This window comes from Rutidosis leptorrhynchoides, chromosome 4, assembly GCF_046630445.1.
Source record: "Rutidosis leptorrhynchoides isolate AG116_Rl617_1_P2 chromosome 4, CSIRO_AGI_Rlap_v1, whole genome shotgun sequence".
In the NCBI taxonomy this organism is placed as follows: Eukaryota; Viridiplantae; Streptophyta; class Magnoliopsida; order Asterales; family Asteraceae; genus Rutidosis; species Rutidosis leptorrhynchoides.
This window is the reverse complement of record NC_092336.1, coordinates 472300442-472372530: the sequence shown is the minus strand read 5'-3', so window position 1 is coordinate 472372530 and position 72089 is coordinate 472300442. Positions and strand designations below refer to the sequence as shown.

Here is a 72089-nt window from a genome sequence, read left to right as displayed (position 1 = left end):
AACTTTCTAGTTATAACTTCAAACACTTATGTTGGATCTAAGTTCTTATAGCTTATGGTCTTCTAAATTGTTGTAAACAAGAGCTTATAAGCTTATATACATTTTACTAGTTGAAAATCTAAGTTTCATAACTTATGGTTTCATTAAAGTGAAGATCCAAGTTCTATAACTTAGGATCTAATTTAAGAACACTAGATCTAGACTTTCTAGTCTAGGATCTTTAAGATCTAACTTATATCTAAGTTCTACAACTTAAGATCTTGTTTATTTAGTTTACTTTCAAGTTTATAGCTTAATAATATTATTAGAACTCATGTATGTGTCGGATCTAAGATCTTGATGTAACTTTGGTTCATCAACCTTCATACAACCCTTAATTGAGTTGTGCTACATATCTTAGACTTACACTAGTGTTATGATGGTCAAAACTTGGTTAAGATGATGCAAACACATCAACGAGTTGTACTCTTGAAGCTATAAGCATCAAGGATGAGAACCGTGATGAGCATCAAGCACCAAGAACCCATCGGAGCACCTTACCTTCTGTTTTCTAGAACTTATCAATAACCTGAGCTACTGGAAAAGTTGATTTCCAGCTAGTTCGGTTTGAGTAGATGATTTTCCGTTTAGAACTCGTCTTAATCCGAATTACGGTTTAGGATTTATGGCCTTCCGAAAGTCACTTAACCCTTTTAACGTTGTGCTGAAATTTCTGACCTACTCGCACTTAAATCGTCGCCATGGTCAAACGAAGATGAGTTTGGTTCTGGAATTGGTCAGCCTCTAGGGGACTCTTATACGGAGCCATGGCCACTGGTCTCACCTCATTTCAGTTTGTATAGAGGTCGTGGCGACTGAACGAAGTCAGCCTTTATTTCAAACTCTATTCTTGATTGAAACTTACTTTACACTTTTTGATTAATGATGAATGATAATGATACTTAAGACCTAATTTACATACTTTTAAACCTTTGGGAATAATTTACTGACTTAGTAACTTTTGACTTAGGTTGAGGACCTTCCGGACCAACTACTTGCTTACTTTCCCGCGTATCGACTTTTACTACTTTCTACTGTGAGTTATAGCATCCCTTTTTACTTTAACTATTTTGGGAACTGAGAATACATGTGCATTTTACGTTTTTCATACTAGGCACGAGTACTTAAACTTTATATATGTGTGGGTTATACAATGGCATAAACTTTCCCCTTAGCTCGGTAACGTTTAGTCATTGGTCTTTGAACCGGTGAACACGAATCTTAGATATGGATCCATAAGGTTTGACATCCCCACTCGGGCTAGTAGCGCTAGCATTTAACGGGTGTTTAATACTTCATAAACTTACGCACTCGCCAAGTGTACTTTTGGGGGTGTTATTTACGTTAAGTTAGTTACTAAGTGCCCACGGTTGAACATATACTTTTCATACTATTTTGAAATACTGAAATCTCGTGGCCTACCTTACATTACTGTTATACTTAAACTATAGCTCACCAACCTTTGTGTTGACGTTTTTAAGCATGTTTTTCTCAGGTGCTTAAGGTTTGATTGCTTCCGCTGTAGTTGCCATGCTTTGTAGACTCCCGCTGCGCTTATTAGAGATGTCTTCGCATGAAACACTTATTTTGCATTCAAACTTTATTACTTTTGAACAATGAATTTGTAACAACCTATGGGTCACGTACTATTATTATTGCCTTCTATTCGTAGAAGCACACTATCGTATGTTAAACTTTTAATGTTGGTTAAGACGTCTCACCGTTTAATGAATGCAAACTTATTTTAAAACAGCATATAGTGTTTGACCTTGTAATGATCCTGTTGTTGATGATCCGTACACATTGATTTTGTACGTGGCATCACATTTGGTATCAGAGCATTGGTTGTAGGGAATTAGGTTGCATTAGTGAGTCTAGACCGGACCGAGTAGGATTCACTAATAGGACTAATCTACAACTTGCTAGTTTACTTGTTTCTGCGGAACTTGCTGCATGTTGCTGCTTACTTTTACTGCTATATGTTGTATACTGTTACTTGCTTTCACTTCTGCATGCTATTGCCTACTTTCGATTGCATGATACTTGTCGTTATTGTCATGCTACTTACTGCTATAGATGATCTAGACTGTCGTAGTTACTTTGCCTAATACGTGCTTGCTTTATGACTTACTGACATGGAAAAAGTTATTTTTCCTTGTTTAGATGTCGGATATCCCGCCCGTTATCATTTTGGAGAGCGACTCAGACTCATCCGCCACCTTGCCCGCTACTGCTGTCGACACGCAGATCTCGTCGTCTTTACCCTCCAGCGACTCTGGCGCTTCGTCCTCTGGAGCCAGTAGCCACACACCCGACCCAGTGATCATCTCAGACAGACACGAGGATCCACCGGAGATTCCAGCTCCACTTATTCCAGGACCTTCGGAGCCACAACACCATTCCGGTGGTGCTGTGATTCCTGGTTATCATGGGGAGGGTCTGTTTCGTAATGAGCATAACCATTGGGTTAGACGCCTTCCTGATGGACGTGTCGTGCCGATTCCACCTGGTAGATACTGACTGATGACTACCGGCCGAGCACATCCACCTTCCGATGATTCCGACGAATCATCATCTGACGACTCAACATCCGATGATTCCAGCGACGAAGATTCCGACGAGAACCTTGAGGAGACACCCGTGCATCCACCCTCCATCCCGCCGAAGAAGCGGTATTGTTTTGATGGTACTGTTATTCCAGGGGTTAACGGAGGTAGATCGTTCATTAACGCACATGGACTGAAGGATAGAATTACCGCCCATAAGCGGCTTGGTCGTATCCTGCTGATCCATTCATACGTAAGGCTCCCTGTTACGCAGCATCTACTTCTGGTGCTGGACCGTCTGCACCACCAGCTCCACCATTATCATCTGCACCACCGGAACCACCTGCACCATCAGCACCGCCTGCTCCACCAGCCTCTCCCTCTGTCGAGGAACTGACGAGGGAGGTGGATACCCTCCGTGCTCGGGTAACTGAGCTCGAGGACCAGATGTCCCACATAATGGACATCCTTTACTCACCATCACCATAGGGCTTTTGTATTAGGTTTCTTTATGTAATCCCATTTGTAGTTTCATGTTTCACTCATGTATTGTACAAATCTTATGCGAATGTATGCAACTTTTATTAATGAATGGAACTTAGTGTTGTTTAATCTTTGTACGGTGTTCTATTTATGTTACTGTATGATGATTTTGTGGTATCTGAATCTATTTGCGTTACTTAATTAGCATGTGTTGTGTTAATTCCATGTTGTTTACCATATACTGTATTATTATTATTTGAATGCTGGATTTTGACTTGAGTCAAAATATTTGTTTAGAAGATCAATGGCCAACGGAAGATCAACGCCCACAGCAGCACAGATCAAATAAATGATAGCCGAACGGGTAGCTGCAGCTATAGCGGAAATGAACCCCCAAGCTCCACCGATTATCCAGTACAATCATAACGGGTGCACATACAAGGAATTCCAAAGCTGCAAGCCCCATAATTTTAGTGGTACTGAGGGGCCAGTTGGACTTACAAGGTGGTTTGAGAAATTAGAAGCTGTGTTCCGTGTAAGCAACTGTTCAGAAATGAACAAAACTAAGTATGCCTCCTGTACACTGTCGGACGGTGCCCTAACCTGGTGGAATACACTTGCTCAAGCTACGAGTATTGATGGGGCGTATGCTACCCTGTGGGAGGAATTTAAGGGGGCCATGATTGAAGAGTATTGCCCCAGGACAGAGATACAGAAAATGGAGGCTGAGTTCTGGGATTTGAAGGTTGTGGGAACCGATCTCGATGGTTATAACCGTAGGTATATGGAATTAGATCTGATGTGTCCCACTATGGTTACCCCGGAATTTAAGCGAATGGAACGATACTTGTGGGGACTTCCCAAGTCCATCCAAGGAAATGTCACCTCTCCAAAACTAGCTGATGTCCCGGAAGCGATGTGCATGGCGCATACTCCGATGAACCAAATCACCAGCAAAGAACCAGAAAAGGCTAAATCTGAATCGGGTAGTAGTGAGAAGCGTAAGTGGGACAACAACAAGGGGAGGGTCTTTGAACAAAACCCTGCTAAAAGGCACAACGACGGAAGGAACCCCAACCCGAACCCTAGCTCGAACTCTAACTACAAGGGTAGTCTGCCACAGTGCAAGAGATGCTACAAGCATCACACCGGGTACTGCAACGTGGTCTGCGAAAAATGTAAAAGGACTGGACATATTGGCAAAGACTGCAAGATCACCACCCGGAATGTGAAGACAAACCCTACTGGACCGAGAAAGTGCTATGAATGCGGACAGACGGGCCACTTTAGAAATGAGTGTCCCAACAAGCGAACGGACGGTGGACCAACGCGTGGCAGAGCTTTCAACGTAAACGCAAGGGATGCCCGTGAGAACCCCGACTTGGTCACAGGTATATTCACTATCAACAATCTATTAGCTTCTGTTCTATTTGATACTGGTGCCGATAGGAGTTATGTATGTAGACACTTTTGCTTTAAGATAAATTGGTCGTTAGTTCCTTTAAAGGAGAGTATGCTTGTAGAGGTAACCAATGTAAAACTTGAGAAAGTTGACCAAATTAGCCGAGGAGCTATTATCAATAAAGCTGGTGTGGATTTCGAGATTGACTTGATACCCATTAAATTGGGAAGCTTTGATGTTATTGTCGGTATGGACTGGTTGACCAAGATAAGGGCTGACATTATCTGTGTAGATAAAGTTCTTCGTATACCACACGGAGACGGTGAGCCACTAATTATTTATGGAGAGAGATGTAGCTCGAAGCTGAACCTCATTAGTTGCATGAAAGTGCAAAAGATCATGAAGAAAGGACGTCTTGCTGTTCTGGCACATGTGAAAACGTTGGAAACCGAAGTGAAGAGCGTGGATGATGTAAGAATTGTGAACGAATTTTCCGATGTCTTTCCAGAGGAATTGCCTGGATTACCACCACCGAGAGCAGTAGAGTTTCAGATCGATTTAGTTCCAGGAGCTGCACCTGTAGCTCGCGCACCTTATCGACTCACACCTTCCGAGATGCAAGAGATGCAGAGCCAATTACAAGAACTGCTAGACCGTGGATTTATCCAACCAAGTTTCTCGCCTTGGGGTGCGCCCGTTCTGTTTGTGAAGAAGAAGGATGGATCCTTCCGCATGTATATCGACTACCGTGAACTCAATAAATTGACAATCAAGAATCGGTATCCTCTTCCCCGAATTGACGATCTTTTTGATCAACTACAAGGATCGAGCGTTTACTCTAAGATCGATTTACGATCCAGTTATCACCAGTTGAGGATGAAAGAGAGCGACGTGATGAAGACTGCATTCAGAACTCGTTATGGTCATTATGAGTTTCTCGTGATGCCATTCGGTTTAACCAATGCACCTGCCGTGTTTATGGATCTCGTGAATCGTGTATGCAAGACATACATGGATAAGTTCGTTATCGTCTTCATAGATGATATCCTCATCTACTCCAAAAGCGAAGTAGAACATGAACAATATCTTCGTCTAGTGTTGGAACTCTTGAGACAAGAGCAACTTTATGCAAAATTCTCCAAGTGTGAGTTTTGGTTAAAGGAAGTCCAATTTCTGGGTCACATTGTGAGTGATCAAGGTATCAAATTTGATCTCGCAAAGATCGAAGCTATCAGCAAGTGGGAAACCCCCACTACTCCGACTCATATCCGCCAATTTTTAGGCCTCCCTGGTTACTACCGAAGATTTATTGAAGGTTTCTCTCTGATTGCGCGTCCTTTGACTTCGCTGACTCACAAAGGGAAGAAGTTCATTTGGGAACCCGAACATGAATCAACATTTCAAACCTTGAAAAAGAAGTTAACCACCGCACCTATCTTATCATTTTCTGAAGGCAGTGACGATTTCGTCATTTATTGCGATGCTTCGAAAAGTGGTTTTGGTTGTGTACTGATGTAACGGACAAAGGTTATCGCTTACGCCTCTCGTCAACTGAAGATTCATGAGCAAAATTACACAATGCACGATCTCGAGCTTGGAGCCGTTGTCTTTGCATTAAAACTGTGGAGACACTATCTTTATGGAACTAGGAGCACTATTTTCACCGATCATAAAAGCCTCCAACACATCTTTGATCAGAAGCAACTGAATATGAGACAGCGTCGATGGATCGAGACGCTGAACGACTACGATTGTGAACTTCGTTATCACCGTGGCAAGGCCAATGTTGTAGCTGACGCTTTAAGCTAAAAAGAGAGGATGGCACCTCTTCGTGTCTGAGCCCTGAACATCACCATTCATTCAAATCTCAATAGCCAGATCCGAGTAGCTCAAGATGAGGTTCTCAAGGAAGAGAATATTTCTCATGAACACTTGAACATTCTCATCTCTCGATTCGAGGTTAAGGAGACAGGACTCCGATACTTCGCAGGAAGAATTTGGGTGCCTAGTTATGGCGATTTGCGAAGCCTCATTCTAGACGAAGCCCACAAGTCAAGATATTCGATTCATCCAGGAGCCGGTAAAATGTACCACGATCTTAAGGAACAGTATTGGTGGCCTAATCTTAAGAAGGATGTTGCAACTTATGTTGGGAAGTGTTTGACTTTTTCAAAGGTTAAGGCCGAACATCAAAGGCCATCTGGGTTATTTCAGCAACTGGAGATCCCGCAATGGAAGTGGGAAAGGATAACAATGGATTTCATTACGAAGTTACCAAAGACGGTGGGCGGATACGATACCATCTGGGTTATCGTTAACCGTCTTACCAAATCTGCACACTTCTTAGCCATGAAAGAAACGGATACGATGGAGAGACTCGCTCAACTATACATAAAAGAGGTTGTATCTCGTCATGGTGTGCCCTTATCGATCATCTCAGATCGTGATCCCCGTTTTGCTTCCAGATTTTGGCGTTCTTTGCAAGAAGCCTTGGGGACTCGTCTCGACATGAGTACTGCGTATCACCCGCAGACCGACGGACAAAGAGAATGCATGATTCAGACTTTGGAAGACATGTTGCGTGCATGTGTCATTGATTTTGGAAAGGCTTGGGAAAGGCATTTGCCGCTAGCCGAATTCTCTTACAACAACAGTTATCATTCGAGTATTAATGCCGCACATTTTGAAGCTTTGTATGGCCGCAAATGCGGATCTCCTATTTGTTGGGCCGAAGTAGGCGAAAATCAAATCACCGGACCCGAGATAGTCCATGAAACAACTGAGAAGATTGTCCAAATTCAAGCGAGACTCAAGATGGCCCGTGATCTCCAAAAGAGTTATGCCGACCTTAAACGTAAAGACTTCGAATTCAACGTGGGTGACCGTGTAATGTTGAAAGTCGCACCTTGGAAAGGTGTAATTCGTTTTGGAAAATGTGGGAAGCTCAACCTGCGATACATTGGTCCTTTTGAAATCTTGGAGCGTGTTGGACCCGTTGCTTACCGTTTAGATCTTCCAACTCAATTGAGCTCAGTTCATACTACCTTTCATGTATCGAATTTAAAGAAGTGTCTTGCTGAACCGGAACATGTCATACCATTGGAGGAACTTACAATTGATGACAAACTCCACTTCGTGGAAGAGCCTGTCGAAATTATGGACCGTGAGGTTAAAACTTTGAAACACAACAGGATTCTGATCGTCCAAGTCCGATGGAATGCCAAACGAGGACCTGAGTTTACCTGGGAACGAGAGGATCAAATGATGCAGAAGTATCCTCACCTTTTCCCAACTCCTCCATCTCCCTCAGCTTAAAATTTCGGGACGAAATTTTCTTTAACAGGTGGGTAATGTAACGACCATGGATTTTCCAACATTTAATTATTAATAATTTATTATTAATGCTTGTGTTTTAATAAACGTGTTCTTATACGTGTTACTTGTTACCGTATTTAACTTTTCATGGCCCGACTTGTCTTTGTGACATACGTACTTTTCACGAATAATATTTTCGAATATTATTTACACTCATGAATAATTAATATTGATCATTTTTAATTAACTAATGTTACTAGTTAATTACTTGGGCTTTGTTTATTTAATTTGTTACTTACTTGGACTTGGACTTTTATTATTTGATATGGACTTGGAAGCCCACCCTACTCTCTTAATGGACTAGTTAGCCCACTTTTATGCAAGTATTACATTAAGATATAACTAGATTAATTAGTGTTATGTAAAGACTTGTTACATGTATACTTACACCATTTTCTCACACCATTTAACTTTAATACCACTTCAAGCTCACACCATTCTCCCACATATGAAAGTGCATTTGATTCCTTCCTCTTTGAGCTTGAAAACCGTCGGCCTTGTGAGAGGGTGGAGGGAGTTTTGTTTTCAATTTTTGGTTACTTATTCACTAGAATTACCTCACTTTTTCACACACTTCATTTTACACTTCTCATTTTTTCTCATTTTCTCTCTAACTTGTAAGTAACAAAGCTTGGTTTTCTCTCTTTTTTTTCCAACAAAACCGAACCATATCATCATCATTCTTACTTGTTTAATTACTTGTAGTTGTTTGTTGTTCTAAAAGATCAAGTTCTCTAACTTGTAGCTTCATGTAATCTTGGTTACTTCCATCTTTTCTTTGATGAAGAACCAAGAACAAGAATCTAAACTTTCTAGTTTATGTTTCTATACTTAAAAGTCTTAAATATTTAAAGTTCATGAGTTTTATAATCATACTTGTGTTCTTGTTAGTAAACTTGAAGTTTACTTTCTTAAAGATCCAAGCCTTGACATGAATCTTCCTAAGTATGAACAACCAGGAACTTTTACTTGTATATTTAGTTTATTTCTTTCTTTTATAAGTACTTTAAAGTTGTGATGTTGTTAATTTGGTCAAGTATTAGTAGTTAATCTTGATCTCATATTTCTTGAAACTAAAAGTTAACTTTGTAAGTTCAAGAACATGGAAGTATAACTTTCTAGTTATAACTTCAAACACTTATGTTGGATCTAAGTTCTTATAGCTTATGGTCTTCTAATTTGTTGTAAACAAGAGCTTATAAGCTTATATACATTTTACTAGTTGAAAATCTAAGTTTCATAACTTATGGTTTCATTAAAGTGAAGATCCAAGTTCTATAACTTAGGATCTAACTTAAGAACACTAGATCTAGACTTTCTAGTCTAGGATCTTTAAGATCTAACTAATATCTAAGTTCTACAACTTAAGATCTTTTTTATTTAGTTTACTTTCAAGTTTATAGCTTAATAATATTATTAGAACTCATGTATGTGTCGGATCTAAGATCTTGATGTAACTTTGGTTCATCAACCTTCATACAACCCTTAATTGAGTTGTGCTACATATCTTAGACTTATACTAGTGTTATGATGGTCAAAACTTGGTTAAGATGATGCAAACACATCAACGAGTTGTACACTTGAAGCTATAACCATCAAGAATGAGAACCGTGATGAGCATCAAGCACCAAGAACCCACTGGAGCACCTTACCTACTGTTTTCTGGAACTTATCAATAACCTGGGCTACTGGAAAATTTGATTTCCAGCTATTTCGGTTCGAGTAGATGATTTTCCATTTAGACCTCGTCTTAATCCGAGTTACGGTTTAGGATTTATGGCCTTCTGAAAGTCACTACACCCTTTTAACGTTGTGCTGAAATTTCTGACCTACTCGCACTTAAACCGTCGCCATGGTCAAACGAAGATGAGTTTGGTTCTGGAATTGGTCAGCCTCTAGGGGACTCATATACGGAGCCATGGCCACTGGTCTCACCTCATTTCAGTTTGTATAGAGGTCGTGGCGACTGAACGAAGTCAGCCTTTATTTCAAACTCTATTCTTGATTGAAACTTACTTTACACTTTTTGATTAATGATGAATGATGATGATACTTAAGACCTAATTTACATACTTTTAAACCTTTGGGAACGATTTACTGACTTAGTAACTTTTGACTTAGGTTGAGGACCTTCCGGACCAACTACTTGCTTACTTTCCCGCGATCGACTTTTACTACTTTCCACTGTGAGTTATAAAATCCCTTTTTACTTTAACTATTTTGGGAACTGAGAATACATGTGCATTTTACGTTTTGCATACTAGGCACGAGTACTTAAACTTTATATATGTGTGGGTTATACAACGGCATAAACTTTCCGCTTAGCTCGGTAACGTTTAGTCATTGGTCTTTGAACCGGTGAACGCGAATCTTAGATATGGATCCATAGGGTTTGACATCCCCACTCGGGCTAGTAGCACTAGCATTTAACGGGTGTTTAATACTTCGTAAACTTACGCACTCGCCAAGTGTACTTTTAGGGGGTGTTATTTACGTTAAGTTAGTTACCAAGTGCACACGGTTGAACATATACTTTTTATACTGTTTTGAAATACTGAAATCTCGTGGCCTACCTTACATTACTGTTATACTTAAAATATAGCTCACCAACCTTTGTGTTGACGTTTTTAAGTATGTTTTTCTCAGGTGCTTAAGGTTTTATTGCTTCCGCTGTAGTTGCCATGCTTTGTAGACTCCCGCTGCGCTTATTAGAGATGTCTTCGCATGAAACACTTATTTTGCATTCAAACTTTATTACTTTTGAACAATGAATTTGTAACGACCTATGGGTCACGTACTATTATTATTGCCTTCTATTCGTAGAAGCACACTATCGTATGTTAAACTTTTAATGTTGGTTAAGACGTCTCACCGTTTTATGAATGCAAACTTATTTTAAAACAACATATAGTGTTGACCTTGTAATGATCCTGTTGTTGATGATCCGTACACATTGATTTTGTACGGGGCGTCACATTCCCTGTAGTTTGGTTTCAAGGCGTTGTGATAACTGTCCGAGCTGCGTCTCTAGACTTTTGAGCAGAGCCAATTGATTTCTCATTAGTATCTCTGTCTAATCTTGTCTGGCTGCAGTTCTCTGATTTAGCTGTTGTTGTCCTTGAATGAACTGACTCAACTAATCATTAGCTCCGAGAGTGGGGTTAGTTACTTTTGTAATCTGGGTGGTAGGGGAATTTTCTTCGACTGGTGGACCAGTGAGTGGAATTGGTTGATCGTAGGACAATTGAGAGTGTTGGGATGGATAAGGTGGGTAGCGATAGTGAAAAGGCTGGTTGCTTCGTTGAAATTGATTAACCCTAGGTTGTTAATTGAATTCGGGATTTGGTGGACGAGCTGGGTATTGAACGTAACAGACTGAACCGTCAGGGTTTTCGTACTCAACTTGATATTCTTCAGTGGGTTGCGGGTTGGTACAATTAACACAAGCCTGAGCTTGGTTGACCTGCCGCGGCTGCGTCTTCAATTCTTCGAGTTGTTTAGCGAGAGATTCCATCTTATCTGCGAGGGATTTGATGGCCTCCATTTGATTGTTAAGTGCAGAGAGTGGGGCAGATGATGAAGTTGTTTCACCACTGTTCCAGTCATGATGATGCATTGTCATATTCTCGAGTAATTCCCATGCTTCGTCCGTGGTTTGGTTCATCAGATTTCCTTGAGCTGCTGCACCGACCGTCATCCTATGATTTACCGTACGACCATTATAGAATGTACAGATTTGAGCTGACCGTTTTAGCTGGTGATTAGGGCACTTCTTCAGCAGGGTTTTGAATCGCTCCCATGCAGTGTAAAGAGATTTATCATAACTTTGTTTGAAGTTAATGATGTCATTCTTTAGTTTGGTTTGTTTAGAAGGAGGGAAATATTTGGTTAGGAATTTAGCAGCCATCTCCGTCCATGACGTGATGGAATCTTTTTCCAGTCCTTCAAACCATGTTTGAGCATGATGAGTGAGAGAATAGGGAAACAAGTATAGCCGGGCTATATCTTGTCCTGTCACTGACTGTTTGTAGGTGTTCGAAAGAGATATGAATTTATCAAGGTGAGAATTAGGATCGTCATTCGGTAATCCATGAAACTGACAGCTATTTTGGATGAGTTGGATGATGTGATGTTTTAACTCAAACGAGTGTCCTTGAATCTCTGGAAATCTGATTGGTCCTCCTCGACCTTCAATTGAGGGTTTGGTATTTTCTGCTAAAGTAACGCGCAACGCCATTTGATTTCTGATTCGTGCTTTCTTGCGTGCTTTAGAGGTTATTGCATCTGGATCAGGTACGAATAACAGCGGCCCTGGTCTAGATCGGTTTTGGGTCATACACTGGGTATGCCCCCCTTTTTTTTTTAATTTTAAGCAGATAAACAAACTTCTTAGGTAATTCTAATGCCATCTAAGGTAATCTTAATCTAAGGTAGTTTAAAGTAATCTAATTTAGTCTAAGATAAGCTAACTATCCTAAGGATGAATATGTTTTTGGTTCTGGCTACTGATTCCCTGGTATTTCGATAACAGAGCTTCGCACGAACTATTCAATAAACCAAGTGGCCAGGCCGACTACGGAGAGGAAGGATCCTTTTGGTCCCAATATAATTGGAGACTGTTCGAAAAATCCAACAACCAAGTCCGTGTATAATTGTCTTTCTTAGACACCACTACATGCTTGTGAATAAGTTTGATAGAGAGCACTATTGTCTGATACCAGTTCCCCGGCAGCGGTGCCAAAAACTAGCTCCATCTTGATATGGCCAAAACGGACGGTTTCATTTGTGCGGTTTCGTTAGGTCGCAACACGTCAGAATCAACCACCAAGAGAGGGGGGGTACTGTTTTAAGTTTATATTTAGTGGGGCCTAAATCGTACTACTCCTTATTATGAGTAAAGGAAGTATGACCTAGAGTCGTATTTTTAAGATATAAGTAGATTCGAACCTATATTAAAGCTTAAGATAGTTATGAAGGAGTAGTGGTTACCTAATTTTGGGCTTTTCTAGTTTATGAGACAGATAAAGTAAATGCGATAAAATTCGTAATTCAGATAAAGTTAAAGCAAGTGCATACTATGATTTCATCAGTTATTCTGCCGAGATTATGGAATGCTGGGTCATGAATAGGCAGAGACCTTGTATTCATTACACTGGTCCTAAATGCCCCTGTCGTAAGACATGTCACTGGGTAATGCGATAGGCTTGAAGATTCTGAATAGACAGCAACGTCCCTTACCCCTGACGCCCGTGCAGTCTGACCACAGGCATACACGTTCAGATGGCTCATCCAATTGAGTGACTCGGTTGGGTGACGTATTAACATTCCACAAAGGTCTAAACTTTCTTAAGCATAATAGAATACAGGGTTTACCATATTCGAGAGACATAATGTGTTCAATGCTTTCGTTAATGATTGGTTTTAAAAGATAGTTGGGCCCTTAAAAAGAGTTCAACAATAAAGAACACCATGGCCAAGTCAGGTTGACTTCCATGAACACGTTCGGTTATCCTAACGGTCCAATCCTTTATGTGTTTAAACAAACAGTTCCATAATTAACTAAGAATCCCTCAAGCAGGGTGCAATGCTTGAGACTGCGTTATGGTGCAGTGTACTAATCAACACTGACCGTGTTCCATGGCCTTACTTAGCAGAGGTACAGCTTACAACAACCGCTGTGCTTCAGCATGCACGTACGAAGTTTATATGTTTGGTGACTACACTAGCATGGTCTGGGACCGACAATGTACTACGGGTTTAGTCAGATGTTTCACTACGAAAGAGTCCTCGGTCAGAATCCAAAGCTTGATAGACTTACTACAACTGGTGTGCCTCAGTCGATCTTACGTTGTATCCGATAGACTTCTCTTACCAAGGGGTGACACCGATAGTGTACTCTGAATCGGGGTTCACGACTTCCCAATAACAGAGCCAATAACTACGTTCTATTAGTTGGAAAATTCGATTGAGTTTAAAGCATAATCGGAAAGCATTTCAACAACATAAACAACCATAACATTATTTCGGCATTATAACTGCTTACATCATAGCATACTCTAAAGATAACTACTCGCTAATCATGGCAACAACATCACAGAACATAATGATAGAAGATATTATATAAAGATAAAGGATAGAAGTACCAGTAGATTAAACGAGTTCCGAATACAAAAGTGATAACTTCAAACTCCAGACCGCTCCTAATACAATCTTCGGCGTTCTTCTCCGGGTACTAGGTTTCTCGCACGGAGTCGAAGACCTTGAAAGTATGACTAATATTGTACAAGAGAGAGAAAGAAGTGAATTGAAGTGTGTTGGAATGATTGACAAAGACCCTTTAAATAAGCAAGAAATTTGCCTGCAAATGGCTGTCAGGCCGTTTGGAAAGCCGTTTGACAGGCCGTTTGCAGGGGCCGTTTGCCAGACCAAGCCGTTTGCTGGGGCCGTTTAACTTGGGCATGTGGCAGGCCATTTGTGAGCCAGGCAGGCCGTCTGGAAAGCCGTTTGGCTTGCTGATTCCCTAGATCGTAACTCGATTTCTTGTCTTTCACTATTTTCGCTCTAGAATCTTTGTTTTAGCTCCGATTCTCTTGATTCTTTTTTCACCGTCTTCGTAATTACTTGTTCATCAATTCTAACCGATGAAGTGGGTATTTTGCCGATAAAGTTCGAATCTTTTTTGTTTTTGGGCCTTAATACCGGGGTAAAAACGTGACTTTTTAGCCGATATCAATGATAAATCGGTTGAAACATCGTGAAATGATGAGAAACAAATATCAATATAAAATGATGTGGATCAGGAGGTATCCCACACCAAGTAATGCGACATTCGAGAGACTTGACTCCCTTTCATGGGTGGACTTGAGTCATCCAGAAGTGTTAAAGCTTTTAGCTTTAAACACTTAGTTTTGGTGAACAACATGGAAGACTTTAACTTCCATGCAAAAGTTTTAATTTTTCTTTTGATTTAATCATTTTAGCACAAAAATCAATTGAAAGTGGGAGACTTTACTCCCACTTGAAAATTACAATTACAACACAAAAGGAAGACTTAACTCCCTTGCAAAACTTTTTGATTTTATAAAAATTTGGACTTTAATCACATGCATCATTTTTGAAATTGAAAGACTTTACTTTCACTTGAACTTTTGCAAAAACAAAGGAAGACTTTACTTCCTTTAATTGATTCACCCTAAAAGGTAAGTTATGGCTAACTTTAACCAAAATTTCTCACTTAATTCAACAAGTTACTTGGGAAAATTTTAAAATTTAGTAATAATTTTATAAAAATAAGTCCACGAGAATTTATCTCTCCCCCCACACTTGAGATCATGTAATGCCCTCATTACATGAATTCGAAATAAAATAATAAATTTGAGAGGACAAAATGAAAATGGGGAAGAAATAGAGATACCCGAGAACAAAGGCCATTTCCACAAGTGATTATCAAATTGCATGAAGTTATCTTATCAAAACTGCATCACTAAACTTCCATTTTGCTTTGATTTTGATTAACGAGTCTTTATCTTGACTCATCCCCGTCTTCTTAACATTCCTTATCGGGGTGGTCCTCCCCCATACTTTATCGGACGGCATGTGAAATAGGTAGAAAAAGCTCCACGAATCAAGAGAGTGAGCCAATCATTAACCCCTCGGGTGGTGTATAAGAAGAGAATAATCTTCTTCATTTGCATGAAGAAGATTGAACCAACCCGAGAGTCAACAAAAGACTCTATTCCCAACACGATTTTGAACACGAGGTTTGCTTTTTTAATCGGCTCACACATACATGAATCATCAACCCTGGGTTGCAAAACCTCCTTAAAAATGTCAATATCATATCCGAGAGGATTGTTGTAAACTTTAAGGACCTTGGGTATGATATCTTCACCATCATCATCATTATCCTCATCACTATCATCATCACTAACATCTTCACCAACCCCGAGTGGATTATCATAGACTTTAAAAACATTGGGCGTTGATAAAGCTTCAATCAATTCGTTATCTTCCTCATCACTTTCATCATCCTCATCAAATTCATTATCCTTACAATCTTCATCCTCTTCGTCGTCTTCACTATCCTCACATTCATCGTTATCCTTCTCATCATCTTCATCATTGGTTATCAAAGATTCGGGTACTTGTGCAATCTTTACTACTTCGGTCTTGGCATAAAAGCTTACATCATCATCATCATCATAAAAGATCCAATTTCTTGACCGATAAGTAGAAACTACGGGTGAGGTGGGTGGTGAAATGGTAGTGGATACAAAATCTTCAACTAAAGGGAGCATGAAACTCACGGTTGTCTCTAAGATTTGAATTGAAGCTTGTTGAATTTCTGACATTTCCCTCAAATCTATTCTCTCTTGAATTAAAGTCTCCATACGGTTATGGTGAGTTCTCACAACGTTTGAGAATAACTCTAGTAAATTCGGATTGATCTCCTCTTGTTGTTGATTTTGAAATTGAAATTAAAATTGAGAAGATTCCAATGTCGAGTCATCTCTCTCATAATAATAGTCCATTGGTTGACTCATAAAGTCAAAATTGGATTTAGGACCATTATTACAAGGTTGATCAATGGGGGCGAAATCATTCATGTACAAAATCATCATAACCCCCGTCATCATAATAATCATCATAAGTACCAAAATAACCATTTGGCTCACCATTAGCTTGACCCAAATCCATATAACCGTTGTTGTTCATACCCATGTAACCATCATTCATATACCCATAACCATCATTCATGCCCAAATAATCATCATTGTTGCCCAAATAACCATTGTCATCATTCATGCCCAAATAACCATTATTCATAACCATGTAACTTGAGCATCCCATCAGTTGTTGATCATAATTCGCAATTTTTGACATCAAGTAGTCACACAAAGCATCATACTCTTCCATCTAGCTTAATCACACCACAAACAAACAAACGTTTTTCGAATACAAGCAAATATAAACAAAAAGTAACTTTTGCAAGAATTAAATTATTACAAAAGGATCAAACAATTAAAAGTTTAAACCAACTATCCAACTAAGCTAACCGCTCCCAGGCAGCAGCGCCAAGAAAGTGTTGATATGTGCGGAATAATACATCTTTTACCCTCTAAATTTATACATGATTCAAACACCACAAATAAGCACACACAACTAACGAGCACTTAGAACCAATTATTATAGTACTTTAATGTAAGTATTTGTTTCAAGTTCATTCCAAGAGAGCGGTGTAAGTCAGATAATTAAAACTATTAATTGTCCTAGGGTTTGTTTGATTAGGGGTTTTGATTGATTTTGATTAACAACTAAAACTTGCACAATTAAACAAACTTAAACTTAACAATTAAAACTAGCAACAAGTAACAAGTAACGAAGTATTCAAACTTAAACTTAACAATTAAAACTAGCAACAAGTAACGAAGTATTAAGACTTAAATCAAATTAACTAAGAAGTGTTCACTTATCTAATCCTCTCTATGCTTGGCTTGCCCCGTTTTGCCTATTTTGCTATCTCATTAGTTGTTGAACTATTAAATGTTTAGCATCACTACTAAACCTCAAATCAAATGACACTCCGCGAATTCACATAAGCATTGTATTCTAAGATCGAGTTAAGCATGATATGGTCATTGAGATTGAGCTTGGGTTAAAATCACTTAAAACCCCCAAATATCGAAATCACTTAAGATAATCGGCACTACTATGTTGACTAAATGCCAATTGAAAACCAACCTAGATCAAGAACACAATCACTTGCAATTCCTAAGCTAGTTGTCTAGATCACCTAAGGTGTTGAAGCACACATTGATTCACTTCTCAAATCACTAAGAGAGCTACTCAACATATGTAATCAAAGTCAAGCCTAAAACAAACCTATAGCAATGGATCTTTAGCTAACTCAACAACACATGATCATGTAATTCATTCAAACAACATTATTCAATTTATTTTGGGGCAAACACTAGCATTAGAGATTCATAGATATGCAAACACAAGAGATTTAGTCAATCATGGCTAAAATCAAACTAATAATAAGCATAGAAACACAAATAAACATCATCTTGAGTGATTACAAGTAATTAGTGCACAACTAGATAAAGAAAAGTAAAGATTACAACTAATTAGTGCAAAATAGATAAAGCAAAGTGGAGATTACAACCCAAAATGATAAAGAGAAGAAGATCTAAGCTATAATCATAAGATAAACAAGAACAATATCAATTAAGACTAAAGCATTCATCATTACAAGTAGAGAAAATAAGAACAAGTGCTAGAATGGAAAGGAAATTACAAAATGGAGAATATATGATGTAGATCTAGCATCTAGCTTCATTAATCTTCAACTTAGAACATGAAATTAGGCTTTGATCTTGATGGAATCATGATTGGAACCCTTTTAGGGCTCCAAAACGGCCTAAGGAAGCAGCTCCCTCACTCAAAAACCCAAATATGCTTTTATAGTCTGGATTTTCTAGCTGAATCAACGACAGGAGCGGCGCTTCTGGAATAGGAGCGGCGCTTTTGGGAGGACAGGAGCGGCGCTTTTGGGTAGGAGCGGTGCTTTTGGCACATAGGAGCGATGCTTTTGTGCTGGAGCGACGCTTTTGACCACTGATCTTTTTAACACACGTTTTAGCACATAGGAGCGTCGCTTTTGACCCTGAAACTTCATTTTCACCTCAAAACTTCACTTGGTTCATTCCTTTGGCCCAAGGGTTGATTCCTTAGCATAAATATGAACTTTTAGACCACTTTTATCTCAAAACAACTAAATACCACAAACCGCTCACTAATCATCAAAACCCGTATCGAAATGCCATGGAAGTAGGGAGATTTTACGAAGATAAATATGTATATTTTGAGCAATATCAGTAGGATATAAATTGTGCAGTAGAGGAGGTTTAAGGATCAAATTATTTAACTATCTGGTGGATTACGGTGAATAACCCGAGTGGAGATGCTGGAGATCTCGAGAAGGTAGTTAAATGTTGTGTCCACCATCACTTGAGCATGTCAGTTTGATAGCTAGGGTTTTATGATTGTGTAGAAAAAAGAAACGAGGGGGCGTACGTAATAGAGGCCCTTGATGTCGCGTTCGAGTCATTAGTAGGATTTTTCCCTTGATGGGATAGGCACATTATGAATAAACACATTTTCAAGTAAACTAACTTAAAAATATAAAAAAGATTCTAACTGTGAACAAATATAGCGAAAATAAATTACAGTGTTAATCATATAATTGATTAATTCGTGTTTGAATTACAGTGATGATACAATGTATTAACTTTTATCTATATGTACAGGTTGTATATAATTGATGAAGATAACATCACCAGTTGGAATGATGATGATTCTGCCAAAATTAGTTACATGTGTTAGGGAGAGGGAGACGTGATCACACACTTTGTGTGTGTAATTATGACAAAAACTTGACAAGAATGAGTGAGTGATGATATTTATACTTTCATACCATCAATCATACAATGTTCACTATGACTCAATGTACATCACATATCTTTGACTTAACATTCTCCCCGTTGATGTGCGTTAAGAAGATACGTCTTTGCGGTCTTAAACTCTAGGGATTTCTTTGATCACTCCCCATAAAATAGCCATATAAGGTAATTTGAACATATAGAAACCTCTTCTTGTGGAAGCTTCTTTATCTGCATGAATGACTCTCCAAGCAACGCTCATAACGAGTTCTTTTATTTGCAAGAATGATTCTTAAAGCAACGCTCATTGAAAGTTCTAGGTTTTGCCGACTCTAATAGATTCTTCTTGTTGAATGTTTTAGATCAACTTTATTCCCTAGACATTTGAGTCTTTGTTTCACTCCCCCTTCATCATCATTTCTCCCCCTCATGATGATTCCGTGAAACAATATCATCATGTAACATAGGTTGATATAGAAATTGATAAACTTGAAGTCCAGGGCATACACTGAAATGTGTATACGCCATATTGTAATTAAATCGGTTTAAAATCATTGTTGGCATACCATTGTAGGCATGCTCAATTTGATTGATTGATATTGTATTTCACCGAGGTTGAATATTGGTCTAAAAAAGTTTTGATTTAGCCAGACTTACGGGTCATGGCTTAAAGAAAAGTAACTCTTTGAATGAATATTTGAATGATTCTGAAAAGGTGGTTTTGAATGGTTTAGCTGACGGATTATTTGGTTTCTTTGAACTCAATTGCTTTAGTTTATGAGCAAACCAACCAACTGTATTGATTACGAAATACTGTGAGTTCCTATTTATTCCCATAAGTTGGTTATAAAAACGGTTAATTTTTTTTGGTTTGGTAAATAGGAGTAGTCTCGTTGTCTGTGGAAAAAAACTTTGTGAGGTTTAGAAACTCTGGGGATCTCGGGTGTAGGAGCTTGCTTCTCAACCTCAGAAGAAGAACATTTTGGTTTTCTAACTATCTGGATTTGTAAACTCGGGGATTTCGACTTGTGTTCCTATCCACACCATTGTTGGTTTGAAATGGTGTTTTGTTTCGGTTAGAAACTTTTGTTATAGGTTCTCTTCTTGTAAATCTCTTTTAGATAAGCTTAATTCCATCTCCGAGATTTGAGTTTTCAACAGTGAAATTTCAGACGTAATTTTTGCTTGCTCATATTTTAGTCCTTTGATGATAATTGTGACACATGCATTTTGTTCTTTGTGTCTTGTTCTGTCGTTGAAATTCATCTTGTAGTGTACAAACTTTATATTCCAACTGTTTTTCTCGTAATTTGCTTTATACAAGAGTAAACTTTAGTTCTTCAATCTGAGCTCGTAACTTGAAATTTTTGAAATCATGCTCAATCTTTTCTTCAGTGATAAGTTTTGTTGGAACTGGTGAAGATAAACTTTGTTTTGACGTCATCAAATTGAAGAACTTGAAATTCTTCAAAAATAAATAAATCCCAAAATGATCGTGCACTTTTGAATTTTTTTGTTGGAAATTTTAATGAGGATCATTAAACTTATTGACTTCGATAGTGTAGGGACCCGTCCTAATCCATCTGGATGAATACATTACATATGGTTACATCGCGAGGTACTTGACCTCTATATGATACATTTTTTAAACATTGCATTCATTTTTAAAAGACAAACTTTCATTTCATCGAAAGTTGATGGCATGCATACCATTTCATAATATATCCAACTATAATTGACTTAATAAAAATCTTGATGAACTCAACGACTCGAATGTAACGTCTTTTGAAATATGTCATGAATGACTCCAAGAAATCTCTCTAAAATGAGCAAATGCACAGCGGAAGATTTCTTTCATACCTGAGAATAAAAATGCTTTAAAGTGTCAACCAAAAGGTTGGTGAGTTCATTAGTTTAACATAAATAATCATTTCCATCATTTTAATAGACCACAAGATTTTCATTTTCATTTCTCATAAATATACGTCCCATGCATAGAGACAAAAATCATTCATATGGATTGAACACCTGGTAACCGACATTAACAAGATGCATATAAGAATATCCCCTATCATTCCGGGACATCCATCGGACATGATAAAACAACATCGAAGTACTAAAGCATCCGCTACAACGGATGGGGTTTGTTGGGCCCAATAGATCTGTCTTTAGGATTCGCGTCAATTAGTAGACTGGTTTACTAATTCTTAGGTTACCAAGTAAAAGGGGCATATTCGGTTTCGATCGTTCAACCATACAAAGTAGTTTTATGTACTTGTGTCTATTTTGTAAAACATTTATAAAGCTGCATGTATTCTCATCCCAAAAATATTAGATTTTAAAAGTGGGACTATAACTCACTATACTATATTTCGTAGTAAAAATACATATGACGTCATTGAACAAGTGCAGGGTTGGCCTCGGATTCACGAACCTATATCATTTATATATATATTAACACATATAATGGTAATCGAACAAATTTATATATTATTAGTGATTTAATTATTATTTTAATTATGTGTTTCATTGATAATTTAATTAACTATATTTATTTTATATACTTTAGAAAAAAAAATAAAAAAAATATTAATATAGTTATGTTATATGTAATAATTATATTTTACATAAATAATATTTGTTGTAATAGTAATATTAATATTAATGGTAATACTAGTAATACAAATAATGATAATAGTAATAATAATGTTAAAAATAATAATTTTAATGTTAAATGTAATAATGATGATAATGATAATAGTAATGATAATATTAGTAATAACAATAATATTTATAATACTTAGTAATAGTAATACTAATAATACTAATAATACTAATAATAAAAATGATAAAAATAATAATGATACTCATTTTATTAATTTATAAAATGATAATATTAATAATAATACTTATATTAATACTAATAATGATACGATAATAATGATAGTGATGGTAATAGAAATACTACCTCAAAGAAGTAGCCTTAAAAAAAAATATGCCCAAGTTCGGGTTTGAACCTGCGACGTCCCGCTAACCCAATAACATCCTAAACCGTCTGTCTGTCTGTTTCCTTTCTAATGTTAGCTCTCACACTAATTCAATTAACCCACATTGTCTGTTTTCCCCTTATCTTCACAAACTAAACCCAAAACTTATTCATCATCTCCATCGTAATGGAAAATAGAAACAGAACTAGAAACAGTAGCGTATAGTAGCAGAAAGATATCCTCTTGTTATCATTATCATAAACATAATCATAATTATAATCGTTTCATAATCATAATCATAATCATAAATCATAATCATCATCATAAATCATAACTCATAATTATAATCATAAACGCTAATCATAATTCATAATCATAATCATAAATCATAATTCATAATCATAAGTTCATAACCCGTTATCATAATCATTATTTGTGATCATAATTATCATATATTCATTACGATTAAAATCTTAATCATCCTATCATACTTGCCTTAAATCATCATCATCTAATCATCCTAAAATTACCATCATCATTTTCTTACAACCGTGACACCCATCATTTAATCATATCATCCTCGCCATACATAACATCATATTCACAGATTTATTATCGTTATCATCATAATCATTTATATCATTAACTATCATCATCACTTCCCATTATCTATATCTAGCGTGTACAACCAAACGTAAATAGAAGCTGAAGCTCGTGATCGCTGTATCACCAATTCCTCTATTTCAATCCACCCGTAAATCAGTTGGGTTTCGGCCCACAGCCAAAAAAAAAACTCCACGGCCCAAGTTGTTAATCAACTAGATTTAATTCATTTTAGTTTTAATAAATACCTCGTGAGATATTCAAATGATTGGATGTTATAACATGGTGGGGTTCGGTTTCCACCGGAAACATAAAGAAAACCACAAGGACCCTACACTTTGTTAATTAAATGTTTCATCCTTGCCCACTTATGCAATCGACAAAACCCAATCAATTAATTGGTATTGCTTCTCTCTTTGTCTATTCTATAAGTTCAACAAACGCAAAACAGTAAAAATATGAGATATGTCTGAGATTTTGTCCGTCAGGGAGAATAGAAACTTTAACAGCAGAAGGTTGTTTGTTTTGGGGTTTTTTTTAAATGGAACAAGATCGTGACTGTGGGGTGTGTTTGTAACAACGAAGGTGATGATTAGTAGGATGGTAGTGGTGGTGGTCGTATGATGATGGTGGTGGTTTTGTGGGTTGCAAACACAGAAGGCAAGCATAAAGTAGCAGGTGTTTGGGTGGTATTCGATGGTGAGGGTTTTGTTTATGGGTTTGCGTTGGTTCGAACAGTGGTGGTGATAGATGATGGTCTTGATTAAACAAGAAACGAAATTAGTAATCAAGCGTATGTACATGTGGTGTGTAATCGAGCAGGAAAATAACATATGGTATGTCAGCTGCAGTAGCTATAATAACAACGAAGGAGAAAATAGATACTTACGATTGTAACTAGGGCTGGTGATCGTGTTGTTGGTATCCAAAACGTTAAACATAAATAGTAGTAGCAGTGAAATTTTGTGGTGATGATGTATAGTGGGTTGGGTGATGGCTAGAGGTGGTGATTGTAGTGACCCGAACTTTTTCATGTTTATATATATATTAAATGAAATTGTTATTTACATGATTGAGTGTTTCCAACATGTTAAGCAATCAAACTTGTTAAGACTTGATTAATTGAAATAGGTTTCATATAGACAATTGACCACCCAAGTTGACCGGTGATTCACGAACGTTAAAACTTGTAAAAACTATACGATGCCATATATATGGTTATTTATATATTTAACATGATTTTATTATAAGTATGTATCTCATTAGGTATTTTAACAATGAGTTATATACATAAAAATGAGACTATTAAATTAAGAAACTCGAAAACGATATATATAACGATTATCGTTATAACAACGTCTTACTAGGTACATATGAATCATATTAAGATATTGATACACTTGGTTAATTATGTTAAATGATAAGTAAATATATTATTAAGTGTATTAACAATGAAATACATATGTAAAAATAAGACTACTAACTTAATGATTTCGAAACGAGACATATATGTAACGATTATCGTTGTAACGACATTTAACTAAATATATATCATACTAAGATATATTATATATCATAATATCATGATAATATAACAATTTAACATCTCATTTGTTATAATAAACAATGGGTTAATAACATTTAACAAGATCGTTAACCTAAAGGTTTCAAAACAACATTTATATGTAACGACTAACGATGACTTAACGACTCAGTTAAAATGTATATACATGTAGTGTTTTAATATGTATTCATACACTTTTGAAAGACTTCAAGACACTTATCAAAATACTTCTACTTAACAAAAATGCTTACAATTACATCCTCGTTCAGTTTCATCAACAATTCTACTCGTATGCACTCGTATTCGTACTCATACAATACACAGCTTTTAGATGTAAGTACTATTGGTATATACACTCCAATGATCAGCTCTTAGCAGCCCATGTGAGTCACCTAACACATGTGGGAACCATCATTTGGCAACTAGCATGAAATATCTCATAAAATTACAAAAATATGAGTAATCATTCATGACTTATTTACATGAAAACAAAATTACATATCCTTTATATCTAATCCATACACCAACGACCAAAAACACCTATAAACACTTTCATTCTTCAATTTTCTTCATCTAATTGATCTCTCTCAAGTTCTATCTTCAAGTTCTAAGTGTTCTTCATAAATTCCAAAAGTTCTAGTTTCATAAAATCAAGAATACTTCCAAGATTGCAAGTTTACTTCCAAGTTTTCTAAATCCATTCCAAGTAATCATCCAAGATCAAGAAACCTTTGTTACTTACAGTAGGTTATCTTTCTAATACAAGGTAATAATCATATTCAAACTTTAATTCAATTTCTATAACTATAACAATCTTATTTCGAGTGGAAATCTTACTTGAAATTGTTTTCGTGTCATGATTCTGCTTCAAGAACTTTCAAGCCATCCAAGGATCCTTTGAAGCTAGATCCATTTTCTCATTTCCAGTAGGTTTATCCAAGGAACTTGAGGTAGTAGTGATGTTCATAACATCATTCGATTCATACATATAAAGCTATCTTATTCGAAGGTTTAAACTTGTAATCACTAGAACATAGTTTAGTTAATTCTAAACTTGTTCGCAAATAAAAGTTAATCCTTCTAACTTGACTTTTAAAATCAACTAAACACATGTTCTATATCTATATGATATGCTAACTTAATGATTTAAAACCTGTAAACACGAAAAACACCGTAAAACCGGATTTACGCCGTCGTAGTAACACCGCGGGCTGTTTTGGGTTAGTTAATTAAAAACTATGATAAAATTTGATTTAAAATTTGTTATTATGGGAAAATAATTTTTATTATGAACATGAAACTATATCCAAAAATCATGGTTAAACTCAAAGTGGAAGTATGTTTTCTAAAATGGTCATCTAGACGTCGTTCTTTCGACTGAAATGACTACCTTTACAAAAATGACTTGTAACTTATTTTTCCGACTATAAACCTATACTTTTTCTGTTTAGATTCATAAAATAGAGTTCAATATGAAACCATAGCAATTTGATTCACTCAAAACGGATTTAAAATGAAGAAGTTATGGGTAAAACAAGATTGGATAATTTTTCTCATTTTAGCTACGTGAAAATTGGTAAAAAATCTATTCTAACCATAACTTAATCAACTTGTATTGTATATTATGTAATATTGAAATACCATAGACACGTATACAATGTTTCGACCTATCATGTCGACACATCTATATATATTTCAGAACAACCATAGACACTCTATATGTGAATGTTGGAGTTAGCTATACAGGGTTGAGGTTGATTCCAAAATATATATAGTTTGAGTTGTGATCAATACTGAGATACATATACACTGGGTCGTGGATTGATTCAAGATAATATTTATCGATTTATTTCTGTACATCTAACTGTAGACAACTAGTTGTAGGTTACTAACGAGGACAGCTGACTTAATAAACTTAAAACATCAAAATGTATTAAAAGTGTTTTAAATATATTTTGAACATACTTTGATATATATGTATATATTGTTATAGGTTCGTGAATCAACCAGTGGCCAAGTCTTACTTCCCGACGAAGTAAAAATCTGTGAAAGTGAGTTATAGTCCCACTTTTAAAATCTAATATTTTTAGGATGAGAATACATGCAGGTTTTATAAATGATTTACAAAATAGACACAAGTACGTGAAACTACATTCTAGGGTTGAATTATCGAAATCGAATATGACCCTTTTTATTAAGTCTGGTAATCTAAGAATTAGGGAACAGACACCCTAATTGACGCGAATCCTAAAGATAGATCTATTGGGCCTAACAAATCCCATCCAAAGTACCGGATGCTTTAGTACTTCGAAATTTATATCATATCCGAAGGGTGTCCCGGAATGATGGGGATATTCTTATATATGCATCTTGTTAATGTCGGTTACCAGGTGTTTACCATATGAATGATTTTTATCTCTATGTATGGGATGTGTATTGAAATATGAAATCTTGTGGTCTATTGTTACGATTTGATATATATAGGTTTAACCTATAACTCACCAATATTTTTGTTGACGTTTAAAGCATGTTTATTCTCAGATGAATACTAAGAGCTTCCGTTGTTGCATACTAAAATAAGGACAAGATTTGGAGTCCATGTTTGTATGATATTGTGTAAAAACTGCATTCAAGAAACTGATTTCGATGTAACATATTTGTATTGTAAACCATTATGTAATGGTCGTGTGTAAACAGTATATTTTAGATTATCATTATTTGATAATCTACGTAAAGCTTTTTAAACCTTTATTTATGAAATAAAGGTTATGGTTTGTTTTAAAAATGAATGCAGTCTTTGAAAAACGTCTCATATAGAGGTCAAAACCTCGCAACAAAATCAATTAATATGGAACGTTTTTAATCAATAAGAACGGGACATTTTAGTTGGTATCAGAGCGTTGGTCTTAGAGAACCAGAAAATTTGAATTAGTGTGTCTTATCGAGTTTGTTAGGATGCATTAGTGAGTCTGGACTTCGACCGTGTTTTCTTTAAAAATGATTGCTTAACATTTTTGTTGGAAACTATATATTATTAACATGTATATATTATGTGATATATTAATCTCTTAACATGTTTGATATTGTGTGATAGATGTCTACCTCTAGCACAAATTCCATTGACTCACCTAATAATAACGAAGAGTCGAATATATATTGGACTGATTCACAAGTTCCCGAAGAAGAACTGGAAGAAGAATCAGAACCGTAAGAAGAATCAGAACCGGAAGAAGAATCAGAACCGGAAGAGGAGGAACCGGAGGAGGAAATAGAACCGGTGGGGGAAATAATAAGATGGTTAAGTAAAAGAAAATCCTCAACCAACCGACCAAGGTTAATTATGGTCAATGGTGTTTCCGCCAAGGAAGCAAAATATTGGGAGGATTACCAATTCTCCGATGAATCGGATTCCGACAAGAATTCCGAAGATGTTATAGAAATTACCCCAACTGAATTTAAAAAGGCAAAAGAAAATAATAAGGGAAAGGGCATAAAAATAGAGAAATCTAATTCCAACCCCGATGAACTTTATATGTATCGTCAACCCCCGAAGCCCTTAAGTTGTAACAATGACCTGGGAACCTCTAAACCACCAGGTTTTTCTAAACCGTTGTGGAAAACGACAGCTCGTATTAGGGGAACATCATATATCCCTAGAAACTTGGCAAAACGAACCAAAACCGAAGAAGAAGAAACGAGCGAGTCGGAATAAGATAGTTGTATTCGTGTGGTGTAATATATGTAATATAGTGTGCTTATGCTTTATGATATATGTAAAAATTGCTTGTATTAATAAGTATTTTTTTTTATGAATCTAACTCTTGTCTATTTTACAGTATAAAAACACAAAATGGATAGACAACCCAATATTTTAAGAGACCTTCCCGGAGACATGATTGATGAAATCTTGTCTAGAGTCGGTCAGAATTCTTCGGCATAACTATTTACGGCGAAATCAGTTTGTAAGACATTCGAAGAACGTTCCAAGAATGCCTTAGTTTATAAGAGACTTTCGTTTGAAAGATGGGGGATATCACATTGGGAAACCCATAAGTTACGATGTGTTTACTTTGACGCATATATTGCGGGGAACCCAAATGCTATTTTACGCAACGGGTTAAGAAATTATTTTGACTCAATGTATCCGAATATAGGACTTCATGATTTAGAAAAAGCAGCTAACATGCAACATAAAGAAGCATGCTATGCTTACGGGTTAGTAATGTTCGCTTCTCACCAAAGTGAGAAAAAGAACATCGGGCTACAACTATTAAACAAAATGTTCCCACAAGTGACGGAGTCGGTAATTGGGGTAAGAAATGAGGTTTTTAGGTTATTACGAGACTGTTGGTCATTACGTAACCCTCGTCCCTTTGACGACGTTACAACACACTGTCTTATCAACGGCCATAACGGTTATGTTCCACAAGACCAAGGATGGGAAGTAGTCCTAGTAAAACCAGAATGCATGACTTGTTTCTGGACATATGAATTACGTGTCTTTATTGCCTTTGCTGAACGACTTGTGTACTAGCTAGAATTATCTTCACAACTATCTTGTATCAAAGTTATTGTGTGCTATATTTCATGCTTTATGTAAAATAAGCGGTATTGTAAGTTTGTAAAATATTGTATAAAAGTTTGAACGCGAAATATTATTATAATCAGTTTTTCATATAGAATTGTAGTAGTTGAATTGTATATTAGCTACTAAGTATGAACTTAACGGGTAGGTACTACCCGAATTTAAACTTATAAAACGCTAATATGAAGAAAAAGCTTTTATAAATGAGTTCATATTATGCTACGAAATACTATTAACTACTCTTAATATTCTGTATGATTAACTTGTTCCATTTGACTATTTTGAAGGAAATGGCACCGACTACTCGACACACCGTGAATATGAATGAAGAGGAATTCCGTACTTTTCTAGCTTCAAACATAGCCGCGGTACAGGCTGCGCTACATAACAACAATAACCTTGGATCTAGCAGTACAGGAAATCGTGTAGGATGCACCTACAAAGAATTTACTGCCTGCAAACCTTTTGAATTTGATGGAACCGAAGGACCGATCGGATTGAAACGGTGGACCGAGAAGGTCGAATCAGTGCTTGCCATAAGTAAGTGTACTGAAGAGGACAAAGTGAAGTACGCTACGCATACCTTCACAGGTTCTGCGTTAACATGGTGGAATACCTATCTAGAGCAAGTGGGACAAGATGATGTGTACGCACTACCGTGGTCAGCATTCAAGCACTTGATGAACGAGAAGTACCGTCCCAGAACCGAGGTCAATAAGCTCAAGACAGAACTTAGAGGGTTACGAACCCAAGGATTTGATATTACCATGTACGAAAGACGATTCACAGAATTGTGCCTATTGTGTCCGGGAGCGTTCGAAGATGAGGAAGAGAAGATCGACGCGTTTGTGAAAGGATTACCGGAAAGAATCCAAGAAGATATAAGTTCACACGAGCCCACCTCCATACAACAGGCATGTAGAATGGCTCACAAACTAGTGAACCAGATTGAGGAAAGAATTAAAGAACAGACGGCTGAAGAGGCCAATGTGAAGCAAGTCAAAAGAAAGTGGGAGGAAAACGGTGATAAGAATCACCAATACAACAACAACAACAGCAATTACAACAATAATCGCAACAATTATCCCAACAATCGCAACATCAATCGCAACTACAACAAACGGCCCAACAACAACAACAACAACAACAACAACAACAACAACAACAACAACAACAACAACAACAACAACAACAACAACAACAACAACAACAACAACAACAACAACAGCAACTACAAAAATCATCCCAACAACAATAACAACCGCAACAATAACAACCGCAACAACAACAACAATCAGAAGCAGCTATGCTAAAGGTGTGAAAAGTATCACTCGGGGTTCTGCACCAAATTTTGCAACAAGTGCAAAAGAAATGGTTATAGCACGGCGAAGTGTGAGGTCTACGGACCAGGGGTTAACAGAACGAAAGGAACAAATGGTGTCGGAACGAGTAATGGCGGAGCAAGTAGTGTCGGAGCAAGTTATGCCAATGTAGTTTGTTATAAATGTGGAAAACCGGGCTACATTATTAGAAATTGCCCGAACCAGGAGAACACGAATGGACAAGGCCGCGGAAGAGTTTTCAATATTAATGCGACAGAGGCACAGGAAGACCCGGAGCTTGTTACGGGTACGTTTCTTATTGACAATAAATCTGCTTACGTTTTATTTGATTCGGGTGCGGATAGAAGCTATATGAGTAGAGATTTTTGTGCTAAATTAAGTTGTCCATTGATGCCGTTGGATAGAAAATTTTTACTTGAATTAGCAAACGGTAAATTAATTTCAGCAGATAATATATGCCGGAATCGAGAAATTAAACTGGGTAGCGAAATATTTAAGATTGATTTGATACCAGTAGAGTTAGGGAGTTTTGATGTAATAGTTGGCATGGACTGGCTGAAGAAGGTGAAAGCAGAGATCGTATGTTATAAAAATACAATTCGCATTGTACGAGAAGAAGGAGAACCCTTAATGGTGTACGGAGAAAAGGGCAACACGAAGCTACATCTTATTAGTAATTTGAAGGCACAAAAACTAATAAGAAAAGGTTGCTATGATGTCCTAGCACACGTCGAGAAAGTACAAACTGAAGAAAAGAGCATCAATGATGTTCCCGCCGCAAAAGAATTTCCCGATGTATTTCCGAAAGAATTACCGGGACTACCTCCACATCGATCTGTTGAATTTCAAATAGATCTTGTACCAGGAGCTGCACCAATAGCTCGTGCTCCTTATAGACTCGCACCCAGCGAGATGAAACAACTGCAAAGCCAACTGCAAGAACTATTAGAACGTGGTTTCATTCGACCAAGCACATCACCATGGGGAGCTCCTATTTTGTTTGTCAAGAAGAAGGATGGTACATTTAGGTTGTGTATTTACTACAGAGAGTTGAAAAACTTACCATCAAAAACCGTTATCCACTGCCGAGAATTGACGACTTATTTGATCAACTACAAGGCTCGTCGGTTTATTCGAAGATCGATTTACGTTCTGGATATCATCAAATGCGAGTAAAGGAGGATGATATTCCAAAAACTGCTTTTAGGATGCGTTATGGTCATTACGAGTTTATGGTTATGCCGTTTGGATTGACTAACGCACCAGCTGTGTTCATGGACCTGATGAACCGAGTGTGTGGGCCATATCTTGACAAGTTTGTCATTGTTTTCATCGTTGACATACTTATTTACTCAAAGAATGATCAAGAGCACGAAGAACATTTGAGAAAAGTGCTAGAAGTATTGAGGAAAGAAAAACTGTACGCTAAGTTTTCAAAGTGTGCATTTTGGTTGGAAGAAGTTCAATTCCTCGGTCACATAGTAAACAAAGAAGGTATCCAGGTGGACCCGACAAAGATCGAAACCTTTGAAAAGTGGGAAACCCCAAAAACTCCGAAGCATATACGTCAATTTTTAGGATTGGCTGGTTACTACAGAAGATTCATCCAAGATTTCTCCAAAATAGCAAAACCCTTGACTGCATTAACGCATAAAGGGAAGAAATTTGAATGGAAGGATGAACAAGAGAAGGTGTTTCAATTATTGAAGAAAAAGCTAACTACGGCACCTATATTGTCATTGCCTGAAGGGAATGATGATTTTGTGAATTATTGTGACGCATCAAAGCAAGGTCTCGGTTGTGTATTAATGCAACGGACGAAGGTGATTGCTTATGCGTCTAGACAATTGAAGATTCACGAGCAAAATTATACGATGCATGATTTGGAATTAGGCGCGGTTGTTTTTGCATTAAAGACTTGGAGGCACTACTTATATGGGGTCAAAAGTATTATATATACCGACCACAAAAGTCTTCAACACATATTTAATCAGAAACAACTTAATATGAGGCAGCGTAGGTGGATTGAATTGTTGAATGATTACGACTTTGAGATTCGTTACCACCCGGGGAAGGCAAATGTGGTAGCCGACGCCTTGAGCAGAAAGGACAGAGAACCCATTCGAGTAAAATCTATGAATATAATGATTCACACTAACCTTACTACTCAAATAAAAGAGGCGCAACAAGGAGTTTTAAAACAGGGAAATTTAAAGGATGAAATACCCAAAGGATTGGAGAAGCATCTTAATATTCGGGAAGACGGAACCCGGTATAGGGCTGAAAGAATTTGGGTACCAAAATTTGGAGATATGAGAGAAATGGTACTTAGAGAAGCTCATAAAACCAGATACTCAATACATCCTGGAACGGGGAAGATGTACAAGGATCTTAAGAAACATTTTTGGTGGCCAGGTATGAAAGCCGATATTGCTAAATATGTAGGAGAATGTTTGATGTGTTCTAAGGTCAAAGCAGAACATCAGAAACCATCAGGTCTACTACAACAACCTGGAATCTCGGAATGGAAATGGGAAAACATTACCATGGATTTCATTACTAAATTGCCAAGGACTGCAAGTGGTTATGATACTATTTGGGTAATAGATGATCGTCTCACCAAGTCAGCACACTTCCTGCCAATAAGAGAAGATGACAAGATGGAGAAGTTAGCACGACTGTATTTGAAGGAAGTCGTCTCCAGACATGGAATACCAATCTCTATTATCTCTGATAGGGATGGTAGATTTATTTCAAGATTCTGGCAGACATTACAGCAAGCATTGGGAACTCGTCTAGACATGAGTACTGCCTATCATCCACAAACTGATGGCAGAGCGAAAGGACGATACAAAAGCTTGAAGACATGCTACGAGCTTGTGTTATTGATTTCGGAAACAGTTGGGATCGACATCTACCGTTAGCAGATTTTCCTACAACAACAGCTACCATTCAAGCATTGAGATGGCGCCGTTTGAAGCATTTTATGGTAGAAAGTGCAGGTCTTTGATTTGTTGGAGTGAAGTGGGGGATAGACAGATTACGGGTCCGGAGATAATACAAGAAACTACCGATAAAATCATCCAAATTCAACAAAGATTGAAAACCGCCCAGAGTTGACAAAAGAGCTACGCGGACAGTAAAAGAAAAGATATAGAGTTTGAAATTGGAGAAATGGTCATGCTTAAGGTTTCACCTTGGAAAGGCGTTGTTCGATTTGGTAAACGGGGGAAACTAAATCCAAGGTACATTGGACCATTCAAGATTATAGATCGTGTCGGACCAGTAGCTTACCAACTGGAGCTACCTCAACAACTCGCGGCTGTACATAACACTTTCCACGTCTTAAATTTGAAGAAATATTTTGCTAAAGAAGATCTCACTATTCCGTTAGACGAAATCCAAATCAATGAAAAACTTTAATTCATTGAAGAACCCGTCGAAATAATGGATCGTGAGGTTAAGAGACTTAAACAAAACAAGATACCGATTGTTAAGGTTCAATGGAATGTTTGTAGAGGACCCGAGTTCACCTGGGAGCGTGAAGATCAGATGAAGAAGAAATACCCGCATTTATTTCCAGAAGATACGTCAACACCTCCAACTGCTTAAAATTTCGGGACGAAATTTATTTAACGGGTAGGTACTGTAGTGACCCGAACTTTTCCATGTTTATATATATATTAAATGAAATTGTTATTTATATGATTAAGTGTTTCCAACATGTTAAGCAATCAAACTTGTTAAGACTTGATTAATTGAAATAGGTTTCATATAGACAATGGACCACCCAAGTTGACCGGTGATTCACGAACGTTAAAACTTGTAAAAACTATACGATGACATATATATGGTTATTTATATAGTTAACATGATTTTATTATAAGTATGTATCTCATTAGGTATTTTAACAATGAGTTATATACATAAAAATGAGACTATTAAATTAAGAAACTCGAAAACGATATATATAACGATTATCGTTATAACAACGTCTTACTAGGTACATATGAATCATATTAAGATATTGATACACTTGATTAATTATGTCAAATGATAAATAAATATATTATTAAGTGTATTAACAATGAAATACATATGTAAAAATAAGACTACTAACTTAATGATTTCGAAACGAGACATATATGTAACGATTATCGTTGTAACGACATTTAACTGTATATATATCATACTAAGATATATTATATATCATAATATCATGATAATATAATAATTTAACATCTCATTTGTTATAATAAACAATGGGTTAACAACATTTAACAAGATCGTTAACCTAAAGGTTTCAAAACAACATTTACATGTAACGACTAACGATGACTTAACGACTCAGTTAAAATGTATATACATGTAGTGTTTTAATATGTATTCATACACTTTTGAAAGACTTCAAGACACTTATTAAAATACTTCTACTTAACAAAAATGATTACAATTACATCCTCGTTCAGTTTCATCAACAATTCTACTCGTATGCACCCGTATTCGTACTCGTACAATACACAGCTTTTAGATGTATGTACTATTGGTATATACACTCCAATTATCAGCTCTTAGCATCCCATGTGAGTCACCTAACACATGTGGGAACCATAATTTGGCAACTAGCATGAAATATCTCATAAAATTACAAAAATATGAGTAATCATTCATGACTTATTTACATGAAAACAAAATTACATATCCTTTATATCTAATCCATACACCAACGACCAAAAATACCTACAAACACTTTCATTCTTCAATTTTATTCATCTAATTGATCTCTCTCAAGTTCTATCTTCAAGTTCTAAGTGTTCTTCATAAATTCCAAAAGTTCTAGTTTCATAAAATCAAGAATACTTCCAAGATTGCAAGTTTACTTCCAAGTTTTCTAAATCCATTCCAAGTAATCATCCAAGATCAAGAAACCTTTGTTACTTACAGTAGGTTATCTTTCTAATACAAGGTAATAATCATATTCAAACTTTAATTCAATTTCTATAACTATAACAATCTTATTTCGAGTGGAAATCTTACTTGAAATTGTTTTCGTGTCATGATTCTGCTTCAAGAACTTTCAAGCCATCCAAGGATCCTTTGAAGCTAGATCCATTTTTCTCATTTCTAGTAGGTTTATCCAAGGAACTTGAGGTAGTAATAATGTTCATAACATCATTCGATTCATACATATAAAGCTATCTTATTCGAAGGTTTAAACTTGTAATCACTAGAACATAGTTTAGTTAATTCTAAACTTGTTCGCAAATAAAAGTTAATCCTTCTAACTTGACTTTTAAAATCAACTAAACACATGTTCTATATCTATATGATATGCTAACTTAATGATTTAAAACCTGGAAACACGAAAAACACCGTAAAACCGGATTTACGCCGTCGTAGTAACACCGCGGGCTGTTTTGGGTTAGTTAATTAAAAACTATGATAAACTTTGATTTAAAAGTTTTTATTCTGGGAAAATGATTTTTATTATGAACATGAAACTATATCCAAAAATCATGGTTAAACTCAAAGTGGAAGTATGTTTTCTAAAATGGTCATCTAGACGTCGTTCTTTCGACTGAAATGACTACCTTTATAAAAATGACTTGTAACTTATTTTTCCAGATATAAACCTATACTTTTTCTGTTTAGATTCATAAAATAGAGTTCAATATGAAACCATATCAATTTGATTCACTCAAAACGGATTTAAAATGAAGAAGTTATGGGTAAAACAAGATTGGATAATTTTTCTCATTTTAGCTACGTGAAAATTGGTAACAAATCTATTCCAACCATAACTTAATCAACTTGTATTGTATATTATGTAATCTTGAGATACCATAGACACGTATACAATGTTTCGACCTATCATGTCGACACATCTATATATATTTCGGAACAACCATAGACACTCTATATGTGAATGTTGGAGTTAGCTATACATGGTTGAGGTTGATTCCAAAATATATATAGTTTGAGTTGTGATCAATACTGAGATACGTATACACTGGGTCGTGGATTGATGCAAGATAATATTTATCGATTTATTTCTGTACATCTAACTGTGGACAACTAGTTGTAGGTTACTAACGAGGACAGCTGACTTAATAAACTCAAAACATCAAAATGTATTAAAAGTGTTGTAAATATATTTTGAACATACTTTGATATATATGTATATATTGTTATAGGTTCGTGAATCAACCAGTGGCAAAGTCTTACTTCCCGACGAAGTAAAAATCTGTGAAAGTGAGTTATAGTCCCAGTTTTAAAATCTAATATTTTTGGGATGAGAATACATGCAGGTTTTATAAATGATTTACAAAATAGACACAAGTACGTGAAACTACATTCTATTGTTGAATTATCGAAATCGAATATGCCCCTTTTTATTAAGTCTGGTAATCTAAGAATTAGGGAACAGACACCCTAATTGACGCGAATCCTAAAGATAGATCTATTGGGCCTAACAAACCCCATCCAAAGTACCGGATGCTTTAGTACTTCGAAATTTATATCATATCCGAAGGGTGTCCCGGAATGATGGGGATATTCTTATATATGCATCTTGTTAATGTCGGTTACCAGGTGTTCACCATATGAATGATTTTTATCTCTATGTATGGGATGTGTATTGAAATATGAAATCTTGTGGTCTATTGTTATGATTTGATGTATATAGGTTAAACCTATAACTCACCAACATTTTTGTTGACGTTTAAAGCATGTTTATTCTCAGGTGAATACTAAGAGCTTCCGCCGTTGCATACTAAAATAAGGACAAGATTTGGAGTCCATGTTTGTATGATATTGTGTAAAAACTGCATTCAAGAAACTGATTTTGGTGTAACATATTTGTATTGTAAACCATTATGTAATGGTCGTGTGTAAACAGTATATTTTAGATTATCATTATTTGATAATCTACGTAAAGCTTTTTAAACCTTTATTTATGAAATAAAGTTTATGGTTTGTTTTAAAAATGAATGCAGTCTTTGAAAAACGTCTCATATAGAGGTCAAAACCTCGCAACGAAATCAATTAATATGGAACGTTTTTAATCAATAAGAACGGGACATTTTAGTGATGTTCGTTTGCTATCATTTTAGTGATTGAAGAACAGAAGTAAAACCCCAACATCTCAAAGGTAATCGGTGATGATAGTTTGTTTATGTTCATGTGGGTTTATTGATTATGATGAAGGTGATGAAGCGTTCACGGTAATGAAAACAGTAAAAATCAAAATGGTGGTGATAGGTAGAAGTGGTGATGGTTGTTCACGATGGTGAAGATGATGAAGTTTGTTGATGTTTACAAGATAGTGAAAAATGAAGGATAGTCGATGGTGGCTCCCGGTGAATGAAGATTGTGATGTGTGAGTTTATGTATGAAATTATATATCTATATCTATTCAATGTAAGTTATAATTGAGATAGTACATATGATATGATCCATTCTCATTGTTGTGTAGTGACTAGTGGAGTCGACAACATCTCAATCACAGAGAAAAAGAAAACTTACTATTTCTAGCGAATTTTGTTGGGTAATATGACTAATTGTGAGTGATTTTTACTGGATTAGGATCAGGAAATAAATTACCTACAGCTTGAAAGTGAATTATAACAGGATACGTAATTTTTACATTTTACACGTATATATTGTATTTATATATATATTTATATGTTTATATATACATGTGATAATATAAAATCTGTATATATCCATAACTTATATCTGCATATCTGTGTATCTGAATATTTAAATATCTAATTATATCTATATCAGTTGTATTATGGTGAAGTCAAAAAGAAGCACAGTTTACCATCCGTAAAACTTATTTGTTTGAATTGTATGTGTGTGATTCCCTTTTGTATATACATTATATATAAGTAAAGTAGATAGTTTGATAGATAAGTTTAACAGAAAGTAAATTTAAAGAAAATAATATTCCATTGATTGAATCAGAAAGTAGAAAAGTAATATTATAACTGTCTAGAGATTAATAGTGGTTGTGTGTGTGTTCGGTTAAGATGATATGGGTTGATCAAACTTATGATGTTATCTCTTGTATGCATGATATAATAAAAGATAGATGGATGTGTAATGTAGATGAATGCAGCCATAAATAAAATTTCAATTTTTCTAATTTAACTTCTATTCTATCAACAATTAATCACGGACATCAGGAAAGGTAATCAAGTAATTGATTGGGACCTTTAACAAATTGTAGATCAAAGCAAATTGAATAAAGCTTCGATGTGGATGTGTAACAAATTCGATTATGTATCTAGTTCTTTATATATTAATCTTAATATTACCTTAGTAGTTAACAATATATATATAAAAAAAATTAATAATACTGTTAATAAATTAGTGATAATAATAATAATAATAATAATAATAATAATAATAATAATAATAATAATAATAATAATAATAATAATAATAGAATTAATGATAAGGATATTAATAATCATAATGATATACTAATAATTATTAAATAACTAGAATCATAACTTTACTACTAATCATAATAATAATGATATTAATAATGATAATAATATTAATAAAGAATTTATATTTTGAATTAATATATATATATATATATATATATATATATATATTTATAATTTTAAATATATATATATATATATATATATATGTATATATATATATTTACAAATAGTTGTTCGTGAATCGTCGAGAACAGTCGAACGGTAAATGAATATATAAAATAATTCAAAATTTTCGAGACTCGGTTTAACAGACTTTGCTTATCGTGTCGTAATCATATAAAGATCAAGTTTAAATTTGGTCGAAAATTTCCGGGTCGTCACAGTACCTACCCGTTAAAGAAATTTCGTCCCGAAATTTGATCGAGGTCGTCATGGCTAACACAAAAAATGTTTTCACGACGAATATGAGTTGTTTAATAGAGTTTTATCACTATTGATTAATATAGATAAAACGACTCGATTATGTAAAGCGTACGAGTGAAGTTGTCACAAAAGATTGAGATAGAGATTTAACTTTTGACGTAGTCACGGTGGATTCTGGAATTCAAGGGATTTAAAAGATAATCTTGGAAATCTATAAGATCAGATTCTTCAGGATTTATGGAAATTAAGATCTCCTTAATTAAATACGATCATCTGTCTCGATTGCTTTGTCTGGTATTTCACTATAAATGAACTTCTTTCGTTCCATTATTTCCCACCACTCCCATTTTCCATACTTTAATTCATACTTCCAAATCATCAGTCAATATGCTTCATCCAGTTTTAATCCTGGATATATTCATGACTTTCATATCAATCATTCTCCTTTTTCATCTACCACCGGAGGAATCTGTTTACTTCTACTATGCTCTTGGGGTTATTGTGTTTATCCTACTCCCGTGTCTTTATATTGCTATTCATATTAATGTACACGGTTTGTGATTTCTGTGTTGTTGTCGAGTTTTATATCTTCCCTTATGTTTCGGAGCTCTTTGCCTTTTTATTCTCTTCTCGACCTCTAGTAAAACGAGTAACGGTCCTGAATTCGTAAGTATGGAGTTTCGAATGAACCTAATGTTCTAAACAAGAAAGAACGTAATAGCACAATTTGATTTGTCAAATTACCAGAATCACTGAGAATAGAATTATCAAGAATATATTTTCTTGATATGTTTGGAAGTTAAGCAGAATGAAAGAGTTATGTAACATGACACATGATGACATTATGATCTGGGAATAATCACGTTCCATTTAGAAACTCAGCATGACTTAATGTAATATAATCACACTGGCCGGGCGTCATTATATTATACTAACCCATGCTTCAATTCCCAACACTTCTCCACAATTCATTCATAATTTATACTTAGATTTTACAGAAGTTTCCAATATAATGGAATACAGAAAACACGAAGAGGTAGCTAATTTCGGACAAGAATATTTATGAAAATATCCTCAGAAATATCGAAGATATTTAGGATGATATTTTGGAATTTCTAAATTCGAAGGTTGATGAAGAAAAAATTTCCGCAAGATTTTAACATGACTTCGGAGCAAGATATTCTCTAAGGATTTCATCGGATCCAGAATTACCTGGATTCTTTGAATATAGGATTTGGTCCTTGTATTTATCCTTGGTCTCCTTCATGGTTAGCTCAATCCGTTTTTCAGTACCAAATTTTTTATCGAGCGTTCCCAACACTCCATTCTTTATCATCAAACTCTTGGCCATTCAGGCCATCTACAATTTTACTATTTCCTCTGCATTTAATGCAGCCATATCTGAATCGTCGGTTATCAATCCGAGGTGGTTTTAGGAGAATTGTGTTTTTAGATGATTAAACGCTGATTGTAATCCTCAAGATACAAAGGATATTTAAGATGAAATTAAGTTACAAAGGATGTTTAAGATTAAATCAAGTGGCAAACTTGAGAAATTATTTAATTATAATAGGTGTAACTTATTAACGATATTTTAAGTCAAAAATGTTTTAATTAATATTTCTTACTCTTTTAACACTTTTTAATTGTTCAAGGTTAGTACTCCAATGTTAGTAGTCTAATAGTTCAATATATAATCTTAGGATTTAAAATATTTAAGTTCTGAAGATGATGAAGAAATTTTTACGTAGTTAATTAACTGGTTACTAATCAATTTTATTTCGTCCATTATTTTCTTCATTATGCCACTTGTCAAATCTTGACTTGAATTCTGATCGGTCAAAATCCAAATATGAAATTGAATTTGAATGAAAATAGTTGTTCTTTGGTGAACGGATACGTATATGTGCAGATTTGAGCAGTATTGTTAATGACTGCTGAATCTGAATTGAAGAATGTACAGTGTAACTTATTAATGTGAAATCTAAATATTCCTCGAGTATTACCTACCCGTTAAAATATTTTCACCATTAACAGTTTGTACACATGAATCTTTGATGTAGAACGATACATAGAACGAATATATTCGATGTAGAATGAATATGTAGAATGAAGATAAATGGTGTAGAACATCATGTAGAACAAGATTATACTTGAGGTACATATTGTGAGGTTGAGGCTTGTGATGCAGATGTTGAGGCTTGTGTTGTTTGTGGTATTGGTGCTATTGGTGCTGATGCTGGTGGTGCTGTTGATGTTGCTGAAGTTGGTAATTTTTGCACCATAATTTCCAAAGCCACTACTCGAGCGCGAAGCTCGTTGACTTCTTCTACTAACCCTGGCTGGTTATCAGTGTGAGGTGGAGGTTGGATATCTTCTCTAGTTCTGTTATTGGTAGCCTCAAGAAGAAGAATTCTCGCAAAGAGAGTATAAACAGTGTTGCGAACAGGTTCGCTAGTGAGCGGGTCGAGTACTCCAATGTTAGGTGGTAGATTCGGCTCATGATATGGAGTACCTTCTTCCCTTCTCCATAACGTGAGTATGTCGCAAACCCACCCCCATTTTCTCCAGTAATCACGGTAGTTGATCGGTTGGTACACTCCCGTCACGCTGTCTTCGGAGCTGGAGGAACTTGGTCTATTCGAAGAGGCCATCTTACGCGATCACAGAAAAGATTTTTGGTATGAAACGTTTAGTGACAGCAAATGATAGTTGGATGGTATTCTCAATGCATAATATGCATAGATATATATAGTACCAGGATCCCTTAAATTAAGGAGAAATTTATGGAAGATATCAGGCAAAGTTTGCCGTAATAGATACGCTAAGATATAAATTAGCAGATACGCTAAGATACAAATTTTGTCTATACACTATTCAGGCAATCAATGCAGTAAGATGTGTCTAGACTAAGAATGATAAGCAGATAATTTCCTAAGGATGATAAGTAGGTAATTTTCGACACTAAATGATAAGCAAAATTTTTGACATGCAGACACGGTCGAAGTCCAGACTCACTAATGTGTCTAAACAACTATCAGTTAGACACACTAATGCAAGACCTGGTTCGCTAAGACCACCGCTCTGATACCACCTGTAGGGACCCGTCCTAATTCATCTGGACGAATACATTACATTTGGTTACATCACGAGGTACTTGACCTCTATATGATACATTTTACAAACATTGCATTCGTTTTTAAAAGACAAACTTTCATTTCATCGAAAGTTGACGGCATGCATACCATTTCATAATATATCCAACTATAATTGACTTAATAATAATCTTGATGAACTCAACGACTCGAATGCAACGTCTTTTGAAATATGTCATGAATCACTCCAAGTAATATCTCTAAAATGAGCAAATGCACAGCGAAAGATTTCTTTCATACCTGAGAATAAACATGCTTTAAAGTGTCAACCAAAAGGTTGGTGAGTTCATTAGTTTAACATAAATAATCATTTCCATCATTTTAATAGACCACAAGATTTTCATTTTCATTTCTCATAAATATACGTCCCATGCATAGAGACAAAAATCAATCATATGGATTGAACACCTGGTAACCGACATTAACAAGATGCATATAAGAATATCCCATATCATTCCGAGACATCCATCAAACATGATAACACAACATCGAAGTACTAAAGCATCCGCTACAATGGATGGGGTTTGTTGGGCTCAATAGATCTATCTTTAGGATTCGCGTCAATTAGTAGACTGGTTTACTAATTCTTAGGTTACCAAGTAAAAGGGGCATATTCGGCTTCGATCGTTCAACCATAGAAAGTAGTTTCATGTACGTGTGTCTATTTTGTAAAACGTTTATAAAGCTGCATGTATTCTCATCCCAAAAATATTAGATTTTAAAAGTGGGAAAATAACTCACTATACAGTATTTCGTAGTAAAAATACATATGACGTCATTGAACAAGTGCAGGGTTGGCCTCGGATTCACGAACCTATATAATTTATATATATTAACACATATAATGGTAATCGAACAAATTTATATATTATTAGTGATTTAATTATTATTTTAATTATGTGTTTCATTAATAATTTAATTAACTATATTTATTTTATATACTTTAGAAAAAAAATAAAAAAAAATATTAATATAGTTATGTTATATGTAATAATTATATTTTACATAAATAATATTTGTTGTAATAGTAATATTAATACTAATGGTAATACTAGTAATACAAATAATGATAATAGTTATAATAATGTTAAAAATAATAATTTTAATGTTAAATGTAATAATGATGATAATGATAATAGTAATGATAATATTAGTAATAACAATAATATTTATAATACTTAGTAATACTAATACTAATAATACTAATAATAAAAATGATAAAAATAATAATGATACTCATTTTATTAATTTATAAAATGATAATATTAATAATAATACTTATATTAATACTAATAATGATACGATAATAATGATAGTAATGGTAATAGAAATACTACCTCAAAGAAGTAGCCTTAAAAAAAAATATGCCCAAATCCGGCTTTGAACCTGCGACGTCCCGCTAACCCAATAACATCTTAAACCATCCGCCCGTCTGTTTCCTTTCTAATATTAGCTCTCACACTAATTCAATTGACCCGCATTGTCTGTTTTCCCCTTATCTTCACAAACTAAACCCAAAACTTATTCATCATCTCCATCGTAATGGAAAATAGAAACAGAACTAGAAACAGTAGCGTATAGTAGCAGAAAGATATCCTCTTATTATCATTATCATAAACATAATCATAATTATAATCGTTTCATAATCATAATCATTAATCATAACTCATAATTATAATCATAAACCCTAATCATAATTCATAATCATAATCATAAATCATAATCATAATTCATAATCATAAGTTCATAACCCGTGATCATAATCATAATTTGTGATCATAATTATCATATATTCATTACGATTATAATCTTAATCATCCTATCATACTTGCCTTAAATCATCATCATCTAATCATCCTAAAATTACCATCATCATTTTCTTAGAACCGTGACACCCATCATCTAATCATATCATCCTCACCATACATAACATCATATTCACAGATTTATTATCGTTATCATCATAATCATTTATATCATTAACTATCATCATCACTTCCCATCATCTATATCTAGCGTGTACAACCAAACGTAAATAGAAGCTGAAGCTCGTGATTGCTGTATCACCAATTCCTCTATTTCAATCCACCTGTAAATCAGTTGGGTTTCGGCCCACAGCAAAAAAAACTCCACGGCCTAAGTTGTTAATCAACTAGATTTAATTCGTTTTAGTTTTAATAAATACCTCGTGAGATATTCAAACGATTGGATGTTATAACATGGTGGGGTTCGGTTTCCACCAGAAACATAAAGAAAACCACAAGGACCCTACACTTTGTTAATTAAATGTTTCATCCTTGCCCACTTATGCAATCGACAAAACCCAATCAATTAATTGGTATTGCTTCTCTCTTCGTCTATTCTATAAGTTCAACAAACGCATAACAGTAAAAATATGAGATATGTCCGAGATTTTGTCCTTCCAGGAGAATAGAAACTTTAACAGCAGCAGGTTGTTTGTTTTGGGGTTTTTTTTAAAATGGAACAAGATCGTGACTGTGGGGTGTATTTGTAACAACGAAGGTGATGATTAGTAGGATGGTAGTGGTGGTGGTCGTATGATGATGGTGGTGGTTTTGTGGGTTGCAAACACAGAAGGCAAGCATAAAGTAGCAGGTGTTTTGGGTGGTATTCGATGGTGAGGGTTTTGTTTATGGGTTTGCGTTGGTTCGAACAGTGGTGATGATAGATGATGGTCTTGATTAAATAAGAAACGAAATTAGTAATCAAGCGTATGTACATGTGGTGTGTAATCGAGCAGGAAAATAACATATGGTATGTCAGCTGCAGTAGCTATAATAACAACGAAGGAGAAAATAGATACTTGCGATTGTAACTAAGGGTGGTGATCGTGTTGTTGGTATCTGAAACGTTAAACATAAATAGTAGTAGCAGTGAAATTTTGTGGTGACGATGTATAGTGGGTTGGGTGACGGCTAGAGGTGGTGATGTTCGTTTGCTATCATTTTAGTGATTGAAGAACAGAAGTAAAACCCCAACATCTCAAAGGTAATCGGTGATGATAGTTTGTTTATGTTCATGTGGGTTTATTGATGATGATGAAGGTGATGAAGCGTTCACGGTAATGAAAACAGTAAAAATCAAAATGGTGGTGATAGGTAGAAGTGGTGATGGTTGTTCACGATGGTGAAGATGATGAAGTTTGTTGATATTTACAAGATAGTGAAAAATGAAAGATAGTCGATGGTGGCTCTCGGTGAATGAAGATTGTGATGTGTGAGTTCATATATGAAATTATATATCTATATCTATTCAATGTAAGTTATAATTGAGATAGTACATATGATATGATCCATTCTCATTGTTGTGTAGTGACTAGTGGAGTCGACAACATCTCAATCACAGAGAAAAAGAAAACGTACTATTTCTAGCAAATTTTGTTGGGTAATATGACTAATTGTGAGTGATTTGTACTGGATTAGGATCAGGAAATAAATTACCTACAGCTTGAAAGTGAATTATAACAGGATACGTAATTTTTACATTTTACACGCATATATTGTATTTATATATATTTATATGTTTATATATACCTGTGATAATATAAAATCTGTATATATCCATAACTTATATCTGCATATCTGTGTATCTGAATATTTGAATATCTAATTATATCTATATCAGTTGTATTATGGTGAAGTCAAAAAGAAGCACAGTTTACCATCCGTGAAACTTATTTGTTTGAATTGTATGTGTGTGATTCCCTTTTGTATATACATTATATATAAGTAAAGTAGATAGTTTGATAGATAAGTTTAACAGAAAGTAAAATTAAAGAAAATAATATTGCTATGTACCGTTCATATTGAATATAAACGTTCCATATTAATTGATTTCGTCGCGAGGTTTTGACCTCTATATGAGACGTTTTTCAAAGACTGCATTCATTTTTAAAACAACCATAACCTTTATTTTATCGATAAAGGTTTAAAAAGCATTACGTAGATTATCAAATAATGATAATCTAAAATATACCGTTTACACACGACTATTACATAATGGTTTACAATAAGAATATATTACATCAAAAATAAGTTTCTTGAATGCAGTTTTTACATAATATCATACAAGAATGGACTCCAAATCTTGTCCTTATTTTAGTATGCAACAGCGGAAGCTCTTAATAACCACCTGAGAATAAACATGCTTAAAACGTCAACAATAAATGTTGGTGAGTTATAGGTTTAACCTATATATTATCAAATCATAAAAATAGACCACAAGATTTCATATTTCAATATACATCCCATACATAGAGATAAAATTCATTCATATGGTGAACACCTGGTAACCGACATTAACAAGATGCATATAAGAATATCCCCTATCATTCCGGGAAATCCTTCAGACATGATAAAAACGAATTCGAAGTACTAAAGCATCCGGTACTTTGGATGGGGTTCGTTAGGCCCAATAGATATATCTTTAGGATTCGCGTCAATTAGTAGATCGGTTTACTAATTCTTAGGTTACCAAGCAAAAAGGGGCATATTCGGCTTCGATCATTCACCCATATAATGTAGTTTCAATTACTTGTGTCTATTTCGTAAAACATTTATAAAACTGCACGTATTCTCATCCTAAAATATTAGATTTTAAAAGTGGAACTACAACTCACTTTCACATATTTTTACTTCGTCGGGAAGTAAGACTTGGCCACTGGTCGATTCACGAACCTATAACAAATATGTACATATATATCAAAGTATGTTCAAAATACATTTACAACATTTTTAATACGTTTTAATGTTTTAAGTTTATTAAGTCAGCTGTCCTCGTTAGTAACCTACAACTAGTTGTCCACAATTAGATGTACAGAAATAAATCGATATATATTATCTTGAATCAATCCACGACTCAGTGTATACACGTCTCAAGCTAGATCACAACTCAAAGTATATATATTTTTGGAATCAACCTCAACCCTGTATAGCTAACTCCAACATTAATGCATATAGAGTGTCTATGGTTGTTCCAAATAATATATATATATATATATATATATATATATATATATATATATATATATATATATATATATATATATATATATATATATATATGGGTCGATATGATATGTCAAAACATTTGCATACGTGTCTATGGTATCCCAAGATTACATAATATATTAGAATACATGTATAATACACTATAAGTTAGCTAGGATATGATTAATATAAATTTGTTACCAATTTTCACGTAGCTACAACAAGCAAAAATATCCAATCTTGTTTTACCCATAACTTCTTCGTTTTAAATCTGTTTTGAGTGTTTCAAGTTGCTATGGTTTCATATTGAACTTATGTTTATGAATCTAAACAGAAAAAGTATAAGTTTATAGTTGGAAATACATGTTACAAGTCATTTTTGTAAAGGTAGTCATTTCAGTCGAAAGAACGACGTCTAGATGACCATTTTGGAAAACATACTTTCACTTTGAGTTTAACCCTGATTTTTGGATATAGTTTCATGTTCATAAGAAAAATAATTTTCCCAGAAGAACAACTTTTAAATCAAATGTAACAACCCAACCCATATGCAATCGAAATATGCAAATTAAAAAAAAAATATTGTTGTACAGCACAGTGGCGCGGCGCGCCACTGAACTGCGCGGCGTGCCAAAACGGCCTGTCCAACTTTTCCTTTTTTGCGAAAAAGATCTCTTGCTTCCCAACACTTTTAGACCAAACGCTTTTCACAATATTTTATATTAGTTAAAACTAACACGTTCCAATAATAAAATGAGTTTTACGAGACCGGGCCTACGTCGGCTGTTTTACGACTTTCGTACAAAATACAAGTTTTCAACCACATGATTTTTAACACAAAATAAAGCCGAGCATGGCGATTGGGGATACGCTACCCAATCCTAATCAAATCCAAAAGCAAGCCTTCTAAAGCAACTACGCGAGCCACTAGTTCCCATGCTTACCCGAGCCACCTCATCCAAGCAAATCTACAAAAATGTAAATAACGAGAGGGTAAGCTAACGCTTAGTGAGTGAAAATATACTACATACATATATATGCATAAAATGGACACGCCACATAAATAAACAAATACCGCATACCGGAGCATCCAAGCATAAAGGCAAGCTAATCTAAGCATACCGTACGATCACTAAGCAACAAGCTAAATATGCATCAACAAACATAAGTTCACCAACGACGATGTGAACAGCGCCAAGAAGCTACACCCGAAGGGTTAGCTACATCACGACAATACAACAATATATATATAACAATATATAAACGAATAAGGTTAACCCCTTAACCCATTACCGAATACCAAACACCACAATGAAGATTGGCCGAACTACATGAGCCTTAGTAATCCGAAACCACACGAGATTACTATCTTCAACAAGACAACATCGAGGTTGGCCGAACTACACGAGCCTTAGTAATCCGAAACCACACGAGATTACTACCTCAATAAGATGACCGAACTACACGCGTCATCGTGAATCCGAACTACACGCGACTCACTTCTCAACATCAAAACCCTTCGCCATTGGGGTTATATCATCCACATCGCAACCACGTGTGATAAAGTACACACCAAATGTGTACTTCGCCAAAGGTGATCAGCCAAAACGCACAACCGTGCCAATTGGACCTATACAAAAGTCCATCAAAACCACCTATATGTGAAGTGAGCTCTATAGCCGAGAATCACTTCACCCGACCTGCACCCATCCTACACATACATATGCACATAGGATATTAACACTCACCTTGAAGTCTTGATGGATGCCAAACCAAAATCCGCAATCGCCGATGGAATGTACCTATTCCATTTATCACATAACAAGCAACACAATAAGGGTTGACTTACAAACCAACCCAATTGACACTTAGTGCAATTTCGACCCAAATGCACTTCCAAGTACAAACCGCGCCCAAAATTAACCAATAATCACTAACACAAGTGAGAATGGTCCTAATACGCCAATTAAACCCAATCATAGGTGTTAAACACCTATCTTGCCCAAAATGACACTTAAACCCTAATTTGACCCATAAGAAGTCAATATCGCGCCATTAGCAAGTTTTGACACCAAAACATATTTAACTCGGTTTTATACTTCAACTTAATCCATTTTAAGTTTATAAATCTTATTAAATCGACAATTGGGTCATAATCATCACCAAACCCTAATTTTGACTCTAGTCAAAATTAGTCAACCCAAATTCACCTAAAGTGGTTCCAACACTTCCATAATCACTAAACCTAGTGATTAAACTCAAGATTAAAGCCTAATCAAGGCCAAATCGTCAACCAACTCAAAACCCGCCAAGTGACAAGAATAACTAGTCACCATAAACCCATTTCATCATCTAAGAGGGTTTCACTACAAATCAAACTCAAACCCTAACTTGAATATCAAATCTAACAAATGTAATTCGGAGTTTGAACTTACCAATACCACCAAAATGATGCCGTTGACGAGTAGAACAACTTTAAAACCCGAGCCTTGATGAGAATCCAACTCCTTCTTCTCCAAATCAAGCTCTCTCTCACTAAAAGTGGGTTTCTCTCACTAGGGTTTGAAGAGAGTGTTTGTGTGGGTGAAATGTGATCCACAATGATCAATGGATCAGTTTTGATGATCCCAAACCGACCCCTAGTGAAAAGACCAAAGTACCCCTCATTTAAACCTTTTAAAAAAGCTGAAAATTGCATCAGATGGGATCGGAGCGTCGCTCCATAAGGTGGAGCGCCGCTCCAACCTTCAGGTCAGTTTTTCTGTTTCTTGTTTTGGCCATAACTTTTTGACCGTAGCTCCGTTTTCGATGAATCAAATATCATTGGAAACGTAATAAGATTTTCTTTCCAATGGTAAGTCTTTGAAACATCAACATAAATTTATTTGGGGTTGAAAAGATACGTACACACCTTGTCACTTCAGACAACGTCCAGTTTCCTTCGACGTTCGAACAAGCAATACGTACGTGCTTCGTACACTTCATACACGCATCGCACACCATAAATACCTTATGTACAACAAATATTTGGGTCTTACATCAAAGTTTATCATAGTTTTTAATTAACTAACCTAAAACAGCCCGCGGTGTTACTACGACGGCGTATATCCGGTTTTACGGTGTTTTTCGTGTTTTCCGGTTTTAAATCATTAAGTTATCATATAATATAGATATAGAACATGTGTTTAGTTGATTTTAAAAGTCAAGTTAGAAGGATTAACTTTTGTTTGCGAACAAGTTTAGAATTAACTAAACTATGTTCTAGTAATTACATGTTCAAATCTTCGAATAAGATAGTTTTATATGTATGAATCAAATGATGTTATGAACATCATTACTACCTCAAGTTTAGTAGGTAAACCTACTGGAAGTGACAAGAAATGATCTAGCTTCAAAGGATCTTGGATAGCTTGAAAGTTCTTGAAGTAGAATCATGACACAAAAACAAGTTCAAGTAAGATTATCACTCGAATTAAGATAGTTATAGTTATAAGAATTGAATCAAAGTTTGTATATGAGTATTACCTTGATTTAGAATGATATCTTACTGTAAACAACAAGGATTTCTTGAGGTTGGATGATCACTTTACAAGATTGGAAGTGAGCTAGTAAACTTGGAAGTATTCTTGATTTTATGAAACTAGAACTTGTAGAATTTATGAAGAACACTTAGAACTTGAAGATAGAACTTGAGAGAGATCAATTAGATGAAGAAAATTGAAGAATGAAAGTGTTTGTAGGTGTTTTTGGTCGTTGGTATATGGATTAGATAAAAAAGATGTGTAATTTTGTTTACATGTAAATAAGTCATGAATGATTACTAATATTTTTGTAATTTTATGAGATATTTCATGCTAGTTGCCAAATGATGGTTCCCACATGTGTTAGGTGACTCACATGGGCTACTAAGAGCTGATTATTGGAGTGTGTATACCAATAGTACATACATCTAAAAGCTGTGTATTGTACGAGTACGAATACGGGTGCATACGAGTAGAATTGTTGATGAAACTGAACGAGGATGTAATTGTAAGTATTTTTGTTAAGTAGAAGTATTTTGATAAGTTTCTTAAAGTATTTAAAAAGTGTATAAATACATATTAAAACACTACATGTATATACATTTTAACTGAGTCGTTAAGTCATCGTTAGTCGTTACATGTTAAATGTTGTTAACCCATTGTTTATTATATCTAAAGAGATGTTAAATTATTACATTATCATGATATTATGATGTATTAATATATATTAATATGATATATATACAATTGAATGTCGTTACAACGATAATCATTACATATATGCCTCGTTTCGAAATCATTAAGTTAGTAGTCTTGTTTTACATATGTAGTTCATTGTTAACATACTTAATGATATACTTAATTATCATTTTATCATGTTAAACATAGTGTATCAATATCTTAATATGATTCATATGTAATTAGTAAGACGTTGATATAACGATAATCGTTATATATATCGTTTTCGAGTTTCTTAATTCAATAGGCTCATTTTTATGTATATAACTCATTGTTAAAATACCTAATGAGATACATACTTATCATAATATCATGTTAACTATATATATATATCCATATATATGTCATCATATAGTTTTTACAAGTGTTAACGTTCATGAATCACCGGTCAACTTGGGTGGTCAATTGTCTACATGAAACCTATTTCAATTAATCAAGTCTTAACAAGTTTGATTGCTTAACATGTTGGAAACACTTAATCATGTAAATATCAGTTTCATTTAATATATATAAACATGGAAAAGTTAGGGTCACTACAAATATTCCATTGATTGAATCAGAAAGTAGAAAAGTAATATTATAAGTGTCTAGAGATTAATAGTGGTTGTGTGTGTGTTCGGTTAAGATGATATGGGTTGATCAAACTTATGATGTTATCTCTTGTATGCATGATATAATAAAAGATAGATGGATGTGTAAAGTAGATGAATGCAGCCATAATAAAATTTCAATTTTTCTAATTTAACTTCTATTCTATCAACCATTAATCACGGACATCAGGAAAGGTAATCAAGTAATTGATTGGGACCTTTAACAAATTGTAGATCAAAGCAAATTGAATAAAGCTTCGATGTGGATGTGTAACAAATTCGATTATGTATCTAGTTCTTTATATATTAATCTTAATATTACCTTAGTAGTTAACAATATATATAAAAAAATTAATAATACTGTTAATAAATTAGTAATAATAATAATAATAGAATTAATGATAAGGATATTAATAATCATAATGATATACTAATAATTATTAAATAACTAGAATCATAACTTTACTACTAATCATAATAATAATGATATTAATAATGATAATAATATTAATAAAGCATTTATATTTTGAATTAATATATATATATATATATATATATATATATATATATATATATATCTACAAATAGTTGTTCGTGAATCGACAAGAACAGTCGAACGGTAAATGAATATATAAAATAATTCAAAATTTTCGAGACTCGGTTTAACAGACTTTGCTTATCGTGTCGTAATCATATAAAGATCAAGTTTAAATTTGGTCAAAAATTTCCGGGTCGTCACAGATAGCGCGAATCGTAACACATTCGTACTTGAGTGACGAGTGATCCGTACATGAGTGGCGAGTGATCCGTACATGTGAATCGTACTTGAGTGACTTGTTGACTCAGAGTGACTACCGATTCGTACTTGAGTGACGACTGATCCGTACATGTGAATCGTAACAAAATTTTCAAATCAAAAACGTTTTTCTGGCATGTAATTCCGGCCGAACTCCGGTGAGACCTGCAACTTCAATTTCTGAACGATTTGGAGTTTCAAAATGAATTAAAAACCTTTCTGCATATTTTTAGAACATTAACGAATCAATTTAAAGCTTTTAATATTAATAAAATTCTAAAAAATTTAAGAACCGTGATGGCAGTAAAGAAGACTTCAAAATTTCAATCTTCTTATTCGTGAGGTTTCAGGCTATCATATATGAACAAAAAATGCTTAAAATGGAGCAATTAAGAAACTCTCTCTGATCCTGAGAATGCTCAAATAGTTCGAATTGAATCGTTGACCGAAAGATTCAAAATTTTGAAGATCTAACTTCCTATGGTAAATTTAAATGTGTTTTTCTGATTCAAGAAGTTGTATTCGATGTAAGAATATCAAAAGCACCAATCAGTTTCAGTTTCTAGTGAATGAATTATTGTAGAGGCCTCAACATCATCATTGTATGTGTGATGATACAATGTATGAATATGTATGAATCGTATTTATATGTATAAGTTGTAGATAATTGATGAAGATAACACCAGCAATTGGAATGATGATGATTCAACTAAGTGCCATAATTAGTTACATGTGCTAGGGAGAGGTTAGGGAGATGGAAAGGTGATTACACCATTTGTGTGTGTATGTGACAAAAGCTTGACAGGAATGAGTAAGTGATGGTATTTATACTTCCCTACCATCACTCTTACAATGTTTGCTATGATTCGATGCACATCACATATCTTTGACTTAACATATGGGTTTACATTTTTAGTATATTAGAACTAGCCTGAAGTCTTACGGACCAAGTAGTACTCTAATCTTGATTTCAAGAAATCTAAGTTGCAGCTGAACTAAACAACAACAACAACAACAACATTACCCAATCCAACGAAAGTGGGGTATGGGGGAGGTGAGTGTAGACAATCATTCCTCGTACCCTAGATTAGAAGGAAGTCACTACTCCACCCGCGGGTATAGAACCCGCGCCTAGATAAGGTCGTCCCTCCCTCTACTCTAGCGCAAAAGAGATTGCTTCCTAAAGGACCTCCGGCCCGAAGAGCTCATAAGAACGAAATAGACAGGGCAAATGATACGTACCTGTACGAGTAATGAGCACCTAGCAAGAAGCAACCATACACAGTAACCATAAAGGGGACACATAAAGCAGTAATGCACAACAGTAGGGCAAAGAGCATGAATAAAATAGTGCACATAACCATTTAATTTCAGGTAGACATACAGACAAACAAGATATATACATATACATATACATATACATATACATATACATATACGCACCCACACAGACACACACATCGATGTATATATACCACACGAAAGCATGAAAAAAAAAAAAAAAAAAAACTCATGCTTAAACATAAATACATATAGATACATTCGTAGATATATATACCTAGGTACAGATACAAGATAGACAAACCTACATACACTAATACATGCACTTAGATACATAGATACATATATATAGAGATACAAACATATACATCGGTACATATATATAGCCTAAAAACATATACATAGATACAAAGGCATATAAACCATGTAGAGGGGTATAAATAGTGTGGTTATTGAATATCTGGTTATAGTTATATATGTAGTTGTATAATAAAAGTAACTAACACAATGGGAAAAAAAAAAAAAAAAAAAAAACCTACTCAATAATTCTAATTCTACTCCTCCACAGGCTCCTATCAGAAGTCATGTCCTCCGTCAGTAGGAGCTCTTTCATGTCAAGCTTCAATCTATCCTCCATCCTACGTCTAGGTCTACCCCTTCTCCTTACGCCGCCAACGGCGAGGGTCTCGACTCTCCTAACTGGGGCTAAAAGTGGGCGCCTCCTAACATGCCCAAACCATCTAAGTCGTCCTTCCCTAAGTTTGTTGATGATGTTCCCAACTTCCAATTTCTCCCTAAAAACTCCATTTGGTATCATATCTAGCATGGTCTTACCACACGTCCATCTAAGCATCCTCATTTCTGCCACCTCCATCCTCCTCTCTTGGGCCTTCGTCATTGGCCAACACTCTGAACCATACAACATGGCTGGTCTAATTGCCACCTTAAAGAATTTACCTTTCAGTTTAAGTGGGACCTTCTTGTCGCACAACACCCCTTTCGCAGCCCTCCACTTCAACCATCCTACTCGTATACGATGCGTCACATCCTCATCTATCCTTCCCGAAATGTGAAGCATCGAGCCTAAATATCTAAAGGACTCTTGCGGGGGTAGAATCTGATCCCCAATTCTGATATCCACTATATCGTCGTGTTCCTCTTCGCCCCCCTTGAAATCGCATCTAAGGTACTCTGATTTAAGTCTGCTAATCCGTAGGCCATTTGATTCTAAGGCGATCCTCCATTGCTCTAGCCTCCTGTTAAGCTCATCCTGGGAATCCGAAACTAATACAATATCGTCGGCGAAAATCAGGCACCATGGGATGTTGTCTTGTATCCTATGAGTCAACTCGTCTAGGATCAAAGCGAAAAGATAAGGGCTAAGGGCAGATCCCTGATGTAAACCAACCTCTACCAGGAAAAACTCTGTGTTTCCTACCGTCGTACGTACTCGAGTCTTCGCCCCCTCGTACATATCTCTAATAGATCTTATATATCTACTTGGGACTCCCCTAGCATTAAGAGTCTTCCAAATCAGCTCACGCGGGACACAGTCATAAGCTTTTTCCAAGTCTAAGAACGCCATGTGTAGGTTCTTTTGCTTTTCCCTATACTTCTCCATAAGGCTTCTAACTATGTGAATCGCTTCCATCGACGAGCGTCCTGGCATGAAGCCGAATTGGTTCTCTGAAACCTTTGTCTCGCGTCTGAGCCTCGTCTCGATCACTCTTTCCCAAAGCTTCATAGTATGACTGAGTAACTTTATGCCTCTATAGTTACTACATAATTGCGCATCTCCCTTGTTCTTGTAAATGGGAATAACCTCACTGAGTCTCCATTCCATAGGCATATTTGCGCTTCTAAACGTCGTGTTGAAAAGGTTTGTCAACCATCTAACCCCGTCACCTCCTAGGCACTTCCACGCCTCAATCGGAATTTGGTCTGGTCCTACTGCTTTGTTTCTCCCCATATTTCGTAGGGCCAATCTAACTTCCTCCTGATTAATCCTCGTGCAGAAACAGTTGTTTTGAAACTCCTGAACCTCGTGGGGTTCACCGTTCTGCTCTGGTCTTCCCCTACCGAAAAGGGATGCAAAATATTCTTCCCATCTTTTCCTAATAAGGTCTCCTCTCACTATACTTTGCCCTGCTACATCCTTGATATATTTGATGTTACCTAAGTCCCTCCTTCCTCGCTCCCTAGCTTTGGCTATCCTATATATGTCATTAGCTCCCTCTTTAGAGTCTAGTTTTCTATACAAGTCTTCATATGCTTTGTCTTTTGCAATTGCTACGGCCTTCTTAGCTTCTCTTTTAGCTTCTTTATATCTTTCTTCTACCCTAGTTCTCTCTTCAGGTGTCCCTTCTCCAAGAGTAATGAGCTCCCTAAACCTCGTCTGCTTTAACGCGACTTTCGATTGGACATCGTCACTAAGCCACCACGACTCTCTTCTACTCTTATGGGCTCTCGATGTCCCTATAGCCACTCCTAAGGTCTCTTTTGCCACATTTCTGATAGTGGACGCCATGCGATTCCATATCTGGTCTGCGTCCGTAGGGGCAACGTAATCCTCTTCTACACTCAATCTATTAACAACAATCGCTCTAAAAGTCTCCGCATTCGCTCCATATAGGTTCTTCCAAAGGATTCTAGGTTGTACAGCCCTAGCCCTCCTGCCAACTCTTCCCCTAGTGACTAGGTCCATGACCAGCAATCTGTGCTGGGAGGAGCACGTCAGAGCTGGAAGGACCTTACAGTCCTTACATGTCCTAAGTTCCCCTTTACGAAGAAGCAAAAAGTCAATCTGGGTGCTGCGACCCCCGCTATGGAATGTGGCTAACTGAGCATCCCTCTTCTTGAAGAAAGAGTTTGCTACCACCAACTCGTGGGCAATGGCAAACTCAAGAATTGAGCGCCCCTCTTCATTTCTAGGACCAAACCCAAAGCCACCATGGGCTCCCTCATAACCTTCTGCCTCCACTCCTATATGTCCATTCAGATCACCACCTATAATCAGTCGATGGTCGGCTGGGCACCCCCTCACCACCTCATCTAACAATTCCCAAAAACTCTTCTTTTCCGCATCACCTAAACCCGCATGAGGTGCGTATGCACTAATGACCGTGAAAGTCTCCTCCTTAATAATTAAACTAACCGACATAATCCTATCGCTAAACCTGCCCACGTCAACAACGTTATCTTTATGTAGTTTTCCTAAAAAGATACCTACCCCGTTTCGTGCTATCCTAGAACCCGAGTACCACAACTTATAGTCCTGAATCTCTATCGCCTCTTCACCCTTCCATCAAGTCTCTTGAACACACACTATGTCTACCTTACTCTTAAGAAAGGTATCAACGAGCTCAATCCTCTTACCAGTCAAGGTTCCTATATTCCAACTACCCACTCTAATCCTACCAACGGTGGCTACCCTACAACCTCCTCTAACCCCTCTAGGCCTACCCGCCCCTAAAACAGGAGAACATGACCTCAAGTGACCATAACTATGCGAAGGATCTATGTTACTTTGTGCACTAAAAAGATGACCAAGTACAAGCTAAACAATATGAATAAGATAAATTCGTATAAATTGTAAATTATAATATTTAGAACTAAAAAAAAGGATATATAAATGTAAGTTATACTATAATATAAATTACAACTAGGCGGTATATCAATAAAAGAATAATATATAATCCAATATAGTCAAATAGGAGAAAAAAAGGAAAAAAATATATATATGTATATATAAGAAGAATTTATACCCAATGGAAAATACTTAATAAATTTATAAAAAAATCTATTAGATGGAAACTTAATATACTATAGCTACAAAAATATTACTCTTAATTCGGGGAAAGCACAGGTTGTAAAGGCTTAAAAAAAAAAAAAGACAAACAGCATAAAAGTTTAAGTTATGAAAACCAAATAGAAATTGTACAGTAAGGTTGGCTACAGAAGAGTTAGGTTATGGAGAAGAGAAATTTAAGGGTCAGAGAAAACAAACACAACCTTATGAGGATGAAGGAGTTCAGCGGCTCCCGACGGCAAAGAGGTAGTAGCGGCTCTGTTATATTACCTGCGAAGAAAAAAAAAAAAAAAAAAGGGAACTATTCCGGCGATCTGAGAGGCGGCTGAACTAAACTAGAAAATTATATGAAAACCAACTTTGGTCACATTTATTGAAGATAAATAAACACGGCTGATGAGTTGTATGTTTTTGTTGAAGTTTCAAATAATATTGTAATTTCAGTATTCAAGAATAATATTAGTAATTTCCAAAACCAATTTTGATGTTTGAGTTCAAAGTCATACGGAAATTAATCTTCTTCTACATACATAAATCGGTAATATAAATCCACGTGGCGCAACCACATTGATTCTCAGGAAATACTTTTTTCTCATAATTTTGAATTAAAAAAATCATTATTTATAAGCAGCTGACGCGTGTCCTTCTGTCCTTAACAACCACGGATTTGAGGTGGGTAGTTACTAAAATTATGGTTAACAAAACTTCCGTCCCAAAAATATCTCCGATCAAAATTAATCGCCTCCTCTAATTTGTTCAATCCATCAATCCATTAATCGCCTCCTCTAATTTTCTATTAGGGTTTTGATTTGGTGAAGAAAATCGAGTGTGTTGAAGAAGAAGATGTCGTGCTTGAATCTATCAACGAACGTCAACTTAGATGGAGTTGACACATCATCCATCCTATCTGAAGCCACCTCCATCGTCGCCAAACTCATCGGGAAATCAGAAGCGGTATATAATTCCTCATCTCTGTATCTGTATGTACATATACATATATTTGTATAATTGTGTATCTATTACTGTGTAAGTTATTGAAGTTAGGGTTTATTATTGCACATTGTAGATGGTTGCTGTTATAGTATAGATATACTGATATTTGTGATTTTTGTGATATTTGTGATTTTTGTATCACTAACTCTAATCAACGTAGCATATGTTTTATGTGTGTGTGTTTTCCGTTATGAACTGATGTTAGTTGTGTAAAGCATTAGCTTCTTTTTTGTAAGTCAATTTTTTATGTTGTGTTAGATGTTAGTTCTGTGAACCTTGTATTTGTTTATCTTTGATTCGGTGTGATTGATATATAAAAAAGGAATTGAATTAAACTTCTTTAACATGTCACATCTGCTATGAGACCGAGTTTGTAAAATTTTATAACAAGAATTTTTCAGGTGTTGCTTGAGATTGAACTGAAAAGGGTCTAAAAATTGCACATTTGATCTTTTGTTGAAAACAGGGTGGTAGGGTAAAAAGATCATAACAGATCAAATCTAGAGGGTAAAATGGTAAATATGTCTTTTACTGGAACCCAACAAAAATGCAAGGCTTGTGGGAAGACAGTTTACCCTGTGGAGTTTTTGTCTGCTGATGTTATTGATTATCAAATATCTTGCTTCAAATGTAGCCATTGCAAAGGTACCCTTAAGGTATGATGATGATTTTGTCTTTTATAATGCTTATTTCATTTGAATTGATCTATTATAAAAAGAGGTTAAAGATAGTTTTTACATTTGAACATGGATATCGCAGAAAATGAATTTAGAAATATACGGAGTATATTGGGGAACTACTGACCAAATGTAATTTAGTGTCAATTGTGACACATTTATAACCTATGTGGTTTGGAAGCAAATATTTTCACAATTTGAACTACTTTTAGTTATGTGGAACTCGACTATCTTGCTTACTGTTTTCTGCTAACTAATACATATGTACTATAGCATCAATTAGCAAAGGAGGGGGTTACTTTTTATTTGCATCAATTAGTCTAACTCAAAAAATTGTCTATGATATGAATAGATACTTGATATTTGACATACGGTGAAACAAACTATCCGTTATATGTGTTTGGAAAAGCATTTCTATATTATACTGGAGAATGTATCAAGGTATAATTATGCATCTATTCTTCATTGCATTATCTGCAGATGTTATGTTTAGTGTATTATATGTGTTTATTGTGTGTGGGTATTAGCTATATTGTCTATGTTTATAGGATGTGCTGACATATACTAGACCTAAAATCACCACATGTAAGTGTTGACATTCACTTTTGTAAAATAAATGAGAGAGTGTAATGGATTATGAATTGACCTCTTCACAATTCTTAGCAATGTCTACTTATCTGTGTATTTTCATACTTTTAACTTTCGCCTATACTTTTAATTATAACTATTCATACTAAAAGTTCCTATACTTGCAAAGTGTTTTACTTTCGCCTTTAAAAAAAATGCTTTACTTTATTCTTTGTTAACATTTCAGGACTAAATTAATTACCAGCTTAGTTGAATATAATATAAACAAGGGTCTTATAAAGTAATAATAAGAAGAAAAAAATGATGATCTTCAAATATTGTTTTATGTTTATTTGAATATTCATGTACCCCTTGCATTACATTTTGTAATATAGTGCATGCTAACTATTAACATCATCAGAAGAATGGACTCCTAAGTTCGTAGCTAGCTATTTTTTGTTACAGCTTCGCAGAAGTTACAATAACAGCAGATCTAAAGCCACATGATGGATTGAAAATCATTCAGGCAAAAGTTTACAAAACATGCATCGCAAGGAACCCACCAGATACAACGCGAATTGGCGTTTTCTTTATGCCGTTGGACGAACTGGTTTGAGAAATCTCAATCTCAATTTATCCTCATTTTTTTCTTCTTCGACTATTTGTTATTATTACCCAATATGTTATTATGTATTATATGCAAATGCCAATTTTTTCTTTATCATGGTGCAATTTGTGTACTAATGTTTGCTTAGACAAATCATATAGCTTATCTTTGGTATGAAAATAGTATGTAAAATATATTTCGTGAGTGAGAGATTAATACACATTAATATTTGATATAAAAGTAGTCTGTGAGAAGCTGCTGTTATATTTGGAACATAATGTAATGGGCATTAACAAAAAAGAAGTAAAAGAAATAAGTTAAGTTGAGTTTTTTTCTTCGCTTATTTCTATAAAGAAACATGTTTGATCAAAAGGTGTAGTATTTTTTGTCATTAATTCCAAGTTCTATCCATTGCCAATAACACTAATTCTCGCTTTTTTCAGATTATGAAGTTTTGGAGAGTCTAAATCGATTATCATCGTATAAGTTGTGTGAGCTTCAAACGAGATTTTTACATTGGTAAATGATAAGTTATGATTTTATATTCACTTTGTTGACTGTTCAGGTTTTCAGATTATGAAGTTTTGTTTATATCATGACTGTTCAAATTGTAGATGATGTTTTCACACCACATGTTCGACCAAATGATATATCCAACTGCAACCACCTATTTCAAAGTCTCTTCGCGTAAGCCTTACTTGTGTTTATATCTTAGAAACTGGGCTAACATCTAACACTTGGTCGTAAAAAAAAGCATTTAACATTTGTGTTTGTATCATGAGTTTTATTTGTGTAGTTTTTTTACCATCATATTTGCAGGTTCAATGCTGTCATTGGAGTGGTTATTTTCCGACTTGAAGGCATTGTACTTCTCAAACCTTTGAATTTGCATAAAAAATTATCTTCATTTGGGTTTCACCTATTCAACTCTATAAAATTCTTCAACTCTACTTTCTAATTTCTATCCACTAAATATTTAATACTTAATTCAAATATAAAAATCGTCTTTACGATTACATTGTTAGGTATGATATTTAATGCATTAGTTCTGTCTGTATAAAGGTGATAGACCCCATAACGTCGATCAATCAAAAGAATTAAACATTAGCTTAGTGCGGAAACGAAGAACAAAAGAAGTTTCTCAAAGTTTAACATTTTATTGAATAAATGAAGAACATAAACAATGAAAAACAGAGGATAGACGATCTCAAAGTTATGAGATCGGTTCTTGCTGCAGGCAAAGACAACTAACCTCACCCCAAGACCTCTTTATTTATAGAGTCTTGGAGATAAGAATTAGGAAACTAAATCCCCTAAGATAAATGAAAAGGTCAAATCACTACGAATCAATTTGTAAATCATGGTGTGTATCTTCCAAAAAGAATTCTGATGCAATTGCCAAACAAATTCCAAATGATGTCAAAGCTATAGTAGGTGAAAACTACATATTAGATAATAATGTGGAAGTTGATCCAAGTGTATTCAAACCTGACATTCTACCAAACACATTTGTAAAATTTGATGGTGACAAAAAGATTTTAACCAATGCTTTTGTAAGGTCATTAGATCCAGTTGAACCTTCTGAGACTATAATACTTGAGAGTAAAAATCCATTAGAGTCTGAACTTTTGAAACCTTCAGACTCTAGCATTTTAGTCTCTCAAGATAACAGTGTATGTTTTGACCTAGAGTCTGACACCCAAGAGTCAAGTTACAATAACAACTCTGAATCATCCTCTGAAACTGACACTTGTCCAGATTTAAAAGTGTTAACTAAAAGAAGGTCAAAGTCAAAACAAGCTAAGACTATTCAAAAACTCAAAAAGAAAATTTCAAAACTCAATGAAAAAATTAATAGTCAAGAAAAACCTTCAGTTAAAAGAACATCTTGTTTTCCTGAGAAAATTAAGAAGGTATGGAAACCTAAAGCTTGTAAAAATAAAAGTGTCTTAAAATCGGTTAAGGACAAGTTGATTTGGATTGGAAACAAAGCTTTTGTTTGGAGAGTGAAGAGCACTCCAACTGAACCCACTGAAAAGTGGGTTCCCCTTAAAAACTAACCATTTTCTTTTGTTTTGTGTCTTGTGTAACAGGGTAACATGTGGTATTTGGATAGTGGTTGCTCAAGACACATGACTGGATGCAAAGAGCATCTTGTAGGGTTTGTTGAAGAAAAAGGTCCTTCTGTAAGATATGGTGATAATTCAGTTGCAAAGACTATTGGTTATGGTACTGTTATAGCTGGAAGTGTTACATTTAAGAAAGTTGCTTTAGTTGAAGGGTTGAAGCATAATCTGCTAAAATGAGGCCAAAGTCTGATGAAGGTATTTTTATGGGATACTCTTCTGTATCTAAAGCTTACAGAGTATTCAATCAGAGGAGAATGAAGATTGAAGAATCCATTAATGTTTCTTTTGATGAAAGTTCTTTAGAAATGGATCAGTCATTCAGGATTGAACTATCTGCACTTGGTGAATTGTCAAATTTAATTTCCAGAAACAGTGTTCAGACTCTGGATTCAGAGTCCGAGTCAGATGAACCTAATTTGTCTGGGTTGAAAAATGATTCTGCAGATAATTCTCATACAGAAGAAGTTCCACAAGAAGATGAGTCTGTTGTTATTCAAGAGGGTGATCAGTCATCAAATACCATCTTGGATCCTGCTGTTCCTACTAGAAAATCATCTAGAAATATAGTTCCTCCAAAGCATCTTGAGGATTATGTTGTGGATCCTACTGGTTTGCCTAAACCTAGCTCTTCTTCTCAGACACCTGTGTCTGACTTTGTATTGCAAACTATTGCTTCTTTTCTTGTTTTCTTTCACTAATTGAGCCCAAAGAAGTATATGAAGCATTGGCTGACAATGATAGGGTTGAGGCTATGACTGAAGAGTTGACAGAATTTGAAAGGAATGATGTATGGGAGTTGGTTCCAAAACCTGATGGTAAAATTGCAATTGGCACTAAATGAGTTTACAGAAACAAGGTTGATAAAGATGGTATTGTGATTAGAAATAAAGCAAGGTTAGTGGCTCAAGGGTATAGACAAGAAGAAGGAATAGATTATGATGAGACTTTTGCTCCTGTTGCTAGAATTGAAGCTATTAGACTGTTTCTGGCATATGCTGCACACAAAGATTTCAAGGTGTTTCAAATGGATGTGAAGAGTGCTTTCCTGAATGGTAAATTGCAAGAAGAGGTTTATGTGAAACAACCTCCTGGTTTTGTAAGTAAGAAATTTACTAAGCATGTTTATAGATTGAAGAAAGCATTGTATGGTCTGAAGCAAGCTCCCAGAGCCTGGTATGATACTTGTCAACATTTCTTCTAGAAAAGAATTTTTCCAGAGGAGCCATTGACAAGACTTTATTTATCAAAAAGGACAAAGGTGATGTGTTACTTGTTCAAATTTATGTTGATGACATTATTTTTGGGTCTACTAATCCACACTTAAGAAAATGGTTTTCTGACATTATGTCTGAAGAGTATAGAATGAGCAATTTATGTACTTTAAACTATTTTCTTGGATTGCAAATTAAACAGAGTTCTGAAGGCATTTTTATTAACCAAAGTAACTACATTTCTGACATGTTAACTAAATTTGGTTTTAAAAATTGTTCTACTTTGAGAACTCCAATGAGTGTTTCTGAAAAGCTTGATAAAGATGAATCTGGAAAACTCACTTGTCAATCAACTTATAGAGGTATGATTGGATCTTTGCTATACTTAACTGCTAGTAGACCTGATGTAATGTTTGCTACATGTCTTTGTGCACGTTACCAATCAGATCCTAGGGAGTCTCATTATAAAGCTGTGAAAAGAATTTTTAGGTACTTAAAAGGTACCCCTAACCTGGGTCTTTGGTACTCCAAAGACTCAGGGTTTGATCTAATTGGTTACACAGATGCAGACTATGCAGGTTACAAATTAGACAGAAAGAGCACTTCTGGTGGATGTCAATTGCTAGGTGGAAAATTGGTCAGCTGGACTAGTAAAAAGCAGAATTCTGTGACCACGTCCACAGCAGAAGCTGAATATGTTGCTGCAAGAAGTTGTTGTGCTCAATTACTTTGGATGCAACATCAACTTTTGGATTTTGGGTTAACATTAACCAAAACTCCAATAATGTGTGACAATGAAAGTGCAATTGCTATTACTGAGAATCCAGTGTTTCACTCCAGAACCAAGCATATTGAAATCAGACATCATTTTATAAGGGATTGTGTTGAAAAGGGCAAAGTGTTTTTAAAGCATATTGGTACTAAAGATCAATTGGCAGATATTTTCACTAAAGCACTTCCTGAAGAAAGGCATTTTTATCTTCTTGGACAACTTGGAATGTTAAATCCATCAACTGAGATGTTGTCCAGTGATGATATTTCTTGAGTCTGAATTATTTTCTTAGAGTCTGGGTGACGTAATATTGTTCAGAGGTCTGGGAAAGTTTACTCAAGTGTATTTTTGTGTATGAATTTGTTTCCTTCTTTCGTCAAATAAAGTTTTTTTTTAAATTTCATTTTTAGGTTATTTTTTTTTCTTTATTCTATTTCCTAAAATAAAAGGGTCAAATTTGGTATTAATGAAGGGAGTTAATGGTAACTTTTTGAAAATTTTTGTCAGGAGTATTAATTTGATAATGATTGTGTCAATCTTTTTGATAACTTTTTGCTATAACGCATTGGATCAATCTTGGCCGTGCAGACCAACCTGCAGATTCTGAGCAATCGAAGTCTGAGTTGTTACCCCAGAATTGAATTGAATTGATTGTACAAATTGCCATTCTCGAGTATCTTTTCCGCCCTACACCGACACCGGGTTTAGTTGGCTCGGTAATTTTACTCGACGTGTGGTTGTTTCGAAACAGGGAACAACTTTGAATACACAAGCTTGTAACCCGCGGATGAACCGCACACTAGAGCCTTATTGGGGCTAAAACCAATAACGAGAGCCTTTTTGGTATCATTGGAATTAACGGTATACTCCACCCCATGATGTTACACATACAGAGCAGGCTGAGGACATGAATGAGGAAATCCCACCTCATTCTAACCCATCTTCTCCCGCTGCTACTGAACAAAATCTCCATTTAACCAACCTTATGAACTCACCAGTTCATATTGAGAATACCACCATACTTAAAACCCTAGTTGTTACAGCACTTGTGAATTCACCTCAAAAATTTACTAGGAAAGGTGCTTCTAGTACTACTTCATCACCTCTGCTAGAGGTTGGTGAAGGCAGTTCCCCAAACCTAAACCTGATAGGATAGTAAACTTGGATACCCTCATTACAGTCACTGAAGAAACCCACTCAGTTGACTTATTTGAAGAAGTCCCAATCCTGGACTCAAATAACCAAATCCAAAAACCAGCTGCAATGACCAAGCTAACTGATAATGCTAAAAACGAACATATATTTCATAGCATTATTCCTCAAGAAAGACAAGCTTTTAGTTGCAATTGTTCTATTTACAAGTGATATTCGTTTAAATAATAAAAGGTGAAGACAAAAGACAGATTCGACGAATTGAAGACGCAAACGACCAAAAAGCTCAAAAGAACAAAAGACAATCAAAGAGGTTCCAATTATTGATAAGAAACGTCTCGAAATTACAAGAGTACAAGATTCAAAACGCAAAGTACAAAATATAAAATTGTACGCAAGGACGTTCGAAAATCCGGAACCGGGACCAGAGTCAACTCTTAACGCTCGACGCAACGGACTAAAAATTACAAGTTAACTATGTATATAAATATAATATAATATATAATTAATTATATTAATTATATATATATTATATATATATTATAAACCGTCGGTAAACAAAGAGCCAAACTCCTCTGAGCTGTAAAAGTAACCTCCGCGACTCGCGGAGTTTGAAGGCCAAAAAGGCCGCGAGTCGCGGAGCCCCAAAATGAGAAACTGCCTATAAAGCCAACCGAATTCTGAGCATTTATCATCATCTTTTTCTTCCTCATTCATACGTAAAATTTATATTTATATTTATAATTTATATTTTAATTTTAATTATAATTCTAATAATAAGGGTATGTTAGCGAATGTTGTAAGGGTGTAAGTCGAAATTCTGTCCGTGTAACGCTACGCTATTTTTAATCATTGTAAGTTATGTTCAACCTTTTCATATTAATGTCTCGTAGCTAAGTTATTATTATGCTTATTTAAAACGAAGTAATCATGATGTTGGGCTAATTATTAAAATTGGGTAATTGGGCTTTGTACCATAATTGGGGTTTGGACAAAAGAACGACACTTGTGGAAATTAGATTATGGGCTATTAATGGGCTTTATATTTGTTTAACTAAATGAAAGTTTGTTAATGTTAATATAAAGATTTACAATTGGGCGTCCCTATAAATTACCATATACACTCGATCGGACACGATGGGCGGGGTATTTATATGTACGAATAATCGTTCATTTAACCGGACACGGGAATGGATTAATAGCCACTAGAATAATTAAAACAGGGGTGAAATTACATTCAAGGGTAATTGGTGTAATTGCTAACAAAGTAGTAAAACCTTGGTTTACACGCAGTTGATAACCTGGTGTATTCATTAAACAAAGTATTAAAACCTTGTTACAATTCGAATCCCCAATTAGTTGGAATATTTAACTTCGGGTATAAGGATAATTTGACGAGGACACTCGCACTTTATATTTATGACTGATGGACTGTTATGGACAAAAACCAGACGGACATATTAAATAATCCAGGACAAAGGACAATTAACCCATGGGCATAAAACTAAAATCAACACGTCAAACATCATGATTACGGAAGTTTAAATAAGCATAATTCTTTTATTTCATATTTAATTTCCTTTATTTTATATTTAATTGCACTTCTAATTATCGCACTTTTATTTATTGTTATTTAATTGCACTTTTAATTATCGTCCTTTTTAATTATCGCAAGTTTATTTTATCGCACTTTTATTATTCGCAATTTCATTATCGTTATTTATTTTACGCTTTAAATTAAGTCTTTTATTTATTTAATATTGTACATTAGGTTTTAACTGCGACTAAAGTTTTAAAATCGACAAACCGGTCATTAAACGGTAAAAACCCCCCTTTATAATAATAATATTACTTATATATATGTTTGTATTTTTATAAAAGTAAATTAATATAGCGTTGAGCTTTGTTTAAAAAAGATTTCCTGTGGAACGAACCGGACTTACTAAAAACTACACTACTGTACGATTAGGTACACTGCCTATAAGTGTTGTAGCAAGGTTTAAGTATATCCATTCTATAAATAAATAAATATCTTGTGTAAAATTGTATCGTATTTAATAGTTTTTCCTAGTAAAATATAAACTATTTCGTATACACCTCGCATAACATCAAGTATTTTTGGCGCCGCTGCCGGGGATCTCTCTTAAACGCCGGAAGCGCAACGCTAATATATAAAAAAAAAAAAGAGATTTATTCTATTAAAAGTCGCTTTTGTAAAAATACGTTTTAATTATTCAAAAATATAAAAAGAAAAATAAAAATATAAGTATTTTTAAGATTTTGTTAAATATTTAAGTTTTATAAGTTTCTTTATTTTTATTTTAGTTTATAAAAATATAAGTTTTATTTAAATATCTTTTATTTATATAAAAACAGAAAACAGAAAATAAAAAAAAATAAAAAGAAAAAAACGCGTCGAAATTAAAAGCTGTCATCTGAATTTCTGAACCCCGCGACTCGCGGGGTTTTCTTTATAAATTACCGCGACTCGCGGAGGGTACCTGACACACGAACAGAAACCCTAATCCTGCATTTATTACGGTAATTATTAATTAATTATTATTAAACCCTAATTATTATTATTATTATAATTAATTTTATTTTAACTTTTACTTTTTATTTAATTTATGTATTTAGTATTAATTAGTTTTATTAAATTGTAAAATTAGTAGTTTTATTAAATAAATAATATAAAAATAATATTTTTATAAAAATTGTACTTTTTACAACTTTTTGTATATTTTTATATTTTGTCCCTTTTTAATCGTTGTAGCGTAATATTTATATTTTTAGCTCATATTTAATTTTAAACTTAGTTTTGCCATAGTCATTTTTACTCCTAGATTTTTAGGCTTTGCCGTAGAATTCCTTAAGTGCTTTTTCTTTAGACTAAGATTTAGGTGCTTTAGAATTTTGCGACGCCTTTTTAAGTTTTAGTTTCTTTTTAAGTTATTTCCATTTGGGATTTAGTTTTTCCTGTAAGCTTTAATATTTTTAGACACCTTTTACTATGTATCAATTATCATTCCAATTAGTAATTTCAATTTGCGATTATAATTTTAAGTTAGTTGTAGTAATAAGGTTAGGTTAGTCAAGTATTTTTAAATTTTTATAAGTTTCTTTTATTTTTCCGTCACCTTTTATTTTTCAACCATTTTTCTTTTTCGACCTTTTTCGACGAACTCTTTTTCTTTCTTATTTCTCGCTATTCTAGTTTTAGGACATAGATTTTTATTCTACTTCTTATCTAAATTTCTTAAAATTACGAAAATTTATTTTGAGTAGTTAAATTGATAGACATCAAAATTTTCTGGTTCGTAGTAATAGTTGGATTTGTACGTGGACCGGGTTATTGGAGCCAAACAGTCCTCAATTATATTGAGACCAAACAAATCCTGCCCCTCTGCTGCATCTTTTGGCTATTCGAAACGTGGGCAAAATCAGAAAAGTCTATTAATTGGATAACTTATTATAATTTTTCTTTCCTTTTTAAAACTAATAGGATATTCAGTGAATGCACCGAGCAAGACGTTCACCACCTTTTGTACGTTCACCACCTGTAACTAGATCAAGACATTTAGCAAATATAACCGCCGTTGATTTTTCTTTAGAATCGTCATCCAGTCGACCAAGTACTTCAGTTCAAATTTCCGATAATCCATTTTTTGAACCCGACCTCACAATTGAGAATCCGGAGAATATTCAGGAACGGTTCGTAGATCCTGAACCACTAAACTTTCCCCCGGAACCACCAATCATTCAAACAGAGATTGTTGAAGAACGAACCATTAAATCAGAATCATCTAGTGATACCGATTCAACAAATTCAATTATGGAGAATCTGGAACCTTTAAGTATGGAAGACCGAATGAGAGCTAAACGCACTGGCCAAGGTCACGCAATTACTCATCCAGACATTAATGCGCCAGATTATGAAATCAAAGGACAAATTCTACACATGGTGACTAATCAATGCCAATTTAGTGGTGCGCCGAAGGAAGATCCAAATGAACATCTACGTACCTTTAATAGGATCTGCACACTATTTAAAATACGAGAAGTAGAGGATGAACAGATATATCTCATGTTATTTCCCTGGACTTTAAAGGGAGAAGCCAAAGATTGGTTGGAATCGTTACCTGAAGGGGCGATCGATACATGGGATGTTTTAGTTGACAAATTTCTTAAACAATTCTTTCCTGCATCTAAAGCCGTAAGACTTCAAGCAGAAATTGTTACGTTCACACAGAAGCCAAATGAAACTCTATATGAGGCGTGGACAAGATATGGAAAGTTGTTAAGAGGATGTCCGCAACATGGTTTAGACACCTGTCAAATAGTACAAATATTCTACCAAGGATGCGACATCACTACAAGAAAAGACATAGATATAGCAGCTGGTGGTTCTATTATGAAGAAAACCGAAACTGATGCTTACAAAATTATTGATAACACTGCTTCCCACTCACATGAGTGGCACCAAGAAAAAGATATCATTAGATCATCTAAAGCAGCTAGAGCCGATTCTAGCCATGACTTAGATTCCATTTCCGCAAAGATAGATGCTGTGGAAAGACGAATGGAAAAGATGACTAAGGATATTCACTCAATACGAATTAGTTGTGAGCAGTGTGGAGGACCACATTTGACAAAAGATTGTCTCAGTATTGAATTAACAATGGAACAAAGAGAGAATATTTCATACATAAACCAAAGGCCTGGAAATAATTATCAGAATAATTATCAACCGCCAAGACCAATTTACAATCAAAACCAGAATTATAACCGAAATATTCCATACAACAACCAACAAGGTCCTAGCAATCAACAAGTATCCAATAATACTTACAATCAGCAAAGACCTAATTTTCAAAACAAACCACCACAACAAACCGATGATAAAAAGCCGAATTTAGAAGATATGATGACGAAGCTAGTTGAAACTTAAACGCAGTTTTTCACATCTCAGAAACAAACCAATGAACAAAATGCTCAAGCATTTAGAAATCAACAAGCTTCTATTCAAAATCTGGAACAAGAAGTGAGTAACCTAGCAAGGTTAATAGGTGAAAGAAAACCGGGAAGTCTACCTAGTGATACAAATGCTAACCCCCGGAGTGAAACAGCTAAAGCTATTACCACAAGAAGTGGTACAACACTTAAACCACCTGAAATACCTGTAACTTCTGATGAAGCCATTCCTACTCAACAAGAATCACAACCTGATCAAGATAAGGAAAAAGAACCGGTAGTTGAAAAGGTTAATGAAGATAACACAGTTAAGGATAAACCTTATGTTAAACCATACCAACCACCACTTCCTTACCCGAGTAAAATGAAGAAAGAGAAACTTGAAGCCGAGCAATCCAAATTCTTGGATATGTTTAAACAGATAAATGTAAATCTTCCTTTCATTGATGTGATTTCAGGAATGCCTAGATATGCTAAATTCTTGAAAGATCTAATCTCAAATAGAAAGAAAATGGAAGAACTCTCGGCTGTTACTATGAATGTTAATTGTTCAGCAGTGTTGTTGAATAAGATACCAGAAAAATTATCTGATCCAGGAAGTTTCACAATTCCATGTTTTCTGGGTAGTCTTAGTTCAATAGAAGCATTGGCAGACTTAGGTGCTAGTATAAATCTAATGCCGTATTCACTATACGCTAAACTAGACCTTGGAGAATTGAAACCAACCAGAATAAGCATACAACTAGCCGATAGATCAATAAAATATCCTAGAGGGATAATGGAGAACATGCTAGTTAAAGTTGGTACTTTAGTATTTCCAGTAGATTTTGTTGTTCTGGACATGGAAGAAGATTCTCAA

At 35.0% G+C, this 72089-nt stretch overlaps 1 protein-coding gene across 1 annotated transcript; it reads right to left on the bottom strand.

Annotated features, from left to right (window-relative positions):
- Positions 1–18233: 18233 nt before the first annotated feature.
- LOC139842297 (uncharacterized) lies at positions 18234–59074 on the bottom strand. Its single transcript, XM_071832452.1, has 6 exons — positions 59022–59074; positions 58355–58409; positions 57667–57899; positions 56734–57519; positions 56249–56556; positions 18234–18514 (listed from the first exon to the last, which is right to left on the bottom strand). The coding sequence occupies exons 1-6, from the start codon at positions 59072–59074 to the stop codon at positions 18234–18236; spliced, it is 1716 nt and encodes a 571-aa protein (XP_071688553.1).
- Between the last annotated feature and the right edge of the window lie 13015 nt (positions 59075–72089).

Excerpts from the sequence above, each read along its gene's own strand:
- LOC139842297 (XM_071832452.1), bottom strand. The coding sequence starts at position 59,074 with ATGGAGGTGGCTTCAGATAGGATGGATGATGTGTCAACTCCATCTAAG. Across the intron at positions 58,410-59,021 it reads TCAACTCCATCTAAGTTGAC|AGCCGCTACTACCTCTTTGC; the intron begins GTTCGTTGATAG and ends GTAATATAACAG. Across the intron at positions 56,557-56,733 it reads GTCGCGTTAAAGCAGACGAG|GATAGCCAAAGCTAGGGAGC; the intron begins GTTTAGGGAGCT and ends TGACATATATAG.